This window comes from Rana temporaria, chromosome 3 (genome assembly GCF_905171775.1).
Source record: "Rana temporaria chromosome 3, aRanTem1.1, whole genome shotgun sequence".
NCBI lineage: Eukaryota > Metazoa > Chordata > Amphibia > Anura > Ranidae > Rana > Rana temporaria.
The window spans coordinates 475,849,670-475,921,758 of record NC_053491.1 but is presented as its reverse complement, the minus strand read 5'-3'; the positions used below and the strand labels follow the sequence as shown (position 1 = coordinate 475,921,758).

Here is a 72,089-nt window from a genome sequence, read left to right as displayed (position 1 = left end):
AAAGAGTGCCCCCTCCCTCTGTTATCCCCTGGGGAATGCTCCGTATTATTGAATTTGTGACCAAATGTGTGTTTTGTCTATGGTTTATATGACTCTTCTTTTGTGTGTCACCTTTTAAAGTCCCACCCTCAGGGGTGTACTTTTGTTTTTTTTCTGCTATGGAGCCATGGACCAGGTACCTGGGTAGTAAAAAGAGCAGGATAAGGCATTTATGGGTGCGCTTCTCACTGCTGTAAGGGACTCTCTTAAGCTGTATAGTGCAGCTGTGTTTCCGCCGAGGGCTCGGTCTTTTTTTTTTTGGATCACAAATCAGACCGCTCTGTGTAGGTTCTCTCCTTCTTGCCCTTCTTTTATAATTTCTAAGATGCGGAATGAGAAAAGCCGCTGAGGTAGTCCCTCACCGCCTGGCGGTTCAGTGCCCTTTTGAGGAGAGCCCTTTCAGGGGATCCTCCGGGTGTTATGTATAGCTGACCACTCTCCCTATTACGGGAGTCCCCGCTTGTATGGATCTGGCTGTTAGAAGATCCGAGGTACTGGCCCTTGTCATGTTTACCATGCTGGGGTCCGTCTTGCGGCCTATTGTGGCTACTACTCTGGAGTCTCAGTCAATTTCTGTGTGAGCATTTTGCACCAGACAGTGGAGGAGCACCGTCTCTGTACCAAGGATATTAGGCTAGCGGACCCGTTGGTCCAGGGCCTCATATAGGTCTGTGATGCTTCTTTGAATGCTGTGCCCTTGTTATCCAGGGCTTCTGTTTCAGAGATGGTACGCGGTGGTGTAGTGGTTAATTCCATTACTTGTCAGCAAGAGTCATTGGTCCGAATTCCGGACACTGACACCAATCTAGCTGGAGCTTACTTTGTCGCTCTCTGTGTCTGCGTGGGTTTCCTCCGGGTACTCCGGTTTCCTCCCACCCTCCAAAGACGTGTGCATACACTTCCATAATATACATGCAAACTTTGTGTATGTATTAGTACGGGGCCGACAAGGGCTCAGCTGGGGGACTAAATTGTCCCTGGGTGCGTAAACGCCATATGCAGTCGTCTTCCCTCCCTGCTCTGGGTGTGGTGGGGCGGATTACAGGTTCACAATTCAGTGAATCTCCCTGCTCTGACTGATGGGGGGCAGTCCTGCATGGTGCAGTGGTAAGCCACCTGCACTTCGGTGCACAAGGTCATAGGATCGAATCCATTAGACCCACCATGGGGCTGCTACCTGTATCTGCGAGGTGGTCTCTTCAGAGTCCTAGATAGGGTTTACGCCTATCCATAGAACAGAGTTCTTTTCTCGTTTATTCCTCGCCCGGCTTGTCGTTCTGCCTGAGAACAGTGCGGGACTTGTAAGTCCCGCAGGGATGCATACATGCATGTCCCGTTTTGCATATGTCACAGAATTTTCTGTGCTCCGTGATGGGGGAGGGCTTCTGTCAGTCTGTGGCCCTCCCTCTTAATCTGGCGTTGGCACTGAGGGTTTTCGCCTAGGAGCTCGCAATTATCCTAACTTTGTTGGGACAGTGAGGTTTTGCCTCGTGGGCTTCTTGAACGACCTTCTTCTGAGGGCAGCTTCTGTCTCGGACCTAATGGAGCTATTTATAGCCATTCAGACCCCCCGAAGTCTCGGGTGGGTGCTAAACATTTGGAGCCGGTCCTGAGTCCGACTCAAAGGGAGCGAAGTTCCTTCTTCCCCTGGAGAAATTGCAGACTCTTCAGTCTGCAGTGAGGGTATTAGCATCATGCTATTGGTCTTCTCTCCGGGTGCATGCTGGTCCGGGACCTGTGGGTAGCCTTCTTCGAGGCAGTACTGTATGCCCAGTTCCACACTTGGGCTTTCCAGGTAATACTGTCCAGGTGGTAAGAAATTTCTTGTCTCTGTAATCGCCAGATTCAGGTGCGCCACCTAGTCGGAGTCTTCTGAGTTGGGACGGAGATCCCCGGATCTTCGGCCCGGGAAGTTGTTCCATCCTTCCAGTGGTCGTTGTTTACGACGGACGCAGGCCTCACGGATTGTGGGGACCCCTGGGGGGGTCCAGTCGGCCCAGAGTCGCTGGATTTGCATGGACCTACGGCCACAACTTCCTGAGTGTGCCTGCTCTCTTCTGATCTTGGTGGCTACCCAGGGTCGGGCCTGGTTAGTACCTAGGTGGGAGGCCGCCTGGGTGCTGTGGACCCTGTCTACCGGTCTTTGTCCCACTATTTGGTTGATCAGGCTTTGATTCTCCTCGTGTTCGAGGCGGTTGCAAGGTACTAGCCAACAACGCCACGACCGTGGCTTCGGTCTACCATGGGTATGCCAGCAGGCGGGCTACTGGAGTCACCTGATGCTGGACCAGGGTGACTGGTTTTCTGTGCCCGGGGGTGTTTCGGCTCCCTTGCAGGAAGTGAGTCTCACAGGACAGGCGAGATTATGGCTCAGCGGTAGACTGCCTGCCCTGCAGGCAGTTGCCTCTGGGTTCAAGCCCAGGAAGATCTGTGTCGTTACGTTGGCCGGGCTCGCCTTGGTTTTTTTCCACTTGTGGATCTCCTGGCCGCTCGTCTCCACCGCAAGGGTGTCGAAGTAGTGACCAGGTCTAGTGCTCTGGTACTGACGCGTAAGTTGCGCTGGTGACCCTGTGGGGGTCTGTATCAGCGGCCTTATACCGTTCCTCCATTTGTGTTGCTTCCTCAGGTGCTCCATAGAGTGGAGGCTGAGGGGATCCCGATGTTCCTAATCACTCCAGATTGACATTGGCGTCATTGGTACGCCGTTTTCGGGCACTTCATAACGGAGGTACCCTGGCCGTCGCCAGGGCGAGAGGTCCTTCTGTCTCGAGGTTCCATACTTCCTTCTGTTGTACAGTCACTAACTTACTCAATATGGCTATTGGTAGCCAGACTTTAAGAGACCGGGGTCTGTCTGACTCGGTCATCTCAACCATGTTGAGGGCATGGTAGTCTTCTTCCAGGAGAATCTACAGTCACACCTGGCAGACCTACATCTCTTGGTGCGAAGAGATGAAGTGACGTCCACGAACGTATTCGATGGCCAGGGTCCTGATGTTTTTTTTACAGCTTGGTGTGGATCTCAAATTACTTTTAAGCACCGTTTGGGGACAGAGTTCAGCCTTGGCTGTGTTCTTTCAGTGGCCCTTTGGGGCCCGTTCCCTGGTGGGTACCTCTTTTTGCAGGGGGTTTGTCATATTCCTTCCCCTCTTGGCCCATCTCTTCCCCAATGAGTTTTGACTTTGGTGCTCTTGGTTCCTCAGGAGCTTTCCCTTTGGAAACTTCAGAGAGATTTTCTCTTAACACTATCTCGGAAGGTGGCCCTTTTCTTCTGTTAGAGGGGTCTCTGAGCTGGTGGGCTTGTCTTGCAAGCCGCCATGCTTGATACTCCATAAGGATTAGGTGGTGGTGCGACTTCTGGCGTGGTACGCGCTTTGCAGGTGTATCTACCTGCTACGGCTCCGTTTTGGAGATCTGACCCTCTTTTGTGTCAGTGTCTGGTCCACAAAGGGCCTGGCGGTCTCGTCGACCACCCTGTCTCGGTGGATCTGACAGACCGTCATACAGGCCTATGCTCTTAGGGGGCGGGCCCCCCTTTTTTCCGGTCGCGGCACTTTCGACCAGGGCACCTGGTGCTTCCTGGGTTTTTTCCGACTTCATACGTTGGTGTCACAGGTGTACAGGGCGGCGACTTGGTCGTCCGTTCACGTTTTTTGTTTTTCAAAATTTCCTGGTTGCTGTGAGTGCATCATATCATGCTTTCGCCCGCTAGCGTTTGCAGGCGGCCATTTGAGGTTGCATCTCCTCCGTTTGAGGAGCTCTGCTTGTTTTGGGGTGAAGTTACAATTGGTTTTACTGATATATTTCCCACCCCTCGTTTTGACACTGCTTGGGGACGTCCCACTTGTCAAGACTTAAGGAGCTGTGTCCGTCCATGGACGATAAGAGAAAATAGGATTTTTTGTACTCACCGTAAAATCCTTTTCTCTGACGTCCATGGACGGACACAGCTCCCACCCCTCCTTTTTAGGTTTGTACTGCTTGTTACGAACTGAGGCTGCATGCTGCAGTGAGGAGGGTTATGTCTGGAGGGACCGCCCCCTGGGCGGGGCTGTTCAACTCTGTTAATTTAACATGTATTTAACCATTTAACATGTTTCTGCCTAGTCCTCTCCTGTAAACAGGAACATAACCCACTTGTCAAGACTTAAGGAGCTGTGTCCGTCCATGGACGTCAGAGAAAAGGATTTTACGGTGAGTACAAAAAATCCTATTTTTTTACTGTATCATATTTTAATATTTGTGCTTTTAATATAGATATGGATTGTAGGATTTTTTTTATCCATTTGTTAGTTTTTTGAACTTGTAGAATCCCCTTGGGGGCAGAGACTACAGGCCAGCCGGTGTTCAATCAAACTGCCTTGGGTTTGGTTCAAGTGCTATTTGGTGAATTTCAAAGAAGTTAAAGGGGAGGTTCACCCTAAAAACGACTTTTTCTTATTACACTGGCCCCCCACATTACAATATGATTATGCCTATTAGTTTTTTTTTTTAAAGCTGTACATACCTTCGTACATTTAATTCACCCGTGGCTTCCGGGTTGCGAGTCCCGCGGGAGTGGGCGTTCCTAACATGCTGGTGATTGACGTTTTGACAAAAAATTAGCTCCCCCCCGTCGTGTAAGCCGCGTCACGATTGGCGAAAGGAGCCGAACGGTGATGCGCAGGCGCAGTATAGCGCCGACTCGCCGTTCGGCTCCTTTCGCCAATCGTGACGCGGCTTACGCGATGGGGGGAGCTCGTTTTTTGTCAAAACATCAATCACCAGCATGTTAGGAACGCCCACTCCCGCGGGACTCGCAACCCGGAAGCCACGGGTGAATTAGCTGTACGAAGGTATGTACAGCATCAAAAAAAACTAATAGGCATAATAGTATTGTAATGTGGGGGGCCAGTGTAATAAGAAAAAGTCGTTTTTAGGGTGAACCTCTCCTTTAAGATGCTCCCATTAAAATCAATGGAGGCTGAATCTGTCAAATTGAAAATTCCAGTTTTCTTGGCTTATAGGCAAGGGATTGTAAAAATAAAAATAAAAATAGCATGGGGGTGAGCACTTCCCTGGAAAACATGTACAATGAAAAAAAAAACACAAAAAAAACTGTTTTTGAAATGCTGTAGACTTATGAGGAGTTTATGTGTAATCTCCATTAGCAACTATGGGCCAGATCCACATAGAAATAAATTGGCGCAGCGTATCAGAGATACGCTACGCCGCCGTACCTTACCTGGCGTAATTTTGAATCCTTAAAGATTTTGCGCCGTAAGTTACGGTGGCGTAGTGTATCTCTGGCGGCGGAATTCAAATCGGCGATTAGGGGGCGTGTTTCATTTAAATGAAGTGCGTCCCCGCGCCGAATGAACTGTGCATGCTCCGTTTCTAAATTTCCCGCCGTGCATTGCGCTAAATGACGTCGCAACAACGTCATTTTTTTAACTTAGACGTTAATTACATCCATCCTGATTCACGGACGACTTACGCAAAAAATAAAAAAAATATCTAATTTCGACGTGCGAACGTTGGCCATACTTAACATGGCAAGTCTAACTATACGCCGCAAAATACCAGCTTTAACTATACGCCGGAAAAAGCTGACTAGAGACGCCATAAAAAAATGCGCTGGCCGCTCGTACGTTTGTGGATCGTCGGAAATAGCTAATTTGCATACCAGACGCGGAAAACGACGTGAACGCCACCCAGCGGACGCCGAAGTATTGCATCTTAGATCCGAAAGGCGTACGAGGATGTATATCTGTCGGATCTAACCCAGATGCCGTCGTATCTTGGTTTGAGGATTCAAACCAAAGATACGACGCTGGTAATTTGAAAGTACGCTGGCGTATCAGTAGATACGCCGGCGTTCTCTGTCTGTGGATCTGCCCCTATAAATGTGTATATATATATATATATATATATATATATATATATATATATATATATATATAAAAATAAGTAACAAGAATTAGTGGTATGAGACACTGGATTTAATGGTTCTAAATACAGTGGGAGAACAAGTATTTGATAAACTGCAGATTTTGCAGGTTTTCCTACTTACAAAGCATGTAGAGATCTGTAATTTTTATCATAGGATAATCTTCAACTGTGAGAGATGGATACTAAAATCCAGAAAATCACATTGTATGATTTTTAAGTAATTAATTTTCATTTTATTGCATGACATAAGTATTTGATACATCAGAAAAGCAGAACTTAATATTTGGTACAGGAACCTTTGTTTGCAATTACAGAGATCACACATCTCCTGTAGTTCTTGACCAGATTTGCACGCACCACAGCAGGGATTTTGGCCCACTTCTCCATACAGAGCTTCTCCAGTAGGGATGAGCTTCGAGTTCGAGTCGAACTCTGCCTGTTCGCCTGCTCGGCGAACAACGAACAATTTGGGGTGTTTGCGGCAAATTCGAAAAGCCACGGAACACCCTGTTAAAGTCTATGGGAGAAATCTAAAGTGCTAATTTTAAAGGCTAATATGCAAGTTATTGTCCTAAAAAGTGTTTGGGGACCTAAGTCCTGCCCCAGGGGACATGTATCAATGCAATTTTTTTTTTAAATTGGCCGTTTTTCGGGAGCAGTGAATTTAATAATGCTTAGAGTGAAACAATAAAAGTGAAATATTCCTTTAAATTTCGTACCTAGGGGGTGTAAAGTAAGCATGTGAAATAGCGCATGTTTCCCGTACTTAGAACTGTCACTGCACAAAGTGTAATTTATGAAAGAAATAAGTCATTTAAAACCGGACTTGCAGCTATAATGAATTGTCGGCTTCCGGCAATTCAGAGAGAATTCATTCATAAAAAAAAAAAAAAAGCGTGGGGTCCCCCCAAATTCAATTACCAGGCCCTTCAGGTCTGGTATTGATATTAAGGGGAACCCCGCCATCAATTTAAAAAAAAATGACGTGGGGTTCCCCCCAAATATCCATTCCAGATCCTTCAGGTCTGGTGTGGATTTTAAGGGGAACTCCACCCCAATTTTTTTATAAAATGGCGTGGAGTTCCCCCAAAAATCCACACCAGACCCCTTATCCGAGCACGTTAACCTGGCCGGCCGCAGAAAAGAGGGGGGACAGAGTGTGGCCCCCCCTCTCCTGAACCGTACCAGGCCACATGCCTTCAACATGGGGAGGATGTCCCCATGTTGATGAGGACAAGGGCCTCATCCCCACCACCCTGGCTGGTGGTTTTGGGGGTCTGCAGGCGGGGGGCTTATCAGACTCTGGAAGACCCCTTTAACAAAGGGGACCCCCAGATCCTGGCCCCCCCTATGTGAATTGGTAATGGGGTACATTGTACCCCTACCATTTCACGAAGGAAGCGTAAATAGTTGTAAAAAACACATACACACATCATGGAAAAAAGTCGTTTATTTATAAAAAATAATATAAAAAATCCAGCGGTGGTAATCCACTCTCGGTCCCGGCTTCCTGCTCCAACGTTGTCGGTATCCAGCGACGGGTGATCTCCTCTCCAGTCCAGCGATGAGAAAAAAAGTCTTAAATTTTTCTGCTACATGTATCCCCAGTTACAGTATGTCACAAGAGAGAAGCACACTAATGCTGCATACACATGATCGTAATTTCCGACAACAAATGTTCGAGGTGAGCTTGTTCTCGGAAAATCTGACCGTGTGTAGGCTTCATCAGACATTTGCTGTCGGAATTTCCTACAACAAAAATTTGAGAGCTGGTTCTCAAATTTTCCGACAACAAAAGTTGTTGTTGGAAATTCCGACCGTGTGTACACAATTCAACGCACAAAAATTATACGCATGCTCGGAATCAATTTGACACATGCTCGGAATCATTGAACTTCATTTTTCTAGACTAGTCGTAGTGTTGTACGTCACCAAATTCTTGACGTTCGCAATTTCTGACAACATTTGTGTGACCGTGTTTGAGTTAACATTCATAGGAAATAAATCCACTGTTTTGTTGTCGGAATGTCCGATCATGTGTACGCGGCATAACACTATTCACACTTCTGTGACTTGTCATACGACTTTGCACATCAAACTTGCATGATGAGTCTTACCTTGTTATTTCCAATGATAACCATTCATATACAGTATGTGCGATTTAAAGTCGCAGCAACTTCAAAGTAGTTCATGCACTACTTTGGTCTGACTTTCATGTAACTTGAGGGCCCTAGACGTTAACCCTCAAAAGTTGCATGAAAGTCATACCTGAATGTTTTACATGCAACAGTGCATCCGACTTTGCAGAGGAATAACAAGACACATCCAAGTTGCACCCATCCAAAGTTGCACCACAGCTGCGTCAAAAATTAGTCAAAGTTGAGACAAAGTTGCACTCCAAAGTTGGCGCAATTTTGGAGTTGTCCTGCCCAGGCATTTTTCAGCTTTTAGCATTGTGACACTTTGAATGACAACCGCAGTCAGACAACACTGTAGCTAAGAAAATGTTATATTTTTTTTCACACACCACACATAGAGCTTTATTTTGGCGGTGCAAAATAAACTAAAAAGACCAAAATGTTTGAAAAAAAAAAGTTTTTCTTTGTTTCTGTTATAAAATTTGCAAATACAGAATCCTTCTTCACAAATTTTGGTCAAAATGTATTCTGATACATTTCTTTGGTGAAAATAATCCAAATAAGTGTTTTTTAATTAGTCTGTAGGAAAGTTACAGAGTCCACAAACTATGGCATATATCTGAAAATTGACCTAATTTCTTGAGGCCTGAAAATGTCAGGATAGTGCAAATACACCCCAAATGACCCCTTTTTTGGAAAGTCGTCAATCCAAGGTATTTAGTAAGAGGCATGGTGAGTCTTTTGAAGTTGTAATTTTTTTGTCACAATTATTTGGAAAATGGAGACATTTTTTCACAATGTTTTTTTTTTACATACTGTCACTAGAGTTGGGGAAATGGTTCAGCCAAAGCATCAGTTCATGCCAAACATCGGCTGTTCGCCCCACCCAATGCCCTGCAATGCACTGTGTGCTGCACAGTACATTTTGTACCCTGACTGGGCAAAGCTTTGCCCACCCAGGGCGCAGGAAAAACTGGTTGTTAAGTAGCGGGACCAGAAAGCCGGCCATGGCATCCTTAACAACCTTAACAACTGATGAGCCATTAACTGTCAATGGGTTTCCCTGATGACAGATCAGTAAAAAAAGAATAGCTTGCCAGTAAAAGGAAGAAAAAAAACACAATTCTGGGGGGATTAATGAGATGAAATTGATACCAATGTTCACTTTTTGTTGTAATATGTGAAAAAAAAATTGAAAAATTGTGTGTCCCCCCAAAAATACAAACCATCCAGACCCATATACAAGCATGCAGCCTGGTAGGTCAGGAAAGGGGGAGGGGTGAGGGAGTGCCCCCTTTCCTGAACCATACCAGGGCACATGCCCTCAACATAGGGAGTGGGTGCTTTGGGGCAGGGGGCCCCCCACCCCAAAGCTGCTTGTCTCCATGTTGATGGGGACAATGGCCTCATCCCCACAACCATGGCTATCCCTATCCATTTACCAAAAATGTATCAAAACGTAATAAAAACAGAGAACGTTTTTGACAATTCCTTTACTAATGTAAATCCATGGTCAATCACACCGCCCACCTCACCTGAAAAAAAATGCTTCCATCGTCCTTGAAGGCTGGTCGCCTACTGCAGGCTAAGCCATTTGACAGTTTTTATATAGGTGGCACCGCCCCTTCTGACATTACTGACATTACTGACCCAGCATGCATGCACCGGTCTGTGACATCAGAAGGGGCGGTGCCACTAAGTGACATAGCCAGGTGGCACCGCCCCTCACCTATTTCAGAACTGTCAAATGGCTTAGCCTGCAGTAGCCTTCATGGATGGTGAGAGAATTTTTTTAGGTGCAGTGGGCAGCGTGATTGACCATGGATTTACATCGGGGGCACTGTCAAAAACTGTCGGTGTTTTTATTACTTTTTGACACTTTTTTGGTGAATGGGTACCCATACTCATTCACATGGGTTGACGGAATCTGGAGCCCCCTTGTTAAAGGGGGCTTCCAGATTCCAATAAGGCCCCTGCCCACAGCCACCAGCCACATTTGTGGGAATTGTCATGGGAAAAATGGTGCTTTGGGGTGCTCAGGAGGGAGGGAGGGAGCTTGCCTCCCCTTTCGTGACCTGTGAGGCTCCATGCTCGCATAACAATCTGGTATAAATTTTGGGGGGACCCCATACCATTTTTTTTATAATTTTGGTGTGGGGTTCCTTTAAAAATCCATACCAGACCCAGAGGGCTTTGTATGGAAAGGGGGGAAGCCCACAACGTCTTTCTTTTTTTTTTCAATAGGCGGGTGTCTGCAATTGGAACAGTAAGACATTTTAAATAGAATTTGACTAAGGGGACCCCCTCAGGCACTATATTTAAAGGAGTTTTTCATTTTTATTGTTGCACTTTAAGCCTAATTAAAACCACTGCTCCTGAAAATGTTTTATTGCATTGATACATGTCGTCCAGGACAGTACCCAGACCCCCATAACCTTTGTCTGCCCGATAAATGTGCATTTATTACTTTTTTGGAAAGATCATATTTAATGGCTGATGTTGAATTGACCACCTCTTGTGGTGCAGATCTTTTATAACTTTGAGATCATGTTGATCTGGTAAGAAGTTGAGCACCTTATATGTGTTATAATTAATAATTAGACAATAAAGTCATCACAGGGTGGACATTCTTGTCCTGCTATTTTAGTAAAAAAAAAATTTCACTAAAAGCCTGTCATTACTCACACATGTATTCGTTGACAGCCCTCTGTTGCATGTGCATCCGATGCAGAAATACCAAAGTTGAGTTTCACCTGGTGGGCATGTCACAAACCACAAAAGTGGTTTACGGGGATGTGTATGACCGCCTAAAATTCAAACTCTTCTGGCCTGCATTAGCAGATTTTCCAACCCTGGGTACATATTTAAGAAACACTGCACTACCAGAACGTGTGCCACCTCTAGGCCTGTCCCTGCAGAGCTGCAAGAATCTCTGCTCTGGTGTGGCTCCTGTCCCCTACACAGACTCACTGAGGCACTGCATGTCACCTTTTAGCTTGACTCATTGAATAGCCCCTTGAACACTTAGGAGGTACTCGTGGTTCATAGGACAATTAAGCCGAGGAGGGGAAATAAATCGTCCCTGACCATGCTTGGTGGACCATGTGTCAGCAGTAAGGTGGACCTTGAGGCTGACTGCCTTTCCCAACCATGCCACAACATTGCTTTCCACGTGATGGTACAGAGCTGGAATGGCCTTACGTGCAAAGAAATAGCGACTGGGAACCTGCCATTGTGGTACAGCACATTCTGCAAAATCGCAGAAAGGGGGCAGAATTCACCAGACAGAAAGGCAGGAGTTGTAAATCCAGAAGCTTTGACAAGCTTGAACTTAGATGTTGGGCATGTGGGTGGCAGTGACTATATTTTTTTATTCAGCTGTCAGCGGGAAAAAAAAGAAAAAAAATATATGTTTTATACATATTCATATATATATATATATATATATACACACACACATTATATTATAGTATCATCATCTAGTTTGCTGTGTGGGACATACTTCAACAATATTAACCATTCACTGACATCAAGATAAATTTCATGATTTTAATCTGAATTAATAATTTTGCAATTGTATCTCCTAATGCTATTTTACATTCATGCAGCTTATGCTGCAATTGATTGTCCTATTTTATAAGATATGTCTATTTTACTGAAATAAACTCTCATTATATTTATAATCATTATATTTTTCTTTCTTAAATCCTTGCAGACCTGCACTCTAGAGAGCTCTATTAATATCTTCAGATGTTATCTATTTAAGCAGAGACTATATATGACCGAACAGATTGTGGTGATACCAGCTAATGGTAATTTGATAGCAAAGATGTAATATTTTTCCACTGAGGACTTTAAGCATAACACTTTTCTATGTATTCTTCATAAGTGGCAGATATGAGATTTTGAATTAGACTGAAATAGTTTATTGTAAGTTGGATTTTTATTTTGAGAATTTTTAAGTGTTTTAAAATGACAATCAAAGTCAAGCGGTCTTCTGGAATGTTTTAAATATTCTGCTTATAAATGGAATTGTGATAACATATCATTGCTAAATAAAACACAGCTATGTATTTTTTTTCTGAAACTGAATGCATTTAAATCAATACCATTATTTATCAATGTGTTTATTTCTTTTTAGTGATTAGATGTCAATGGAACCTAAATGCATTGCCTGTATGTTCCTGCTAGTTTAATTATAACTCTATATACAATTTTCCTGCCAGAATAATTTGTATATTGTTTGTATGGCTGAGTAAAGCCAGCCATATATGGATCACAATTCAGCCGGTTTAGCAGGGACTGGCCAAATTTTAATCCATCGATGGGCAGGCTGGTTGTATGGAAGTCAATCTCTTGAGCGACTTCTGTAAAACCAGCTTGTTGGAAGATTTCTACTTGATCAGTGCCGCTCTCTAGCCAGCGGTGCTGTTGAGTGTATTCTGATGGCGAGAAAGCCTCCCAGCTGTCAGAATACAATAACTTTATAAGAGGGTTTCCATAAATCCACCTTGAATGTGTGAATAGGGGAATCAAATTAATTTTATTTTGTTTAACCCACTAGTTGATTGCAAGAAAATTAATCATGTATGGCCTGCCTAATGCCGTGTACACACAGTTGGAATATCCGACAAGAAAAGTCTGATGTGCGCTTTTGGTCGAAAATTGTGTAGGCTCTACCTGACTTTTTCCGACAACAAAAATTTGAGAGCTGTTCTCAATTTTTCCGACAAGAAAAATTCTGATGCACAAAAAAACATACATGCTCTAAATCAATTTGACGCATGAACTTCATTTTTCTCGGCTCGTTGTAGTGTTGTACGTCACCGTGTTCTTGACGGTCGGAATTTTGTGTGGCCGTGTGTATGCAACACAAGTTTGAGCCAACATTCCATCGGAAAAAAATCCACAGATTTCTTGTCAGATTTTCTGATCGTGTGTACGTAGCATATGACTTTTTTTGGTATTCTGTCTTAATTAATTTCCTATGGAAAAAAGCCCTGCGACCTATGCTGTGCACCCACCCTGTAGCACTGACAGGTGCAGACTCTACCGATCCGTGGAAAAAAAAAGGCTTGGAGCGGTACTTTTTTCCATTGTTTGCTATTTCCTGGACTTTGCCCAGCTTGGTACCTGCTCAGCCCACCACCTTCTGAACCATCATTCTCCAGTTTTGAGTGCCTCAGCACCATGGATCTCCCTGTGTACACGGCGCCAATTGCATCCATGTTTCAATAAATCGCCAATCAGAGTGCAGCAGTCAAGGATCATTTCTTTTTTTCCACAGGTCAGCGCAGAGTCTGCACCTGTCAGTGCTACAGGGTGGGAGCACTGTATAGGTTGCAGGGCTTGGAGCTGTACTTTTTTCCATTGTTTGCCATTTCCTGGACTTTGCCCAGCTTGGTACCTGCTCCACCCACCACCTTCTGCACCGTCATTCTCCAGTTTTGAGTGCCTCCGCACCATGGATCTCTCTGTGCACATGACGCCCATTGCATCCATGTTTCAATAAATTGCCTATCAGAGTGCGGCAGTCCAGGATCATTTCTTTGTTCCATTAATTAATTTCCTGTTTGTGTTTTTTTATTATCAGCTGTCAAATGTAACAAAATGTTTAAAGTTTGCAATTTACACTTAATAGCTTATTTGTTTTTAAAGAAGAATTCCAGGTATGGCATTGTTTACTTAGTTTATATACCACTTGGACCAATAATGTAACTATGCATATAACATACCTGTGGGATCCCTCTAAAAGCTAGAAATCACTGTAGTACTTCAGTGAGCTCCACTAGCTTCCAGGTCCCAAGCCAAACAGCTGCCCTCCTGCATTATGGAGGTTGGCCACTGGAAACACCAACACCCTTCTTCCTCTGGCAGCAGATGCAATCCAGACACTTTAATCTCTATTAACCTGTTTCCAGAAACCAGCCTCTTTGTTCATACTTTATTTGGAATGTCCACTCTGTCTGTAACATGCTCACCTCTTTCCATTAACTATTTATCTCCAACTCATTTAACCTACTGGTCATTACTGAAAACTTTGCATCAGGGATCTAACTCTGCCTCTTCAGTTTCCCTCTCCCATGACAGCCTCTATTGGACTCCTTTACCCAGACCCAGTGGATCAAAAAGGGGCAGAGTTGGAATTTTTCTGTCCCCACAAAGAACTTTTAAAGTTTTGCCTTCACCTCATATCCCTTCAACCAGCGAACTTTTTTTCAACCCATAGGAACTTTTGCTACTCCCCTTCTCTGATCTATTCTGCTACTGATGACCTCTATATCAAAATCTTAACCCTTTCTTAACCTAACCTGGTCACTTCTGTTTACAGCAGCTTTCTCTCATCTTCACTGGATATACTTCTTGCCTTCACTACATGCGGAATTAGGTCCCGACCACTACAATCCGGCAAGCAGGTGAAACCAGAAATATAAAACAAGATAGCCACATTAATTAGCAAGTATGGCTTAAAACAAGGTCTCTGAAAGATTTTACCCTGTATAAAACTGCCCAACAAAAATATAACACCTGCCTACACCCTTTAAAACAGACATAGTTACATAGTTAGTCAGGTTGAAAAAAGACACAAGTCCATCCAGTTCACCCATAAAAAAAATAATAATAATAATATCATATAATCCCATATACCCAATTCTATACCCACAGCTGATCCAGAGGAAGGCGAAAAACCCCAGCAGTGCATGATCCAATTTGCTACAGCAGGGGAAAAAAATTCCTCCCTGATCCTCCGAGAGGCTATCTGATATTCTCCGGATCAACTTTACCTAAAAATGTTAGTACTCAGTTATATTATGTACATCTAGGAAAGAATCCAGGCCTTTCTTAAAGCAATCTACTGAGCTGGCCAGAACCACCTCTGGAGGGAGTCTATTCCACATTTCCACAGCTCTTACTGTGAAGAAACCTTTCCGTATTTGGAGATGAAATCTCGTTTCCTCTAGATGCAAAGAGTGCCCCCTTGTCCTTTGAGTTGATCCTAAAGTGAATAACTCGACACCAAGTTCACTATATGGACCCCTTATAAATTTGTACATGTTGATCATATCCCTCTTAATCTCCTCTTCTCAAGAGTGAATAAATTCAGTTCCTCTAATCTTTCCTCATAGCTGAGCTCCTCCATGCCTCTTATCAGTTTTGTTGCCCTTCTCTGCACTTTCTCCAGTTCCCCAATATCCTTTTTGAGAACTGGGGCCCAAAACTGAACTGCATATTCCAGATGAGGTCTTACTAATGATTTGTACAGGGGCAAAATTATGGCCCAGATTCACAGAGAGCAAGGCGCACATTACGCCACCGTAGAGCAAACACTGTATGCCACACCAACGTAGTGCAGAGAGGCAAGCATTGCATTCAGCAAGCCAGTGCTCCCAACGCTGCACCAGCGTGGCGTAGGTTTCGAAGGCGCACACCGGCGTAGGTGGACGTGACCCCATGCAAATGATGGGCCGAGCGCCAGACAGGTATGTATCACGAACGGCGCATGCGCCGTGACATAGATGCATACACAGCACCCCCCTGCGCCTGCTCACAACCACGCCGGCACAATTGCCTAAGCTACGTCGGATCACTGGGTACGCCGTGAACATAACGTACGCCCAGCCAGACACGCGTCCAACGCACAATACGCCAGCTTGTGTTCCCTAGTGCAGACCTGTGCATGTCTGTTGCTGGGTTGCACCTCATTTATGGCGAATAACTTTACACCAGACGTACAACTTATGTGCATCTCGCGTAGCATGCGCCGAGCACACACACATTCGTAATTCGGCGTATTTCCCTCATTTGCATGTTTGAATGGCTAATCAATGGGAGCAGCACCCTGCGCCCAGCCCATATGTGCACCCACCCTACGCTGGCGTGTACAAGCTACGTTGGCGGGGTGTAGCCTGTTTTTAGGCGCATGTTGGTTTGTGGGTCTGCCACACACATACGCCGGTGCATATTGGCACTTACGTCGGCGTAACGTGTTATACGTCGGCGTAAGTGCTTTGTGGATCTGGGCCTATATCTCTCTATCTGGAGTCCATAACTCTCTCAATACAATAAAGAACTTTGCTTGCTTTGGAAACCACAGCTTGGTGTTGCATGGCATTATTGAGCTTATGATCTACCAAAACCACCAGATCCTTCTCCACTATGGATCCCCCCAGTTGTACTCCCCCTAGTATGTATGATGCATGCATATTCTTAACCCCCAAGTGCATAACTTTACATTTATCAACATTAAACCTCATTTGCCACATAGTCACCCAATTAGACCTCATTTATCACTCTCTCATCCAGTTCTCAATAATGCTCTTTTACCCCTACTACATTTATTCTCTACTTCCCCCACTGCTGCCACTAACTAACTCATTCATTGCACAGAACATTGCCTATCATTTAAAAAACAAGATAAACACAATCCATGGTTGAGATTGCCATTGTCTTGTTATCTCCACCAGTTACCATCTCTACCTACCACCAAACTATGCTCTTTTTACCCAGTCACTTTTCTCTGACACCATCCTAACCACCAGCCATCTGGACCCCATTTATCCACAAGTACTCCAACCTCTTACTTTATTCCATGCTTTCCCACTCACATATTCAATGTCTCTCACTCTCTCTCTGCTGGCACCTTCCTCTGCCCTCTAAAACATGCACTGGTCATTCCGTTACCTAAAAAGCCCTCATTGGACACCACCAGTCTAAACAACCTAAGACCCATCTTTTTTTTCTCCAATTTACTGCCAACTGCCTAGTCTGCAAGTGTCTAAGCTGCTACCTCACTGATAACAATCTTCCGAACAACAATCCACAGAAACTGTCCTTCTAAAACTCACTAATGGCATACTAACTTCTAAAACCAATCTTCAATATTCACTTATCTTACTTGTATACCTTTCTACTGCCTTCAACATAGCTGATTACCCACTCCTTCTTAAAAAGAAATCCACTCCCTTGGCCTCCAAGACTCTTTTTTATGGTTCTCCTCCTCTATGCATTTGTTTCCCCTACAGCTCTACATCCTCCTCTCTTCTTCCGTATTCCATTGGGCTCCCCCAAGGCTTTGTCCTTGGACCCCTTCTGTTCTCTATATACTTATTTTCCCCATGTCTAACATGTCGTTCAATACCACATCTATGCCCATGATGCCCAAATGTATCTCTTTTCGACTCATTTTACCCCTTAAGTCTCCTTGCTCATAAATAATATATTAATTAACATATCAGTATGGAAGTCAAACCAGTTTCTAAAATGTATTCTTTCAAAACTACCCCCAACCCCCATGTCTCCTCCCCAGAGTTTCTAATGAGATCATTAGCACCACAATTCTTTTTTTCCCTCCTATCATGGGTCTAGGTGTAATCCTGCACTCCAACCTCTCCTTTCAATCCCTCATTCATTGCCCAAATCTTTCTGCCTACACCTACGTAACATTTCCAAAATACATACCTACCTGAAGTATGATTAGCAGCAAAACTTTTTTAGGTTTGAAGTTAAGAAGGATTAGATACCGGTTAGGTTTGTATTTCTTTCTATTTCCTTGTTGGAGAGATTCAACCTATTTATTTATAATGGTGATCATAATCAGTGAAAGTTAAAGAAAATCTTACATTTTAAGTGGTCACTATAACAGGGATAGAGAGGAATTGAGACAGTAGCTCTGACCTTGGTTATTCCAGGTATTTCCCTCACTTTTGAGGGATTTCATTGTACTTCCTGTTGTGACTTTGGAAAAAGAAGAGAAGAGAAATCTCGCCAATGGGACACAAGTGACAAAAAAAAAACAATCAGGGTTCTGGTCTTCCCATAGCCTATCCAATGTAAGAAAAAAAGTTTTGCCTTCAGTTCTACATTAATCAATAACACCAAGCTACTTTTTCACTCTCTTTCTCTCACCTTGGCCACTGAAACTCTCTCCTGTTTGGCCTCCCTCTACACAGGCTACCTCCTTACAGCCTATCATGAAGGTTGCTGTCAGACTCATCCACTATATCAACCGTTTAATGTCTGCCATCTCTCTCCACCAATCCCTCCACTGGCTTCCGAACACCCAACAAATACAATTCTAAATATTAACAATAGCTTACAAAGTCATTTGCAGCTTTGCCTCCAGCTACATCATCAACCCCATCTCAAAATATCAACCACAACATCTGCTTTGCTCCTCCCAAGACCTCCTGTTTTCTAGCTCCCTTTTCACCTAGTACCATGGTCACCTCCAGGACTTCTTCCTAGCCACTCCCATCCTCTTCAGCTCCTTACCTTAATCTGTCTGACTATCTCCTATTCTGTCTACCTTCAGGTGATTCCCTGAAAATTCATAATTTTAGGGAAGCAAATAATGCCTCCCGTAACTTTCAAATTAATCTTACTTTCGCACACAACCCATCCCCGCACAATTACCACCTATTTTATAATTTTACCATCTCTTTAGATGTGCAGGGGCCCCCTTACCCTCTTGTCCTAAATAGTATTGCAGTTGTACTTTTATTTTTTTTAAGTGTTTCCCAAACTTTTTGTGGTATATAAATACAATTTTATACTAATATTTAATACCTACTCCTGATAACTGTTGTTATTGGAAAAATTATCTCAATTGAAATATTTACATATTTTTGTTGTCGTGACAACTAAGTATATTGGATTCTCCTTCATGTTTAATGCTAATGACAGTAGTCACTAGGACAAAGACAAAGAGTGAATCTCTCATGCCTCGTACACACACTCGGGATTTCTGACGGGTAAAAGTCAGTCGGAAAATCCAGACGGGGAAAAATGATTTCTCTTTTTCTCTTTTTTTTGCCCGGTGTTTTTTGGCAGTTTTTCTGTTGAAAAATTACGAGGCAGCATACACACCCCCGGGATTCCCGGCCAAAAGCTCTCATTGCAGTTTTCCCATCAGAAAACCAGGTCGTGTGTACGGGGCATTATACGGGTGTTATGTACCACGTACCTGGTAGCCAGAGCCTGGTTGCAGGAGGAGGCCTCTCTTACGGCTCCGGCTCACGAGCCGCTGGAGTGGGGACAGCAGGCTCGGGAGCGCGGCGGGGTAGGAGTGCCGGTGTAGCGTGCAGTTGATGCGGGGTGCTGATTTCTTCTGGAGTGGTGGACTGGAAACCACTGAAGCGGAGGAAGTGGGTCAGCGACCCTAACTGAAGGTGCAGGTACAACGGCAACAAACTGGTAAGGTAAGCTGGTTAGTGGACAGCAGGTGATAGCAGAGTCAGACAAGCTGGGTCACAACGGGTAATCAGGTAATCAGGTACGGAAGGCTGGAGCGTAATCGTGGTACAGGCAGGAGGGTCTGGATCAATCAGGGAAGCAAGGTCAGCGGAAGCCGAGGTCAGAGGTTGGAGAGGTACGGATGGTCAACAAGTCGGGTCAGAAGGTTCAAGCAAACAATCGGGTTTTCAGATGCAGATTAACACTCAGAAGCTGCAGATCAGACAGCAATGTGCTGGGAAAACAAGAGAGCTTTTTAATGGAGTTTTGGTGCCAAGCTGAATTAACGTGCACGCGCGCGCTCCTTCCCGTTGTGCACACGTGCGTGCCGTTGGCACATGTGCGCGCACCATTGGCGCATGCATGCGCGCAATGGACGCGCGACGGCAATCAACTACAGGTGAGCACTGCTGTCTCAACTGAATGGTGGTCCTGCGGGATTGAGAAGTAAGTCTCTGACAACGGGACACAGACAGCAAGACAAAAGCTACCAAGGGTTCAAACCTTTCACAACTCTATGCAAAACTAAGCTTTAGTTATGTTGTAAGACACGTTTTTTTATACTTTGCAAATTATTGTTATATTTTATTATATTTTAAATGTTTTTTTCTATTATGACACAGATCATGCTTAAAAGTAATATTACAACAATATCCTTGTTGGGATTCCACAATATGGGCAAATTTAACCTATTGGTTTTCACGTTAATCCTTATGATATATTGTGCAGCAATATGCGGAAACCTTCTAATCATCACATTGGTGTCCTACAGCAAATCCCTTCATTCTCCCATGTACTTTTTTCTCTCCCAACTGTCTCTATCTGACATCATATTGATTACCGATATTGCTCCTAACATGCTTAATATTGTACTACATGGGAAGACATCCATATCCTTCCCTGGATGCATCACACAGCTTTATTTTTTTGTTTTGTCTGAGACATTTGAATGTTTTCTTCTGACAGTGATGTCCTACGACCGCTATCTAGCCATTTGTTATCCTCTGCATTATGTCTCCATTATGAGTCAAGTTCTTTGCATTACGCTTGTTTTTGCAGCCTTGCTGTTAAGTAGTTCTTTAACATCATTTATAATTCATGGTGTGTGTTCATTAGAATTCTGTGGGCCAAATACTATTGACCAATTCTTCTGTGATTTTTATCCTTTGATGAAACTTTCTTGTTCAGACACATCCATTGTCCGGATGGAATCCACATTGCTTTGTACTGCTGTCGTAGTCTTGCCATTCCTCTTGATAGTCCTTTCATATATATACATTGCTTTAACTATATCAAATATATCATCTATTTCAGGGAGACTGAAATCCTTTTCTACTTGCAGCTCCCATCTGACAGTTGTGTCTATATTTTATGGGACTCTAATCTCCATGTATGTCCTTCCAAATGAAGGACAGTCACAGATGATCAGTAAAATACTGTCTTTATTGTACACAGTGTTTACTCCTTTTATAAACCCTTTTATATACAGTTTGAGGAATAAAGACATCAAAAATGCTTTGGGGTATATAACTCATACTAAAAAAAGTCTGTGAGGCTTTTGCAAAAAAATAAAAAATAAAATTCCAGCTATATTAAGAATAAGGCAGTAAATCCTAACCTTTCCTGGTGCCTGGGTCACTGCATTGTTTATGGATACAGTTTGAGCACATCATGGGATCCACTAAAATCTGAGCTCTCCAATGCCAGGACTTTGGGCCCCAATGATTACCAACATAGTGGGCAGTGGAAGGGGTTTAAAGAAACAAATGGGGCTTTATTTTCTAGTGCCACCCCTTTGTTAGGACCTCCCTGGTTATAGGTTTTTGGGGCAGGGACATTTGGTCCTCCAGTTATTCTTAATGTTATACAATATTGGTATACCACTGAAGGAGTCGGTTTAACTGAAAATTGCACGCGATACCCTGTACCCAAACAAAATTGATGTATTTTTTTTCTCCACAAATAGAGCTTTCTTTTGGTGGTATTTGATCAACTCTGCTGTTTTTATTTTTTGCGCAATAAACAAAAACATTTCTTCAATGGTTTAGGCTGATATATATTCTTTTACATTTATTTTGCATATATTAATTGGTTTGTGCAAAAGTTATAGGCCCAGTATCTCAAAGGCGTTATGCAGGGGCACCTTGATATGCGCGGCGTAACTGTACAGATGCGCCGTCGTATCGGTGCGCCGTACCCACAGAACCAGGTCCGCCAGAAATTAGTCTTGTTCCGATCGGCACAACGTTTGTATGCCGGCGTAGCGTAGGCGCACATTTACGCCGAGAACGCCCAGCGCTCCCATTGATTTCATAATAAAATATGCAAATGAGGGATATACGGAGATTCCCGAACGTACGACCGCCCGACGCAGGCTACGAGCGGTGCGCGTAAGCTGTTCGTCCGGTGTAAACTTGCCCCTCATAAAAGCAGGGGCAACTTTGGACCAGACGTGTGCAGGTCAGCTGGAGAGCAGCTTTAGCAGCACCCTTACGGACGAGCTGAGCAACCACACTTGCAGGACAAGACTTCTGTATGCCAACATGCCAGGGGCAGGCATGGTCATAGCACAACTAGTGTGCACCCAGGCGCTTAGAAGGAGAAGGAGAAGGAGATGGGCACGGCAGCGTTTTTACCGAACGCCATTAGACGTCTTGGCCATCGGGGAAGCAGAGGTGTATCGCCTCTTCAGATTCAACACTCAAGCCATCCAGGAAATAACCACAATCCTGCAGGATGACCTCACCAGCCCAACACACCGCTCACATGCAGTGCAGCCACTGATCAAGGTCCTGGCAACACTCCATTTACTGGCCACTGGATCTTTTCAGCGCACAAGTGGAGGTGTGGCTGGGATGTCACAAACCAGCATGAGCAGATGTGTGCACCAGGTTGTCCCCGCAATCCTGAGACACATGTCCAACCAAATCATCAGACCCACCCAGGAGGTCCAGCGGAATAAGGCAAGGGCAGATTTTGTCAGAATTGCAGGATTCCCACGCACCATCGGGGCCATTGATTGCACCCATGTGGCACTACAGCCCCCCCATGACACAGAGCACCTATTCCGCAATAGGAAGCTCTGGCATTCTATCAATGTCCAGGTGATCGTGGATGCCCATGGCCTCATATGGCACGTCCGTGCCAAACACCCCGGATCCTGTCATGACAGCTTCATCTACCGCCAAAGCGACATCCCAATGGAGTTTGACCAGAACGTGTATGGGGACAGCTGGCTGGTTGGTGAGTGACATAGGTGTCAGGTATGACTGTCCCCCCCATGACGCAGACATTACGAGGGGGGACACATGCATGACTAACATCCTCCTGTCTTTTCCCTTCCAGGTGACTCGGCATATGCACTTGGACCTCATCTAATGACCCCATTCCGGAACCCCCAAACCCCAGGAGAGGAAAACTACAATGCTGCACACATAAGTACCCGTGCAGTGGTGGAACGAACCTTTGGCCAACTGAAGTCCCGTTTCCGATGCCTGGATAAGTCTGGGGGGACCCTGTTGTATTCCCCAGACTTTGTGTGCCAGATCATCGGGGCATGTTGCATTCTGCACAACTTCGCAGTGAGAAAGGGCCTGCAGATTGAGCTACGTGATGACCTGACCCCCCAACCCGACAATCCCCCCCTGCCTGAGGGTACCCCGTCTGCTGAGGGATCAGCAATCAGGAGATGCCTCGTTGAACGTCTCTTTGAACGTTAAACACACACATTAAAAATGGCACAATGTGAATGCATGCGTGCACACCACTGTGGTCCCTAGCACACACCCCCCACATGCACATCGAATTGGATTAGACCCAATCAAACCACATGGTTTTAGGGAGCAGTAACGCCGCGCCAAGGCTCCAATTATGTTACTGTACATTCATACACCTTTCACACGGCAGAGGGTGACACCCCTTTGCTGGCAGGAGTGTCAACCCCCCCCCCATTCTCACACCAGTCACACTATTCTGCACGCCTCACCGTGTGCATTTGTCAACAATAAATTAAAATACTCTTTACCAGAGCAATACTTAGAAAAATAAAGAAAATAACTCTTTACCCGAGCAATAATCATAAAGAAAAAATAACTAATTGGCCTGCCTTCGGCCACGGCCCCGGCCCTGGCTCCTCAACTGCCTGGTTGAGGGGGGGGGGGGTTGCATCAGGCAGAGGAGCATCCACCGGGGCAGGAGGCCTGCCCTCTAATGCCACCGCTATCCTCCTCAGGAGGTTATTGGTCTCGGTTTGAACACCAACAATGGCAGCTGTGTGCCCCTGGACGGACTCATTTAGGGTCTGCACCTCTTTCACCAGGCTTGCTGTGGTGGTTTCGGTGATAATTGCAGTGGTGCTGCCTGCAATGTCCTGAATCACATCGGTGACATGTCCCCTCTCCCCAAGGCTGTCAGCCACTCGAGTGAAATCCTGGCCCATCGCACCCATAAGGCGGGTCTGGTTTTCCTGCGCAGTGGTCAGGGTCACAGGCAGGAACTCGGGTACCCCCCTGGTTCTCCACGTTGACCTCCTTGGTCCACGAGAGGCTTCAGGCCTGGCATAGGGGGAGGGATTAGATGTAGGGGGTGGGTTGGGGATGGAGACAGAGGGAGTGGCTGGGTTGGAGATGGAGTCCGAGGATATGGAGGATCGTGGGCTTGAGGTCCGGGATGGACCAGCCAAGCTTCCCAAATCCTCCATGAAAAGGGACAGTGACACCTCCTCCCCCAAATGCTCCGCATCCTGCAGAACCTCCTCAATGGAGGCGTGGCCACCACTCTCCTCCACCAATGTCGCTTGCCTTCCCTGGGGGTCAGGGGCATCTTCATCAGATGAAGATGGTGTGGGACGGGCAGGGACATCAGCATCAGGGGATGGTGTGGGACGGGCAGGGACATCAGCATCAGGGGATGGTGTGGGATGGGCAGGGGCACGAGACGGGCCAGCTTCATCCTGGACACCTGTGGATGACACAAAACATTCACATGTTGGTGGACCCACACACATATTCCCTTCCCCCCCACACATGCTACACACCAGATAGTTGAAATAAACACTTACCTGTCCTCAAGGGCGGATGAACAGAATCATAGCCCGGCATTCCCTCAACTTGCACCCTGGTAAGGCACCGGGCAACTACCTCCTCATCTGGTGTCAGACGGATCCTTGAGGCAGGTCCCCCACCAGTGCCCCTGGCATGCCTCGCCATGAGGGCCATCTTGTCCTTGACCCTCCTCCTAAGATCATTTATTTTTTTGCCTATATGATGGGGCCTCCTCGCCTCATTGCCCACAGCATTCACTTGATCCGTTATCCTCTGCAGGATCTCATCCCTTCGCCCCTTGCTTGTAGTTTTACTCCTGGACCCATGGAGGCGGTCATAGTGCCTCTCCATACCTGCGAGAATTATGGCCCTCTCATCAGGAGAGAAATTCTTTTTCCTGCTCCTTGTACGCTCAGCAGACATGGCAAAGCACTGCAAAAGTAAGCTCACCACCAACAGTAAACTAACAGGTGTACTTTTGCACACGATGGGCGCATGTCTGGGCGTATTTATGCACTTGGTCGGAGCAACTCGCCAATCGCGTTGTGCGCATGCGCATAGGGGCGGGGGACACCCGGTCACGTGATGGCGCATGCGCCGTCCGTTCAGACCATCATTTGCATAAGGTCACGGTTCATTTAAATGTATCACGCCCACTTCCTTCCTACTTTCACTTACGCCCACATACGCCCACGATTTTGCACTACGCCGGCGCAAATTTGAACGCCGGTGCTTCGGGAATACGGAGCTTACCTCTCTAAGTTAGGACGGCGTAGCGCATCTTGGATGCGCTACGCCCGCATAAGGATGCGCCGATATACGAGAATCTGGGCCATAGTGCCTACAAAAAAGGAAATAGATGTATGGCATTTGTATTTTATTTTTACTAGTGATGGCAGCAATCTGCAATTTCTTTTTTGTGGGACTGTGACAGATCAGACACTTTTGACACATTTTTGGGACCATTGACATTTATACAGCGAACAGATAACAGAACAGACAATAATGCACTGATTATTGTGTAGAAGACACTAGTAGGGAAGGGGTTAACACTAAGGGTGATTAAGGGGTTAAATGTGTTCCCTCCTGTGTGTTTCTAACTGTATAGGGATGGGACTGACTAGAGGAGGAACCAGATCGCTGTTCCTACTTAGTGACTCGCTGAGAGGCGGAGCTGGGTGTCGGTCCAGGCATGTTGGCGGATCCCGACCATATGGTTGTGATCTTTCCCCAGCCTGGACTGGCTCCGTGACATCAGCCACAGTGGATTTCGCCTGCTGTCTGCTGAAAATGGGTCACAGGAGCGCAGAATGAACTGTACTCATGTGATCCACAGGAGAAAAACAGCAAAATGAGCTCTGACCGTACTTCTACTTTAAAGTCTACTAAATAAACTGGCTCATTATAAGCAATACATTTTTTATTTATATTGTCTTCTTCAACAGTGCTGTGCCCTACCATGGTGTGAAGTGGGTTTTGTGCCAACCAAGGTTTCTTATCCAGGCAGATTGAGGGGCTCCAGGGTGCTTGTGTCATACAGAGCAAACCCTTTTTATTTCTTTGGGGATAGATAAAACATGGTTTTGGTCCTGATGTCTGGAAGTCTCCAATCCTAGGTTCAGATTTGTGGACAGCCAGTACACTGATTGTGCCCTTGTGTACAGGGTTTGTCTTAAAATTGTAACTTGTGTTCAAAACTTCACCCTGCTGGACAGAGAAGGATGCAGCCAAACAGTCAGGAGGGCTTCACCAAGAAAACAGATGGGAGCCAGTGGAGTAGGGAGCTGCTTGGTGCATACACAGATTTTGTGTGAGAAGACCGCCTGGAGGAGACAGACAGGACCCTGACTATTGAGGCCAAAGCAGCAGCACTGTAATGCCGCGTACACACGATCATTTTTCGGGTTGTAAAAAACGACATTTTTCAGGCTCATTAAAACAGTCTTGCCTACACACGATCGTGAAAAAAAATGTTATAGCAAAGCGTGGTGATGTACAACACGTATAACGGCACTATAAAGGCGAAATTCCATTCGAATGACGCCACCCTTTGGGCTGCTTTAGCTGATTTTGTGTTAGTAAAAGACGATTTAGTTCAAGGTTAGTAAGCTATGCAAAGCCCACATGTATTTACTTATAAAATCGGGGGTCAGGCAAAATGACAATGTCACCATTTTCTGTGGACTTGGTGACTGAAAACACCCGATCCTCTCTCCCAGGAAATTTCAGCACAACACAGTCTCTATAGATATGTCGGCCCCAGCTCCAGTCACGGTGGCATCTCTCAAATCTGTCTTTCAAATGAGGCAGCCTTGGGTCTGCACCCACAAGGATATGAGGCACTTTTAAATATGACCAAACGGCTTCCTGGCACCAAGCTTCCCGTTCTTGGTCAATCTGTGACAAAAGGGAAGGTGGCACATACGGATATTCGCATCCATATTCAGTAGAAACCCTTTGGATTACCACATACTGTAAGTGAGCCAACTTGCGTAGGTTCCGCGGGTCTCCTCGTCCCGGCAGCGCTAAAGCATCCGGTGCCCTTCTCAATACGGGAGCAACAACGGGCACAGGGGTGGTGAGTGATATAGGGGGAAGAGAAATAGACTCACCAACTCCCCAGGTTAGCTGCAGAACGTTCACGGATGACTGCTGAGACCCACGGGATGCGCTCTGGCCGGAACGCTTCTTCCTCCTCCGAGTACCAGGGATGGCACGGGATTCTCCAAGGCCTTGCAATTCCGGGAATCTTGGTTAAAATAAACTTTCCAGTGTGTCCTCATCTTCAGACACAGAATCAAGCTCGGAGGAGTGCAGCATCCTCCGCAGGTGTATGGCCGCAAGGTTTGGCTGTTGGATCATTGGGTCGATCCGGCAAGGAGTGTCTGGAGGGTAGGCCTCGACCGCAGCCGCGGGAGGCTGGAACAGGTCCCACTTCGATTGAAGTACGCCACACGGAGATCGCTGTGGGTGGGGTGGTCTCCGAAGTGGTATCGGCCTGCAATTTTCTCAAGTCCGATAAACTGGTCGTGTCCGATAAGCTGGCCACGCTGGTTGGGTCATCTTCGGTCATAGAGCTTACCTCCAGGGAGCAAGGTGGCGGGTTAGCCGATTGCAAGGTCAGGGTTGATGAGAACGAGATGACCTCTATGTTGGGAGCCTCCGACTCTACGAGCTCCATTGATGGGGATGGCTCCAGCCTTGTGGGTTCCTCCTCCGCGGTGACGGCAGCTGTAATGAAATTCAAAATAAAAAAAAGGGGGGGGAACTCTGCGCTAAACCCACTTACAAGTGAGGAAAAATGTATATATGACCTCTAAATAGAGGAAGGAATAAAAAAATGAGTGAAAAATGAATTTAAATAGGGGAGTGCTGCTGCCTATTCTCATACTCTGTATGTCTTTGAAGTTTAAGTATTTTTTCTTTTTTGTATGTATGTCTTTGAAGTTTAAGTATTTTTTCTTTTTTGTATGTAATGAAATTCACCCTGTACTCCCTTGGAGTCTTAACGGGTGATGTGACAACGAACAAATAGGCCCGGCATCTCTGGCAGCGGACGAAAGGCTGAATCTTGACGGACAGTTCCTCGCACTGAGGGCAGGTCAGTTCAAGCATCTCCGTTCCTCCGCTGGACAATAGCACAAACTGACCTTCTGAGGTCAAGCGAACGCCTGTGTCAGTGACAGACACTCCCGGCAGTGTAAACATGCTAAGGGCCCTTGGTGAGGTAGTTGGGGGCCTCAGTCGCGGAGGGGCAACACCCGGTTGCAGGAAAGCAGACATCACCATGCGGTTCTCCTTCTTCCTTGCTGATGGGCGGTGCTCTGCTGGCTTGGCGCAAAATCTTATTATACGTCCTGCGCAGGGGAGGGTGGCTCCTCCCACTTGAAGAACTTGTCCGGACACGTTGTATGCGCGTGCTGTGCCGCACGTACGCCCAAGCTTAGCTGTGCGAGGTTAACTCCCTGTCCGGCTACAGTTCTAAATACCCAATGCCAAACACTCTTCGCTCCTTAATAAATTGCTACTCACAATTTCCGTTGTCAATGGTAACAGCCAAAATCCCGGACGAGCCCCCACGTGTAGCACTACCCCCGCAGGAGCCGCTGGTTGTTGTTGGGATCGGCGTATTAAGTTACCTCAGTGTTGTCTAGGGGTGTATTTGATGAGTAGAGTAGAATAGAGCAGTGAGCGAATGTCCAGTCAATGAAGGAATATTTTCAAATGCTTTTTTTTCGGCCCAACATAGCCAACATCTACATCAAATAGGGAGAAAAGGTTGATGAAGCAGGAGAGAACTTTGCAGTATCAGGCCTGGATATGAACCGAGCAATCCTGTTCTCAGTAGTATCAATCGCAGTTTGTCGCCACTCTTGCCAGAGTGGGTGAAGTGCCCACAAGCCTGGCAGCCAAATCGTCACTTTAGATTGCTGGGAGGAACAGGCCTCTGCCACAGACCTGGCTCTAGGGCCTCTGCCACAGGCCTATTACTTGAATGAGCTAAATGGACGAATTGAGCGAATCCTTCCAGTAGATTAAAACATAGGTCACCGGATGACAGCAAAGAGTACCTGTCAGCATTCCGGCCACCAGATCCCCGATGGTTCGTTCAAGCCTTGTTGGGCAACCTGCCTCCGGGTTCTCCTCAAGCCGACCCCCCATCGAACGGCACCCAGCCTGGGATCTTCTCAGCAAAGTGGGGGCCCAGTAAGTCACTGGGGCCCCTCTCAGGAACATGGAGCCCCGCGTAGAATGTGACCCCGGCCTGGAAGGCCATATCGCCGGGGTCCGTTGGATACGCACACCCTAAAGGTGGGTGCCGCACCTGGAACCTGCAAAGAACCAAAGAAAATGGTGTCTGCCACATATATACTCTCCCCCAGCTTGCCCCGCAAGGGAAAACTCCTGTAATTGGCTGCTGTGGAAAAGCGGCTCCGCCAGAACCCCTCTAGCATCACCTGTCGCCCAGGGGTGGAAACGACACCCCTGGAGCGCAGACTGACCCACGGGACAGTTTAGGAATGACAGCAGCCCAAATTTAACAAATTGTGAATGGGAGCAAAATAACTCTCCCATTCCCCACTAACTTAAGCATAGTGCCCATACTGAAAGTAATGGGGCGCTACATGTACATAGGATGACAATAAGCCGTATTCTCCATAGAGTTGGGCTTTATGGCAGAGTGGTCAGAAGCAAGCCATTACTTTCAGCAAAAAAACAAAATGGCACATTTTGAGTTTGCGAAAAGGCATGTGGAAGACTCCCAAAATGTATGGAGGAAGGTGCTTTGGTCTGATGAGACTAAAATTGAACTTTTTTGGCCATTAAAGAAAACGCTATGTCTGGCGCAATCCCAACACATTACATCACCCAAGGAACACCATCCCCACTGTGAAACATGGTGGTGGCAGCATCATGCTTTTGGGATGTTTTTCAGCAGTCAGGACTGGGAAACTGGTCAGAGTTGAGGGAAAGATGGATAGTGATAAATACAGTGATATTCTTGAGCAAAACCTGTACCACTCTGTGTGTGATTTGAGGCTATAGGACGGAGGTTCACCTTCCAGCAGGACAATGACCCCAAACACACTGCAAAAGCAACACTTGAGTGGTTTAAGGGGAAACATGTAAATGTGTTGGAATGGCCTAGTCAAAGCCTAGACCTCAATCCAATCGAAAATCTGTGATCAGACTTAAAGATTGCTGTTCACAAGAGCAAACCATCCAACTTGAAGGAGCTGGAGCAGTTTTGCAAGGAGGGATGGGCAAAAATCCCAGGGGTAAGATGTGGCAAGCTCATAGAGACTTATCCAAAGAGACTTGGAGCTGTGATAGCCGCAAAAGGCTCTACAAAGTATTGCCTTTAGGGGGTGAATAGTTATGCACATTGAATTCCAGGTTGTGAGGCAACAAAACATGAAAAATGCCAAGGTGAATACTTTTGCAATGCACTGTACATACCATATGATTCTGTTACAGGTATATTTGAGATTTTTGTGCTAACATGTCCTATATATAACATATGACTGTTTGTCAATCCAGTATCATTAGCATGACTTGGTTAATAAAGTGTGCAATATTTCTTATAGCATCTGTATGACTTACTGCATGTTTTGCCAAATCTTATTAACAATAAACGATTTAACTGTTTAACCAGGTAACAACCGGCCCATAGCCAAAGTACGGTTACAGGGCAGTTGCTTAACTCTGGGAGGCCGTTAATTAACGGCCTTCCAGAATCGCGCTCCTGCGCGCCCCCAGGGGCACGCAAACGGCAGTGTCCGTGACCGCCGGGTCCAGAGGACCCAGCGCATCATGGATCATGGTAAATCGCCGCTGATAGCGGCGGTTTACCTCGCGATCCCTCCATCCAATGACGGAGCGATCACTTGTAAACAAACCGGCGTCATGTGATGATGCCGGTTCCTCCCTCCCCTCTCTGTACCAATCGTTACAGTGTGAGAGAAGAGGTGGAGAGAGCGGATGTCAGCAGCAGTGCTGTGGGCTGGATCTGTGACAATTGCCTCCATGATCCTGATCCCTCCGTGATCGATCAGCCATCCCTGCCCAATACTCTGCCCATACTGTGCAATACACAATACCCTGCAATACTCTGCCCCATACTGTGCAATCCCTGCAATTCTCTGCAATACCCGCAATACTCTGCAATACCCCACAATACCCTGCAATACTCCACAATACTCTGCAATACCCCGCAATATTCTGCAATACCCCGCAATATTCTGCAATACCCCGCAATACCCCACACTACCCCACAATACTCTGCAATACTCTGCAATACTTTGCAATGCCCCACAATACTCTGCAATACCCCACAATTTGAGGTACGCTTGCCAATGTCCCTGCACAAAATGAGATTACTATAAGAAAAAAGTAATGAAAAACTGCTTGTGGCTTTAGTGTAATGTCTGGTCCCTGCAATATGGATGAAAATCATTGAGAAAAATAGCGCAGACACAGACAGTACACACTACGTAGCTTTAGGTGCACACTGCAGAGGACACGGGCAGTACACACTACATAGCTTTAGGTGCACACTTCAGAGGACAAAGGCAGTGCACATCCCACATAGCTATATGGTGCACACTGCAGAGGACACAGGCAGTACACCACGTGAGAATACTGCAGCTAGCACAATCACCTGCCTGCCAGTAAATTAGGAAGAGCTGATCTAGCTAAACTATACAGTGTATAAATATATATACAACACCTGGAATGCATATATATCCTCTACACACTGTGGCCTGGATTCAGATAGATTTGTCTATCTATCTGCGGGCGTAACGTATCTCAGATACGTTACGGCGCTGTAACTTTGGGCGCAAGTTGCGTATGCAGAAAGAACTTGCGCCCTTAGTTACGGTGGCATAACGTATGTGTGGTGGCGTAAGCCCGCCTAATTCAAATGGGGATGTTGTGGGCGTGTTTTATTTAAATTTAAGATGACTCTGCGTATTTTATGATTTTTTGTGAACGGCGCATGCGCCGTTCGTGAAAGAATCCCAGTGCGCATGCTCGAAATTACGCCACAAAGCCTCATTGGTTTCGACGTGAACGTAACTTACGCAAAGCCCTATTCGCGAACGACTTACGCAAACTACGTAAAATTTTCAAAACTCGGCGCGGGAACGACGTCCATGCTTAACATTAGCTACGCCTCATATAGCAGGGATAACTTTACGCCGGAAAAAGCCTAACGTAAACGACGTAAAAAAATGCGCCGGCCGGACGTACGTTTCTGAATCGGCGTAAATACCTAATTAGCATATTCCTTGCGTAACTATACGGAAGCGCCACCTAGTGGCCAGCGTAAATATGCAGCCTAAGATACGACGGTGTAAGACACTTACGCCAGTCAGATCTTAGGGAAATCTATGCGTAATTGATTCTCTGAATCAGGCGCATAGATACGACGGCCCGCACTCAGAGATACGACAGCGTATCTGGAGATACGCCGTCGTATCTCGTATCTGAATCCGGCCCTGTAACTTTAACTGACTAGCCTGCCTGCCTGCCTGCTCTATCTACCTACTAGAAATTACTCTCTCTCTCTCTCTCTCTCTCTCTCTGTCTTCTCTCTTTTAACCACCGCAACACACTACACAAGGCCTACCTGCATGCAGCCTTTTATAGTGTGGGGTGTGTACTAAACCTCCTGAGCCATAATTGGCCAAAGCCACCCTGGCTTTGGCCAATTATGGCTCTCCGTTTTTTGCAAGCTGTGATTGGCCAAGAATGCGGGTCATAGTGCATGCTTGGCCAATCATCAGCCAGTAATACACTGGGATGCAGCAGTGAATTATGGGCCGTAAAACACAACTCAAATTTGGCACAAATGGCCCAAAACGTTCGTAGTTTGACGAACGATCGAACATACGACGTTCGAGTCGAACATGAGTTCAACTCGAATACGAAGCTCATCCCTATTGCCCAGTTGTCAAGTGGTTACATTATTGTTTCTTATTGTGGTGTGCTGTCTGTTCCCTTATGCTTGTTATACTAACCTGCTCTCTGCATTACATTCACATAGAGCAGCCCGGATCCTCCTCTTCTCGGGTCCCCTGCCGGAGCTCCTGACCCCTCCCTCCTGACAGATGCCCCCTCAGTAAGCAGCTTGCTCTGGGGGTACCCAAGCAGGTGCGCTCCAGAGCCTCAGGTCTGTGTGTCCCTTCACACATGGAGCTTCGGCTTGGCTCCACCTCCTTCATCTACTGATTGGCTCACTGACTGTGATTGACAGCAGCAGGAGCCAATAGCTCTCACTTATACCAAAAGTCAATCAGGAGTGCAAGTCCCCAGAGAGGCAAGGCTCTCATGGATATTGATGGATTGAGAGGGGGCTCAGGTAAGCATTAGACCCATTTCACACTGAGGCATTTTTCAGGCACTAAAGGGCTAAAAATAGTGACTGTAAAGCGCCTAAAAAATGCCTCCCCTGCCATCCCAATGTGAAAACCCGGGTGCTTTCACACTGGGGCACTGCGCTGGCAGGACCCATGTATACAGCATCCATGTATACACTGCTCCTCCACCACCCCTACCCACTGAAATATATGAGCACCGCTGCTGAATTGCCTGCAAAGTGTTTCGTCAGCAGCGCTACGTGGGCACATTTTACCCTTTCTTCAGCTGCTAGCGGGGGGTTAAATCAAATCAGGAGAATTTGTCCAAGCCAGAGCGCCTTCACACTGCTGCTTACATGTCCGCTGTTGGCTCTGCTCTACAGTTTGTATTGTTAGGATAATGTTATTAGGCCCTACCTGATCTGGTGTGCTATATATTTTAAGAGTTCCAGGTTTCACCTAAGTTAGTGTTGCCTAGTCTTGGGTTCTTAGATATAATACCCGGCTCCTGGGTCCAGACTGGAGGAAGCTATATCTTGACAGAGGCACCCATACTGGATGCTGGATGATTCCTTCACAGTTGGCATGAAGATTATGACTTTTTTCTCTGCCTAGAGTAGGTTTGGTCTGTGTTCAGCCTCTCTCAAGCACAGTCCTAGGTCTTTGACTGCTAATGCTGTGTTTCCTCACTTGGAAAAACATCTGCTTACAAGAGAAGTGTCTGCAAAGTTTGGAGGCATGGGATGGCCAGATTCCCTAAGCTTTTTAGCTTTCCTTCTGATTCCACACACTTTCAATTTTTATATTTAGCTAACCAGGGAACAAATAAAGAAATATTCTTATTAGGGTTTACATACACAAAACCCCTATTAGGATTTCTGTGTCATCTGCGTCCCTTTCAGGAGACTTCACTTCTCTTTCTGTAGACACACAACAGACAGCGTGAGGAAATCTCTTAAAGTTATAGGAATACTCTCATAGACAGTTGTAACTGGAGCAAGTATCCCTCCCCATTGAAAGTTTCCCCTTTATTAATTTTTCAGTGACAACTCCAATTTTTTATTTCCCCTCACCTCTTTTCCCAGTGACAGTGTGTTTTTACAGTCTATATCCAACTGGGAGATGTCCCTTGATTTCCTGGAGAAGCAACAGGAAATGAGAGGAAATATTTACAAAGTGAACAAGATTTGCGTAATAGCACCAGGTGTCCCCATTTTTGGATTTACCCTCACCTCTTGATCTGATGACTACACGTTTTTGAACTTCCACCTACTTTCTGTCCCAGCAGCAATGGTCACCAGGACAAATTGTAAGGGTGAAAATCCCAAACCAGGACACAGACAGAGGTTCCAACTCTTTGTCACAATATCCAGAATGAAAAAAATATGGCTTTACAAGCACCTTAAAGGGGTTGTAAAGGTAAATGTTTTTTCACCTTAATGCATCCTATGCATTAAAGGGGAGTTCCAGCCAATATTTATGTTTATTAAAAGTCAGCAGCTACAAAAAGTGTAGCTGCTGGCTTTTAATAAACAGACACTTACCTGCTCCAGCGTTCCAGCGACGCGCCGGCCGGGGCTCCACTCCTCTCCCCCCCTCCCGCGTCTTCATTGTCTTCATTGTCCGCTTTAAGGTGAAAAAACATCCGACAGTATTGCCCCCCCTGAACCCCCGTTTTACTTACCTGACCCCTCGAAAGTCCCGCGCGTTTCCTCGTGATCCTCTTCGGTTCCTAGCCTGCCCGTTGATTGGCTAGGCTGGACAGATTGATAGCAGCGCAGCCATTGACTGGCGCTGCTGTCAATCACAGTGGATGACGCAGCACGCCGGGGGCGGGGCCGAGTGATACAGTCGACGACTATGCCCGCCGCTGTATCACGGGAGCACGCTCACAAAAGATTTCCACCATGCAAGCTCGCATGCAAGCATGTAGGTAGAAAGCTTTTGCGAGGAGGAGCCGAGACAGCCGCCGAGGGACCCCAGAAGACAGGGTTAGGGGACACTCTGTGCAAAACGAGCTGCACAGTGGAGGTAAGTATAACATGTTTGTTATTTAAAAAAAAAGTTTGTCTTTAGTGTTGCTTTAAGCTATTTTTAAATCAAAGAAAAATAAAATTTGTCAATTCAATATTGTCATGTCCCAGCAGGTCTTGAAATCCCTGGTAAATTGCCTTGGTCTTTAAAAGAAGCTGCTTCAAGCCTTATCAAAGCCAAGCAACTGGAAAGAATTGCAGTAACATCTCCTGCATTGTAACCTCTGCAAAATATAAAGACCATAAAGATTTATTGGTCATATTTTGCCTTTGAAATGTTGACTACAAATGTGCCAATAATACCTACTCCACCTTAACTTATTTCAAAATAATACTGCATCCTCATTTCAAATTGATAATAAAAAAAAAAAAGTTGCCAAACCACAACGCTTCATTTTTCTGGTAAGCCTGAATCATAAACTGAAAAGGTGGATTTATTTTTCTTAAATGTATAACTTATATTATTATTATTATTATTATTATTATTATTATTATTATTATTATTAATTATACATTATCAATATGTTGAACATTGTTGAGACACTTTTCATTTTTAAGGCTGGCAGTAGCAAACATTTTTGTTAATGTATCATGTTTTTGTCAGCCTATTTTATCTATTCATTCAGTAATTGTTGGAGACATAGGGGTTTATTTACTAAAGGAAAATCTACTTTCCACTACAAGTGCACTGCAAGTGCACTTTGAAGTGAAGTTGCTGTAGATCTAAGGGGGACATGCAAGGAAAACAAAAATTAAAAACAGCATTTTTTCTTGCACATGATTGGATGATAGAAATCAGCAGATCTTCCCCACATTTCAGATCTTCTCCTCAGATCTACAGCGACTGCACTTCCAAGTGCACTTGTAGTGGAAAGTAGATTTTCCTTTAGTAAATAACCCCCCCCCCAGGCATATACAGGGCAAAATTGTTGCAGACATAGGCATATGCATGATGTCTTGATACAACAATTTCTGAACACTATGTTGCTTAACACCAAACAGAGGAAAGTTTATACATCACACTTGCAATTCAACATGTTTCAATGTCCCAGCTTCTTCAGGAAGAAAAAAGAGCGGTGAAAAAACGAATGAAGTAAACGTAAACAACATACGAAATTTAGAAATCCACAGTTTAACATTGTATCCATATTGCCAAATAATATTTATAACACGTGAGACAAAATGACATTATTATGTAATATGGATACAATGTTCAACTGTGTTTTTCTAGATTTCCTATATTGTTTTTGTTTACTAATTCGTTTTTTTTCACCACACTTTTTTCCAAAAGAAGTCAAAATGGTGAAACATGTTGAATTGCAAGCAAGATGTATAAACTTTTCTCTTTTTGGTGTATGGCAACACATGGTTGTTTAAATGTTTTGTAAGCAAATAATGTTTTGTAATTTTTAATAAATGGTTGGGTAATATGTCTTTGAACCTGAAAAGTCCCTTTTTTTCCAACCCTGCTTCCTACCTATTTACGATACTGTGTAATGTTGGTCCGAAAAAACATTGATAATCTGGTCTTGTCCACAAAATTCTTTATGATATGAAATATATACCATATAAAGTTATTTAATCCTTTCTTTCCTACACTGCACATTGGATGCAAACTTTGGGAGTACTTTTCAGGAGCCTTAGCAAATTGAGCCTGCATTTTGACATTATTACCAAAGAGTAGCAGTTATTTAATTCCTGGTTTTTCTAATCTACCTGGATGAAATGGTCAATGATAATAGATTTTATACCTGTGTATTTTCTAAAATAATAATATATGTGTTAAATGTGCCTTCTCATTTAATAGTTAAATATTCAAGAAAATTATATACAGTATATACAATTTATTTCAAAGATACACCAGCACCACTCTTCATTTGAGATACATAAACACTTCAAAGCTCAGGGATATAGAAAGAAGCTTGTGTGGAATTTAAAATTGAAATAAACAAACCTTGTAATGTATAAAATAATGTATGTGTGATTTGTGTATCACATATTACTGGTAGCTACAACCAATTAAATTACATCCAAAAGATCCAATTTTAAAGCCTGGGACCAGTACCAAATCCCACATAATTAATTACCACTGTATTTCAACTGTTAAAAAAGGCACAAATATATTTAAAATCCATGTACCGTATATACTCGAGTATAAGCATACCCGAATATAAGCCGAGACATCTAATTTTACCACAAAAAAAATGGGAAAACTTATTGACTTGAGTATAAGCCTAGGGTGTCCATCTGCATGCCTCACTGTGCGTAATTTTGCATCACTTTGTCCATGTGCATGCCTCACTGTGTCCATGCCTCACTGTGCCCATGCCTCACTGTGTCCATGCCTCACTGTGTCCATGCCTCACTGTGCCCATGCCTCACTGTGCCCATGACTAGACTGACGTTTAACATGGGAGTCTATGGAAGGGGTGCCGGCTTTGAAAAGTCGGTGCTCCCTGGCTGTAGGCCCCCTGGACAACAAACTTTGCACACTTCTAGAGGAAGAGTGGGGCTGCATGTATGCCAGGTTTGGCCGGTACCGGGTACCCAAAGTCCAGGAGATCAGGTGCAAAAGTGACTTGAGTATAAGCCGAGGGGGGCATTTTCAGCACCAAAAAAATGTGCTGAAAAACTTGGCTTATACTCAAGAATATACGGTGTGTGTATTCAATGCCAACCCCTTTAGTCCCCCGTCACACCTCTGTGACTTGCATGCGATTTGATAGTTTCAGTCAAGATGGGTGTAGTTTTTTGTGGTTGAGGAGTTTTGACTCCAGTGAGAGCAGCAGCAAGCATGCATCAACCTTCTCTCAAATATTTATTCTAAGAAGAGCATGTGCTATCAAGGACATGAAATTGAAAAATACAACCTTATTAGTACTTAAAATTACTTTTTTCTAATGCTGCTGATAGAGCCCATGATCCTTCTTGGCTGGGCAATGGAGTTTTGGTAACTTACGTTGGGATTGTGCAACTTAAACTAAACAAAATTCTTTGATTTAACTTAAAAAAAACAAAAAAAAAACAGTTACATTTGCAGCATGCCAAAAATGCTGTCACATTTGCTTGTGTTCTCAGCCAAACTGTGAAACCACCAAATGGCCAGTGTCATAACTGATCACATGTGCAGAATCCTGGCAGTTGAAGATAGGGATGAGCCGAACACCCCCCAATTAGGTTTGCAGCAGAACAGGCAAAAAATTTGTTTGAACACGCAAACATCGTTAAAGTCTATGGGACACAAACGTGAAAAATCAAATGGGCTAATTTTAAAGATTAATATGCAATTTATTGTCATAAAAGTGTTTGGGGACCTGGGTCCTGTCCCAGGGGACATGTATCAATGCAAAAAAAGTTTTAAAAACAGCATTTTTTCTGGGGGTGATTAGTTTTAATAATGCTTAAAGTGAAACAATAAAAGTTTAAATAAATATTCCTTTAAAATTCATTATTGGGGCGTGTCTATAGTATGCCTGTAAAGTGGTGCATTTTTCCTGTGTTTATAACAGTCCCTGCGCAAAATGACATTTCTAAAGTAAAAAAAGTCATTTAAAACTACTCGCAGCTATAATAAATTGACGGGTCCCGGCAATACAGATAAAAATCATTGAAAAAAAAACAGCATGGGTTTCCCCCCAGTCCATTACCAGGCCCTTTGGGTCTGGTATGAATAATAAGGGGAACCCCAAACCAAAATTAAAAAAAAATTAGAAGGGTCCCCCCAAATTCCATACCAGGCCCTTCAGGACTGGTATGGGTATTAAAGCAGGGGTTCACCCTAAAAACGATTTTCTAACATTACATCCAGCTCACTCTCTACATTGACAGTATACCGTTTGTTTTTGTTTTTTTTTGCTATACATACAGCTATTTTCTTCCCCGGCTTCCAGGTAGGGCCTCCCGCGGGAGTGAGCGTTCCTATCCAGCAGGTGATTGACGTGATGACAAAAACGACCTCCCCCCGTCGCATAAGGAGCGTCATGAGTTGGCGAAAGAAGCCGACCATCGGTGCGCAGGCGCCGTATAGCGCCGACTCGCCGTTTGGCTTCTTTCGGCAACTCGTGACGCTCCTTATGCGACGGGGGGAGGTAATTTTTGTCATCACATCAATCACCTGCTGGATAGTAACGCCCACTCCCGCGGGAGGCCCTACCTGGAAGCCGGGGAAGAAAATAGCTGTACGAGGTATGTACAGCAAAAAAAAACGGCATACTGTCAATGTAGAGAGTGAGCTGGATGTAATGTTAGAAAATCGTTTTTAGGGTGAACCCCCGCTTAAAGGTGAACCCTGCGATTTTTTTTTTAAATGGCGTAGGGGTCCCCCTCAAAATCCATACCAGACCCTTCAGGTCTGATATGGATTTTAAAGGGGAACCTGTGCCAAAATTTAAAAAAAAATTGTGTGGGATTGCCCTCAAAAATCCATACCAGACCCTTATCTGAGCTTGCAACCTGGCAGGTCACAGGAAAAAAAAAATGTTTGCATTGATACATGTCCCCTGGGGCAGGACCCAGGTCCCCAAACACTTTTTATGACAATAACTTGCATATTAACCTTTACAATTCACACTTTTTATTTCTCCCATAGACTTTTAAAGCGTGTTCCGCGGCTTTCGAATTTGCCGCGAACACCCCAAATTGTTTGCTATTCGGCGAACAGGCGAATATCCGATGTTCGACTCGAACATCGGGCTCACCCCTATTGAAGATCAGACGCTAAGATGGCAGCTCCTTTGGCTGAAAAGGATAGGAGGATTTAGTTCTGCCTTAATGCTGCAATGCAATGTCTGCAAACCTAATGCTGCTGACATCTTTGCTTGGTCTTCTTTCAGGTACGTTGTCTTTAGTCATCTTCATTGGCCGGCCCGGAATAAAGAAACAACCATTAAAGTTCCACTTCACAAATAAACATATTTATCTTCCTTTTTTTTTATATTGTGTCCCTCATAAATCTATTTAACACCTAGAACTAAAGTAAACATTTTTTACATTGCCATTTTTTTTTATGTAGTTAATAATGTGTTAAACACATAATTCATTAGGAAATATATGTTTTACCTTTATTAGATTGAGATTAGACCTTGACGTTGACATTAGATTGACAGTATGCCTGGATGCCCAAACCAAAGTGCACAATATGACTTCCATATTTTGGCATTCACAACTTCTCCAGTTGGACAACTTTTCATCTTCATTGGAGGCTTTTTGTTGTATCTGATGACCATACTTGGAAATGTTGCTATTTTTACACTTGTCTTTACAGCACCCAAATTGCACACCCCAATGTATTTCTTTCTTTGCAACATTTCCGTCTTAGATGTAGCATCCACCTCGAACTTCATCCCAAAATTGCTTATGATTTTAATTACTCAAGATCACAAAATTTCCCTTTATGGTTGCATAATTCAGCTATTTTTCTTTGTGTTTTGTGCTGTTAGCGAGCTCTTAACCCTGACATCAATGGCGTATGACCGTTATCTCGCCATATGTAAACCTCTGCAATATTACCTAATAATGAGCAAGACATTGTGCATGTCACTGATTGTGTTTTCTTTGCTTACTGGAGCTTTAAACTCATTGGTGCATGCCATACTCACGTCTCTATTATTTTTTTGCACTTCTCGTGATATCAACAATTTATTTTGTGAGCTTAACTCACTGATTTCACTTTCGACCAGTGACACTAACAGCAGGAAGCTTCTAATAATTTTTGATGACATCATATTGGCCTTCATACCGTTTGTACTTATCATTGCCTCCTATGTTTTTATCATTTCCAATGTTTTAAAGATCAAGTCAAGGCATGGACGTCTCAAGGCTTTCTCCAGTTGCACCTCTCACCTTATCACAGTTGTGTTATTCTGTGGCCCGAGCATTTTTCTATACATAAAGGAAGAGTTTGAACATGCCAAAGACCAAGACAAGTTGCTCCCATTACTTTTTCTTGTTGTAGTCCCAATGTTAAATCCTCTGGTGTACAGTTTAAGAAATAAAGATATTTGGGAAGCCACTGCAGCACTAAGAAACTACAAAAAGAAAATGTTCTAGTCACTGAATGAAGGCAATATGGTTGATTTCTTAACAGCTTAAAGTGGAGGTTCACCCTAAAACAATTATATAAGGCCTCGTACAGATGACCGGATCTATCCGCTGGGATTGATCCGCGGATCAGTTCCAGCGGACAAATCCGGTCGTCTGTACGGCCTAGCGGATATTTTTCCACGGAGATTCGTCCAGCCGATCGATTTCAAGCGGATATAAATTTCATAGCATGCTAAGAAATCTATCCGCTTGAATCGTGTCCAGCGGATTGATCCGGTCGTCTGTACAGACTCACCGGATCAATCCGTCCGCTCCCATCCCTCGCATGCGTCGTAATGATTCGATGCATGCGTGGAAGTAGTTACCTTCCAGCGTCGTGCACGTCGCCGTGTCTTCGTCGCGGCAACGGCGCAACACGTCACCGCGGATGTATTCTGCGCGGATTTCGATCTGATGGTGTGTACAGCCATCAGATCCAAATTCGCCAGAGGATTTATCCGCTGGAAACGGTCCAGACGTCAATCATCTAACCTCTTAATAGGAACGCCCAGTCCCGCAGGAATCAGAACCCGGAAGCCGGGGGGAAAATAAGAATAAAACGGTATGTACGGCGAAAAAAAATACCAGCATACTGTACATGTCGTTAGTATGCTGGATGTAATGTTATATAATTGTTTTAGGGTGAACCTCCACTTTAAGGACCAGCGCATGACAATATACGTCAGCACAATGGCACGGCGGGCAGATGGACGTACCTGTTCACCCCCTTTAAGATGCGGCATTGTGGGTCCCGCAGACTCGATGTCCGCAGGGATACCCACAATCGTCTCATGGAAAGGAAGAATGGGGAAATGCTGATGTATACAAGCATTTCCCCATTCTTCCTAGTGACAGGACACTGATCACAGCTCTCTGTGATCGAGAACACATCCTTAGGACACACTTAACCCCTTCAGCACTGAAAAATAGTAAACACAGTTCACTATGCTGCAGTTCTAAATTAACACCCCTACTGGTTAACCCCTTCACTGCCAATGTCATTTTTACAGTAATCAGTGCATTTTTATAGCACTGATCACTGTATCAATGACAATGGTCCCAAAATGGTGTCAAATGTGTCCGATGTGTCCGCCATAATGTCACAGTCACAATAAAAATCATTGATCGCTGCCATTACTAGTAAAAAATATATTAATAAAAATGCCATAAAACTATTCCCTATTTTGTAGACGCTATAACTTTGTCAAAATTGTTGCTCTATTTTTGTTTATAGCGTAAAAAATAAAAACCGCAGAGGTAATCAAATACCACCAAAAGAAAGCTCTATTTGTGGGAAAAAAAGAGATCAATTTTGTTTGGGAGCCACATGGCACGACCGCACAATTGTCACTTAAAGCGACGCAAAAAGTGCTCTTGTCTTTGGCCACCCAAATGGTCCGGGGCTTAAGTGGTTAAAGGCTCTTTCAAATTGGTGGCCATGGAGAGAAAAAAACAGACAGCTAACCCATTAGGCTGTGTGGCCTCCCTGTCACACCTGGATAGGAGGGGCAGCAGGGGAGGCATTTACTAGAACTGGTCAGTTGCATTTTCTTTTTGCAGCAGCTGAAAGCCTGCCTCTCCTCCTCCCCCTCCTGCAGGAGGAAAACACAGTCAATAAATTCTAGTAAATTATGCCCCTGCCACCTTCCCCATCCAGATTCCACTTCTTTCTGCTTCCCAGGCCTCCCCCAGCACTACCAGCTTCTCCCCTCTCTTGCTGACTGCTGTGGGGGATGGTTTCAGGATGGAGAGTAGGGGAAGGGACCAGTAAATATATAATTAACCAGCCCCTTCCTTTTCTGAATGATCGCTCACTGTGTCAATTTAGAACTGCAGCTTAGTAAACTGTGTTTACTATGCTTCAGTTTGTGAATGAACAGGAAGCCACTTGGCAGCACAGAGCACCTCAAATTCATTCACTGCCCAGTGCACCTGAGGCTGAAGAGAGAGGGACTGATGAGTCTCTGTCCTCAGTCTCTTTCTCTGTCTCACAAGTGAGACATCAGGGGTATGTTTAGACTCCTGATATTTCAGATAAGCCTCCCCCCAATTGGGGCTCCTAAAATAAATAATAATAATAATAATAATAATAATAATAATAATAATAATGTAAAAAATAATAAAAAATAACTTAAAAAATGTAAAATAAAAAATCTACTGACACCATATATATATATACAGGGCTTACTCCCTACTTCCGAGTCACCTGTTGTGTCCACCCCATACTCACCTCCAAGCACCATTCCTTGGTTCCACTCCTTATCCACCTCCACGCACCATTCCTTGTTTCCACTCCCTACCCACCTCTGCGCACCATTCCTTGGTTCCATCCCCTACACACCTCCGAGCACCATTCTTTGGTTCCACTCCCTACCAACCTCCAAGCACCATTCCTTGGTTCCACTCCATACCCACCTCTGAGCACCATTCCTTGGTTCTACCCCCTACACACCTCCGAGCACCATTCTTTGGTTCCACTCCCTACCAACCTCCAAGCACCATTGCTTGGTTCCACCCCCTCTCAGTAATGGATACAGAACAAAGTATCAATTTGTGGTGCTAAGTAATTTTTTAATGATAGGAAGTCAAATAGATCCCCTGTAGCCAGCAACAACGGAGCTTCCCCAGCAACAATAGACTCTGAACAGCTAGCAATAATAGACCCCTCCCTCAACAGTTGATGTCTCCCAGCAACCATTGTCTCCTAGTAGCATAAGACCCCCCCTTAGCAACAGTAGATCCCCTATTAGCAACAACTGACCTCCCCAGTAACAATAGACCCCCCTGTATAAATAGATCCCCTCCAGCAACAATAGATCCCCCAGCAGCCAGCATTAATAGACGTTATTTAATAGGCGTTCCCCTGGGTTCCTGCTGAAAAAAGCCCTGTATATATATATTTGCCATCCAATTGCTTATTTATTACACTTGAACTTCTCTCCCTGTGCAGGGGCTGGGGGTGTGTGGATGAAGCACATGTCTCTTGGGTGGGGGTGTGCTGGACAAAGTCTTTATCTCAAAGGTAAGAATGCCTAGCTTTGTACCCTCTGTAGAGAACAATTTAGACAGTGGAAGGGAAAAGCAGTCAGATGCCGAACGTGGCACAATGTGAGGAGCATGCTGAGTGGAGAGAGGGGAGTGAAAGAAAGATGAGCTTATCAGTCTGCTGCTCAGGGTTACAGTAAGTGATAGTGAAACTGAAGCAGGGAAATATAGGGCTTTCTTCATTATCAGACAGGGCTGTGCTGTTTGGCAAAGTCATGTAAATTTCAGAACTAGATAGAAAAAAATACAAATACTTCAGCGGGTAAAGCAGCTCCTGTGTATGTATTTCATGTGTGTATTCAGCTGTTAGCCTGGAGATAAGCTTTAAAAATAAAGTAAATTGATGAACTGCACACTTGTGTGTGTCTCTCTGAATGCTTGCTTGCATGTCTCCAAGGCCAGGAGACTTCTTAAAAAGAAATCTAACCTGTACTGGCATATTGAATTTTTTCAACAGTACATACAGGATAGAGTCTGCCCGGTAGGACTTAGAGTTCAACTTTTCCCATCCTTTGGAGACTCAACACCAGAGTTCAGACGGAACTGGGAATCTGAACTTACCAGATGTAGTATTGAGTTAATCAAAATATTGGTTACCCAATATAAGTCTGACCTTAAGGGGCTTGATCAAGAATTAGTCATTTTGCAAACACAGTATGACTATGTTAAAAATCACAAACTATTTGACAAAAAATGGCAGGAACTCAAGGAGTATCTAAACAAACTAAATAAGGACATTTTTTCCAAGAAACAGACAAAAATATACAAGGAATTCATCGGCTCCGAATCCCAGGAAGGGCAGACCAGGCCGCAGGCTCATGTCAGTGTGACTCGTGTCAGTCTCTAGACGTTTTTTTGGGTGTGGGGTGGCTTGATTGCCTTTGTGACCCCTCTTACGGGTACCACCATGAGTAAAGGGGCGTGTTCCCTGTGATGGAAGAGTAGTAGAAAGGTGAGAGAGTGAAGAGGGTATTGAAGAGTCGGATTCAGAGTCCTCCTCTCTGGAACTGTAGGCCTGATTAGAATTGGGCCTGCGGCCTGGTCTGCCCTTCCTGGGATTCGGAGCCGATGAATTCCAGTGATAGGCAAACCCCTCCGCAAAAGCCAACTTATCCTTGTATATTTTTGTCTGTTTCTTGGAAAAATGTCCTTATTTAGTTTGTTTAGATACTCCTTGAGTTCCTGCCATTTTTTGTCAAATAGTTTGTGATTTTTAACATAGTCATACTGTGTTTGCAAAATGACTAATTCTTGATCAGGCGCCTGAAGGTCAGACTTATATTGGGTAACCAATATTTTGATTAACTCAATACTACATCTGGTAAGTTCAGATTCCCAGTTCCGTCTGAACTCTGGTGTTGAGTCTCCAAAGGATGGGAAAAGTTGAACTCTAAGGCCTCGTACTCACGACCAAACATGTCTGCTGAAACTGGTCCGCGGACCAGTTTCAGCGGACATGTTCGTTCGTGTGTAGGCAGTAACGTACTGAATTCCAGCAAACAATCGTCGGCCAGACCGTTTTCCAACGAACAACTGTTTCCTGGTCTTGCTTTAAAACAGTCTGCTGGAATCGTGTCCGTCAGACATGTTCGGTCGTCTGTACACAAAAGCAGCGTACAAAAACCCCGCGCATGCTCAGTCCAAATGAGGAGACGGGAGCGCTCGTTCAGGTAAAACTCGCGTTTCTTTGGGATATGGCACATTCGTCATTAGAAACCTTTTATTCTAGCAAGAGAACAATGTCTTAAAAAGGCGCACTAAACCACATTTTAAAGCCTCGTTTTATTAATTCTTCTCTTGCTAGAATAACCCCGTTCTCTTGCTGATGCAATTTCAATAGAGTTGTCCCATACTGAAATGTCACATTTCTTGCTTGTGATGTAATCCTTTAATAATGTTTTCTATGCCAGACGTGTGTTTTGGTTGGTGGTCCTCCATAATTTAGAGTAGTCATTTTTGTAAAGGAATGTGCATTTTTTTAATTTTTTTTTTGGTTTCTAGTTATGTCACCATTTAAACTATTTTTTTTTAACATGTTTTTTTCATTTTTTTTTTTTTATTTTTTTTTTGGTGTTTCATTAGAGAATATTAAACCATGTTGGCACACCAAATGTCCCCCCCCCCCCCAAGGAGTGTGTCCTTTGTAAATTACCCATTGTATATTTATTAAAGGTTTGCTGCCTAATAATCCCCACAGTATATCAAACAATAGACATGTTTTCAAATGAAAGCAAAAAGCCTTTTATTCTGGCAAATGTCAGCACAAAAAATAAAAAGAACGGCAGCACTAGAATAGATAGCAAACTATATGCAAACTTGCATTTCCAACATGGTGAAGGATAAACTTCCAAGCCTCAGGAGCCAAACACTAAAATATGAAGCAGCAGCACACAAACAAAGGAACCCAAACTGTGGTAGTACAAACAAGATGTCCTTTATGTGGAAGGAAATGGAAGGCAGAAAATCAACGTTTCCTCCTCTTTCCAGCCTTCCCTCCAGGCAGCCTTCCAGCGGATCGAACACGGGGTCTTGCAGGTGGGGTTGATGTGGCAGCAGGAGGATGGTGTTCCGCAAGCCGGGCCGGGTCACATAGCCCAGTGTCTGGGGTCAGCAGGCCCCTCTGCATCCACCAAAGGACCTGGTTCATCAGGGCCTTTGCCAGTCTTCTCTGGTCCTCCTCCCCTTCATTTAAATCATGGGCCAATGAGGCACTGAAGGCCTCTGTGGGGTTGAGGGGGGCCCTCATGATGGCGCTTGCCTCCTGGATCATGCGGAGGCTTGCCTCCTCCACAGGCCTCAACTGCCTCCTTCGGCCTGATGGCCTCACCTGGGGGGGAGAAGACTGGCTGGTGGTGGTTCTCCTGGCCGGGTGGACCTGCTGCAGGCCACTGGGCCCAGCCTCCTCCTGGCTGCCACTGACCCCGGCCTCCTCCTGGCTGCCACTGACCCCGGCCTCCTCCTGGCTGCCACTGACCCCGGCCTCCTCCTGGCTGACAGACACCTGAGGATCTGCCACCTCCTGGCTGATCTCTTCTTCCTGTGTGGAAAAAAAAGGAATTTTTTTACAATTTCGCTAAATAAAACCACACTCATTTTCATGTTTTTCGTTTAGTATTTTCTGTTCATTCTTACTTGAATACACTCTACTTCTGACCCCTGCAGTTGTCATCCCTGACACCTATTTGTCTGTACACCTTTTTGTTTGCTTTTTCCCAGCTTGGTTTTTTTTTTACAATATCTAATCATTAATCCACCAAGAATTATTTACGCCATAAATATACAGGAAACTACTATACCTCCTCATCGAAGGGTGGCAGATCTGCATCTCTGTCAGCCAGGCCCTCTTCCTCCGACTCTGCAGGGCTGTGGTCATCTGGGGAATGTCCGCTGGAAGGTAGCATGGAGGAAAGGTTGGAAGAAAGACTGGACATCGTTTTCCTGCCTTCCATTTCGTCCCGCAAAAAAGCCATCTGTTTATAATACCACAGTTTGGGTTCCTTTGCTTGTCTTGCTGCTGCTCCCGATTTTTTGATTTTATTAGCTTTGTATGCTCTCCTGTATGTGCTTCTGAGGTTGGCAAGTTTATCCTTCACCATGTTGGCAGTGCATCCTGGCACCCAAGTTTGCATATAATTTGCTAGCTCTTCTAGTGCTGCCGCTCGTACCTCTTTATTGCAATATAAAGAGTGCTTAGAATTCCACAGGATGGGCGTGTCCTGGTATTTTTGAAGTAAGGCCTCTATAGATTCCTTGCTTTGTAGGAGGTCCATTGCAATTGTTTCAAAATTATATTTCTTTTTGAGTCTAGATTACAAAAACATAAACCACAGAAAAATAAATATTCCAAAGGATCAGCGTTGACCTTGATCTAATATGTGTCTTCAAATTTATTACCTATATCTAATTCCAAACACAGTCTCTCTTGTTTAAACAATGATTGGCAGCTCGGCCGCATTGCTTGTACCAAACATTGATTTGCTAGATGCAGAGCCATTGTTCACATTGCAGTAAATATTTTAAATATATAAAATTAAACAATGCTTACAAATGACAGTTTTCATCTAGGCACTCTTTCATGTGTAAATCTCATGCCCCTGACAATGGATGACATAAAAGACACTTCCTAATGACCTCTGTACAACCAACACTTGAACAATACTTTGCCTGATCTGAATACACCATTCAAAAACGTGTCAATGAGGTACAGCATTGTTCACATCTCTATTTTGTGAGGTGTCCAAAAGCATTTGGATACCAAAATAACATTGTGGTACCCCATAGACAGAATAGCTTAAAAAGGGTGCAACCAACAGCCCAAACCCCCATCCCATGTGTCTACATTTTCAAGGCCTCTGCTGATCACATTTTTAATTTCCTTACCTTCCTGTCTCTCGCTCCTCGTTTCTCACGCTCGCCTAATTACCGCGTAAGATGCGTAATCACGGCGTAAACCTTTTAAACACTCCGCGTATTTATGAAACCCCGCCCTCGTCACCTTTGCGAGGCCCCTAATCAATGAGTTTAGGAAATATGGCGTTAACTGTGTATGTTCTGGATGCGCTCGAAGATTCTCCGCGTAACGGACGTAAACACGTTGTTTGCATTCTCTACACTCCGCGTATGTATTAAACGCCGCCCTCTTCTCCGCCCATGGCGTAACAATTCATCTTTTCCACGCCCATAATCACTGTGGGAAAGGAAAGATGGCGATGTCACACGAGCGGGCACGATGCTCTCATGCCACAAGTGAAGGGACAGAGGCAGGGACGTCCCGATCAAGGAAAAGAAGATATAAAGCCACTAATATGCGGTTCCAGGAAATGGTGGAGTTAGTTTACATCATGCGAAAGAAGGACTATGATGGTGAATTAGGGCCATACAAGACCCCTAACCGCCGAAAGGCACATATTATGGACAAGGTGGCGAGGAGAATGCAGAGGATGTTTGGGATCACCAGGTCCAAGGAACAGCTGAGGAAACGATGGTCAGACTTAAAATTGAGGGAGCCACATCAGATGAAGAAAATACTTAAAATTCTGCGTAAAAGTAAGTAAATATATTTTGAGGTTGGGGGGGGGGGGTGATTGTCTGCAATAATGTGTTGCCATGTATATTTCACCATCTGCCTCCTTGGCCTGCTTGTAATTTTAAAGACATTTTGTCATTTATTTTTTAGGACATAAATAACTACATATTTACAAATAGTGTTCTTAGTAAACAACGTAACATCACATAGTTTATCATAAAGGCTCGGTTATTCCAGGAACAACACACCTGGACATGGCTCACTGGCCAAAAACTTTGTTTGTAAACATTGTGTAAAAGCTAGTTCTAGAAAAAAAAAGTATGAGAATGGGAAAGGCAAACAGGATTCATTCTAAAAACAGTGGTACTAAAGCAGATGTTTTCACATCTGCAATGCAGAGCACCTGTGTCTCCCCAAATCAAAAATGGGTTTTGGTAGGGTCTCCCAGAAATACAGTTTAGGGGGGACATCCATGTGTGTCACTTTGCTAAAAAGGGGCAGGATCAGAGCTTGCCATATAGAAGTAATTGCAAAATGTAGGTTTGGTGAAAGATAAAAGTAACTAAATGAAAGCATCTTCTAAGCAATGTGTGCGATTTATGCTCTCCAATATCTGTGTGCTGATGAGTCTACATTTTTTTTGGTTTATTTCAGGGGAAAGAAGTCGCCAGCATTTGGAGGAGGCAGAGAGGGCCAGACAAGGCCAAAATCTGCCATCTCAACATGTGGAGGAGGAGGAGGATGTGGAAGGAGAAGAGGATGTGGAAGGAGAAGAGGATGTGGAAGGAGAAGAGGATGTGGAAGGAGAAGAGGATGTGGAAGGAGAGGAGGAAGGAAGAAAGGAGGAAGGAAGAGAGGAGGAAGAAGTAATTTTGGACTTAGAAGTCATAGCAGATGAAGGGCAAGTGGCGGAAGAACAATTTGGCGAATTGAAAGAAGGTGGATTGATGGATGAAGGAGGAGTCCAAGATGATGGGGAAGTGGTGGAAGAAGGAGGAGTGATTGAAGATGATGGGGAGGTGGTGGAAGAAGGAGGAGTGATAGAAGATGTCGAAGAGGTGGAAAGGAGAAGCCCATCAGGTCAGTGTCACCCTAGCTTGATTCAAAAAAACATATGTAGATAGGCCTCATCGAAAAATAATGTTGTAAATGCCATTTTTTTTTTTTGTTTTAGGGGAGGAGGATGGTGTGCCAATATTTTCACGTGCAAGTGCTGCTATAATTATTCAGCAGGTAATGGAGTGCAGCACTGAAATGCACAATATGCGTGAAAGGATGTTTCTCATGGAACAGAATGTAACAAATGTCCTTTTGGAATGCAGCACGGAAATGGACAATATGCGGCAAAGAATGATGGTCATCGAATCTAATTTTAAGAACATTATTGACATGATGGGCCGTGTCAAAGACTGAAACACCCCCCGCCCATCCCCCGCCCCCACAAACATTTTTACAGTTTGAATAATGGATACGCCAAAATTTGAAGATACACACACAGTGTGCCAACATGTGCTATCTGCCATCACAGAATATCTAATGTCTGTGCTTTGTGGGTCCAACCCCCTCCTCCATCCTCAAGTAGTTGAGAGGAAGGGTTTGCTCCCACAAAACACAGACATTGATCACCCATGATGTCAGATAGCACATGTGGCCATTTGTCTGTTGAACCAATGACATTTGGCGAGTTTGCACTGAATGTGTGTATCTTCCAATTTTGGCGTGTTCCAGTGTGAAAGCACACCATGACTGACTGCTGTTGTGAGTTTTTAAGATTTTTGGAATTGGATTTTCTTACTTTTTGACCATGTTGAAAATTTTGGGATACTATAAAGTTTAGACCATAAAGAATAAACAACGCCAAAATTTTTTAAAAATATATATATAGAATTATAAATCTCTCTAATCACTGAATTTAGTGAAGTAGAGATTTGACTCCAAATTATCACCTAAAAATTTACTTTTAGAAAAACACACCAAAAACAAAAAAAATGGTAAAAAAATTATTGTTTTTTGTGCATAAAAAATATGCCAAAAAAAAAAATTAAGGCGGTAAACACCCCACCAAAAATAATCTATATATATATATATATATATATATGTAAACAATAAATCTAACTATATTTGCTAAAAAAAAAAGTGAACTTGTTAATAAATGTATAATCTGCATAATATTTTTGGTTGAATTACCTGAAAAAAAAAAAAAAGTATAAAAAAATTTTGTAGACTCCTAAGTACAAAAGCAGGGAGTAATGAAAAAAATATAAAATAATTTTTGTGGTCATGAACAAGCAAAAATTAAAAAAATTGACCTCAAAATTTACAAATGGAGTTGCTTCTTATTTCTAGACTCAATACCCTGTTTGTAGATGAGTGAATACTGTGCAAAATGTGGTTAGTTACTAAAAGTGGAGAAATCAATTATGCATTACAATTGAAGAAGTTAGTTAGAGAACCAGGAAGACAGAAAAAGAGAAAAAGCATTAATGACAAACAACTGTATAAAGTCCAATGGTCTAATTATTTATTATTTTTTAGAATATTCCTTTCTTTGGGGGCCGAATTAGAAAGAAATATGATCTGGCATAGCAATGGCCCCCCGACCCATGAAGTACTCAACATATTTGTCGCGTACCTCACGAGCTGATTGGGGGGCCAAGCCAGCGCGACCAGTGTCCAGCCCGGGAAGGGGATCTGAGGGTAGTCTTGCCTCAGAACCGATGTCGGGTAGGTACGTCTGGGAGTGCCTGCGTAAAAAGTTGTGCAAAATGCAGCAGGCAAATACAACGGTGTCCAATTTATATTCCGCCAGATGTATCGATGTCCTGAACAGGCGGAACCGGTTGGTGAGTATCCCAAAGGCATTCTCGACTACCCTCCGAGCCCTGGCCAACCGAAAATTAAACACACTCCTCTCTGAGGTGAGGGTCCTCTGGGGAAAAGGCCGCATGAGGTGAGGACCAAGCCCGAAAGCCTCGTCCGCTAGGAACACAAACGGAAGTCCTTCCACATTATCTTCATCTGGTGGCAATGCCAGACCACCAGCTTGGAGACGATCATAGAAATCAGTCCGTGCGAACACTCCCCCATCAGACATCCGGCCGTTCTTCCCCACGTCCACATATAGAAACTCATACTGTGCCGACACCACCGCCATCAACACAATACTATGATAACCCTTGTAATTATAATAGTAGGACCCCGAGCGGGGTGGGGGCACAATGCGGACGTGTTTCCCATCTATTGCTCCACCGCAGTTTGGAAAATCACACCGCTGGGCAAATTGGGAAGCCACAGACTGCCATTCCTGTGGTGTGGAGGGTAGCTGTGGGGACAAACAAAATTAGAGATTTAGTACTTTGTAACAAATACATCCTACAAGCATCCTTGTGACAGTTCACAGTATTAAAATTGCATTAGAAAAATGTGCATGGAGAATTTTGGAAATGAAATATATAGGGCCACTTCATTAAGAGACTCCACAGCCCTCTGATGGGGACAATAAAAGTTTGAAGGGGGGGGGGGGGGGGGACACAAAAACCAAAAAGTCCTGTTTGAAAAAATGGCAAGGTGGGTTTGTCCCTAGGATAGCATGCTGGACAGGTTAATATTGGGTAAGGGACAAATATGCAGGTAGGCCAAGAATAAAACATGTAAAGCTGATATCAACATGCATAGGGAGAAAAGGTAACGTTAGTTAAACACACAGCATATCTGGGAAAATAAAAAGAAAGTTAGTTGGCCACATTATTAGAGCCAGGAAACTTACCTTAATATACTCCTCATGCATAACTTTGATGATGGCAGCACACGTGTCCGGTATGATGACCCCAAGCGCCTGCGGAGAGATGCCTGTCGAGAACTTGAGGTCCTGCAGGCTCCTCCCAGTCGCCAGGTACCGCAACGTGGCAATAAGCCTCTGCTCGGCCGTGATGGCTTGGCGCATCACAGTGTCCTGCCTCGTGATATAGGGGGACAGAAGATCCAGCAGACGGTTGAATACGGGGTCCGTCATGCGGAGAAAATTCCTAAAGTCATTAGGATTATTCTCCTGGAGTTCCCTAAGCAGAGGCATATGTGAGAACTGGTCACGCTGGCGCAACCAATTCTTGGTCCAGAAACGCCTCCGCCCCCTGTTTCTGGCCAAAGTACTGGACAAATGAACATATCCAGCAGCCATCCCATAAACAGCACCAACTCGCGAAAATTGACGCTGCTGCTCCATCATGGCTTCAAACCGGCCGGCTGGTCAGTCAAGAACACACTGAAACAGAAAGCACTCGCAAATCCAGCACTACCTGCGACAAACGCGTGACAAACAGATACGAGCGCACAGGATGCAACTGCTAAAGCAGAAACAACCTGCTTGCCTATAGCCGAATGACAACTACGTTACCGCAAGCACACGCACTGAACCCGTGAATACACGCTGTCAAAGCCTGGAGACCGAGAAGCGCGAATCAGCTCTAACCAAACCTTCACTAACACGAGCAAACCCGTAACTAGCAAAAGAGGAACAGAGGGCGGCGCCATTAACTTTGGTCTTCCCCTTTATAGTGACGTCGTACGTAGTTTACGTGCACGCGTTCCGGTACGACGGGAATTTGGTCCGCTGGTGTGTACACGCCAGCGGAACAAAACAAAAATCAGCCTTGTACGCCGGAAACTGTCGGGCAGACAGTTTCCAGCGCACAGATCCGGTCGTGAGTACAAGGCCTAAGTCCTACCGGGCAGACTCTATCCTGTATGTACTGTTGAAAAAATTCAATATGCCAGTACAGGTTAGATTTCTTTTTAAGAAGTCTCCTGGCCTTGGCCATGTATTGGTTTAGACCTATATCATCTCTAATATCGATGTTACAATTAGTATGTATTTCCTTCATATAGCCCGACCAAGCATCTCATACAAAGTCCATTACTCCACAGTTTAAAACAAACAACAAATCACAATAGGGCCTGATTGGCCGGTAAATTAACCCACAAGGGTAGAATACCCTAAAGGAGAACAAATCCCAAATAAGACACACAAGATAACAAAAAACCTCAAATAGAGAGGTTACCTCTCAGGTAGAGGACAGAGGGGAGGAAAAATCCTTCTACTTACCCACCTAAGATAAAGGACTTATAGACTCTGAAAAGATATAATGTTAAAATGAAATGAAAATATTGACTGTAAAGACACTTTAATAATTCATATTAGAATAATAATAAAAGGACCATCAAATTATATTGGGTGCTTCCACCCTGTATTTAGAATGAAAAAATAAAGGAACACCAACCATAGGATGGACTATGGGTGTCCTAAAGTACTGCGGTGCCACGTCCTAGCATGAGTAAAGGATTTTATTGTTTGGTGGAATAATGGACTTTCTAGGCACCAATGGTTGACACAGAATATGAAATTTTATTGATACAAGCCCAGAAATCTGGGTAATTGAATCAACAATTACAGTACAAAAAACAATATATAAAAGAATTACTACATTAAAAACATTGGTAAGCATAGAATATCTCTAAAATGCTAATAACCCAGAGGGGTTATACTGAAACCACAAACAGTCCACAAGGGACAGCAACAACAGTTGATGAACAAACGTAGACTTCGATGGGCGTTTTTGATAAATAGGCTCTACATGTTTCGCAGGTTACTGCTTCTTCAGGAGCTTAAAAAACTTTCTGGAAAGGAAAACATAGACTATTATTGGTTTCAGATTTTAATTTATCATTATATGTTTTGTAGATAGAGACAAATAGTATCCCTTGTGCATAAGAGCACTATAATATATGACCCAGGTTACCACAGGTTACCATGCGGACAGTGCGAAAGAGGTTCAAGTGAGGGGAGTATAGGGACATGCCACATACCCGTGAGAATAGAACAGATATGTCCATATAGTGACCCGTCTTCGCCAATATAGAAGGTTGGCAAGTCGTTACGGGTATAACTAAATAGTAAGGCAGGAGAAAAAAAAAGATATGTTTATATACTACCAGTAATAATAGAGGCAGGGAAAGATGATAGCGAAGCTCCACAAACCACCAGTAGGGAGTGATAGTTAACCACTTTGTGTATAACAAAAGCGAGATTTTATAATAAGCTGTAGTGAACCTACCATCCACGATAATGGATAAGAAAAAGTGGAATTTCCAATGTTTTTTATTGTTTCCTCTTTTAGGATAGATTACTTAAATTCTATCTATGACTCTGGTTGCCACTGTTGCTGGGATTGGTGTGATTTTTGGGGTTCGATGGGGGGGTTTGTGTACGGCCAGATAACCACAGCTTATCATTATGCTGTGGGACATTAGGGGATGGATGAAGCTCTTCGGCCCGATCGGGATTCATGCTGATGGCTTTGCCATCGGATGTGTGCGGTGTTGGTTCGACACGCCCCGTCTATTCCATTGGCGGGACGTGTGCTTGCACTCCTCCCCTTCCACGAAGAACGGCCCTGTGACTGTGACGCCTTTGGCAGGCGTCATCTGACGCCCATGGAGTGTTGCAGACAGGTGATTGGCATCTCGTGGTCTATGGCCGGAACACGTGATGCGGAAGTCCCATCCGCACACGTGATCGGAGACATGCACGCTTATAACGGAGCAGGATGCCCAGGAAGTCAGACGATTGCTCCCCTACGTAGTGGCGTGCGAGATAGCAGGTGAACCCGGGCGTGGTGAGTACCTTTATAGGTTTCTATCTGGTAGCTGTGACTGGCATTATTCTCTGTATTGGGCCGGCCTTCACTCAGAATGTCTCCCTTGTTTGTCTATTTTTTCTAAATAGATACCCTTTCATACCACCACAGCTGTGCTTTAAATGGTCTGGTCCTCACAAGCTTGGGATATTATCCTAACTCTTATGGGAACATTTCCCCTTCATTTACACATATGCAGCATATACATATGACCCTGCATTCCTTCCTAATTCTGGACTAGCCCTGCATTTGCTGTGTTTCATTCATCTGGGTATGTATATATGGGTCTCTGGATTGGGGACTTTATCTGTACTTATGTGATGGAATAGCCTTATCCTCTTATTAGTATTTTTTTTACCTTTTACTCTATTAGGTTTATACACCAGCCTACATTTTATTTGAAAACATATATCTATATCCTCTTTGAAACCTGGAACTTGCTACCTCACTGATCCAGAGTTTTCATTGGAAATTCCACTTTTTCTTATCCATTATCGTGGATGGTAGGTTCACTACAGCTTATTATAAAATCTCGCTTTTGTTATACACAAAGTGGTTAACTATCACTCCCTACTGGTGGTTTGTGGAGCTTCGCTATCATCTTTCCCTGCCTCTATTATTACTGGTAGTATATATACATATCTTTTTTTTTTCTCCTGCCTTACTATTTAGTTATACCCGTAACAACTTGCCAACCTTCTATATTGGCGAAGACGGGTCACTATATGGACATATCTGTTCTATTCTCACGGGTATGTGGCATGTCCCTACACTCCCCTCACTTGAACCTCTTTCGCACTGTCCGCATGGTAACCTGTGGCAACCTGGGTCATATATTATAGTGCTCTTATGCACAAGGGATACTATTTGTCTCTATCTACAAAACATATAATGATAAATTAAAATCTGAAACCAATAATAGTCTATGTTTTCCTTTCCAGAACGTTTTTTAAGCTCCTGAAGAAGCAGTAACCTGCGAAACATGTAGAGCCTATTTATCAAAAACGCCCATCGAAGTCTACGTTTGTTCATCAACTGTTGTTGCTGTCCCTTGTGGACTGTTTGTGGTTTCAGTATAACCCCTCTGGGTTATTAGCATTTTAGAGATATTCTATGCTTACCAATGTTTTTAATGTAGTAATTCTTTTATATATTGTTTTTTGTACTGTAATTGTTGATTCAATTACCCAGATTTCTGGGCTTGTATCAATAAAATTTCATATTCTGTGTCAACCATTGGTGCCTAGAAAGTCCATTATTCCACCAAACAATAAAATCCTTTACTCATGCACCGCAGTACTTTAGGACAGTGGTCATCAACCTTGTCCTGCAGGGCCCACTAACAGGCCAGGTTTGCAAGATAACTGAAATACATCACAGCTGATATCATTTGCTCCTTAGTGATTGCAGTATTCTAGACTGCATATCCCCAAGGTAATACATAAAACCTGGCCTGTTAGTGGGCCCTGCAGGACAGGGTTGATGACCACTGCTTTAGGACACCCATAGTCCATCCTATGGTTGGTGTTCCTTTATTTTTTCATTCTAAATTTCAATTAACAGCAAAGCAGCTGAAACTGATTAACAACAGGTGCACTAGATGGGCAACAATGAGACAACCTCCAAAACAGGAATGTTTTTTCAGGTGGAGGTATCTGACATTTTTTTTCCCTACTCATCCTTTCTGACTGTTGTTCACTAGTTTTGCATTTGGCTAGGGTCAGTGTCACTACTGGTAGCAAGAGGCGATACTTGGACCCTATAAAGGTTGCACAGGTTGTACAACTCCTCCAGGATGGCACATCAATATGTGACATTGCCAGAAGGTTTGCCGCATCTGCCAGCACAGTCTCAAGAGCATGGAGGAGATTCCAGGAGACAGGCAGTTACCCTAGGAGAGCTGGACAGAGCCGTAGAAGGTCCTTAACCCATCAGCAGGACCGGTATCTGCTCCTTTGTGCAAGGATGAACAGATTGAGCACTGCCATAGCCCTACAAAATGACCTCCAGCAGGCCACTGGTGTGAATGTCTCTGACCAAGCAATCAGAAACAGACTTCATGGGGGTGGTCTGAGGGCCCAACATCCTCTAGTGTGCTCCGTGCTTACTGCTGGACACTGTGGAGCTCAATTGGCATTTTCCATTGAACACCAGAATTGGCAGGTCCGCCACTGGTGCCCCATGCTTTTCACAGATGAGAGCAGGTTCACCCTGAGCTTATGTGACAGACGTGAAAGGGTCTGGAGAAGCCACTGAGAACTTTATGCTGCCTGTAACATCGTTCAGCATGACCGGTTTGGTGGTGGGTCAGTGATGGTCTGGGGAGGCATATCCTTGAAGGGATGCACAGACCTCTACAGGCTAAACAATGGCACCCTGACTGCCATTAGGTATTGGGATGAAATCCTTGGACCCATTGTCAGACCCTACGCTGGTGCAGTGGGTCCTGGGTAGGGATGAGCCGAACACCCCCCTGTTCGGTTCGCACCAGAACTTGCGAACACACCAAATGTTTATGTGAACTTTAGAACCCCGTTAAAGTCTATGGGACTCGAACATTTTTAATCTAAAGTGCTAATTTTAAAGGCTAATATGCAAGTTATTGTCCTAAAAAGTGTTTGGGGACCTGGGTCCTGTCCCAGGGGACATGTATCAATGCCAAAAATGTTTTAAAAACGTCAGTTTTTTCGGGAGCAGTGAATTTAATAATGCTAAAAGTGAAACAATAAAAGTGAAATATTACTTTACATTTCGTACCTAGGGGGGTGTAAAGTTAGCATGTAAAATAGCGCATGTTTCAAGTACATAGAACTGTCCCTGCACAAAGTGTAATTTCTGAAAGGAAAAAAAGTCTTTTAAAACCGGACTTGCGGCTATAATGAATTGTCGGCTCCTGCAATTCAGAGAGAATTCATTCATAAAAAAAAAAAAAAAGCGTGGGGGTCCCCCCAAATTCCATTACCAGGCCCTTCAGGTCTGTAATGGATATTAAGGGGAACCCCGCCATCAATTTAAAGAAAATAAATGACGTGGGGTTCCCCCCAAATATCCATTCTAGACCCTTCAGGGTCTTTTTGACCCCAGATCTCATATTTAAGAGGACCTGTAATGCTTTTTTCTATTACAAGGGATGTTTACATTCCTTGTAATAGGAATAAAAGTGACAATTTTTTTTTAAAACAGTGTGAAAATAAATAAAATCCTAGTAAAATAAATAAGAAAACAAAAAACATTTTTTTTAAAAGCGCCCTGTCCCGACAAGCTTGCGCGCAGAAGTGAACGCATACACGAGTAGAGCCCGCATATGAAAATGGTGTTCAAACCACACAAGTGAGGTATCGCCACAATCGTTAGAGTGAGAGCAATAATTCTAGCCCTAGACCTCCTCTGTAACTCAAAAGATGCAACCTATAGAATTTTTTAAACGTCGCTTATGGAGATTTTTAAGGGTAAAAGTTTGACACCATTCCACGAGCAGGTGAAATCTTGAAATTTTGAAGCGTGACATGTTGGGTATCAATTTACTTGGTGCAACATTATATTTCACAAGATAAAAAAAGTGCGCTTCTAAGACCACTGTGCAAATACAGTGTTAAGGCCTCATTTCCACTGGCGTTTTTACAGCCACGTTTCTGAGCGTTTTTTACAGCTTAAAAACGCCTGTCCATGTTATTCTATGGCTTCATTCCCACATAGGCGTTTTTGAGCTGCAAGCGGCATAGACGTTTTTGAGCTGTAAAAAAAACGCGGGACCAGGGCGTTCTGAAGCTCCAGAGTAGAGCTGTAAAAACGCCAGACGTTAAAAAACACTCAAAAATGCTCAAAAACACGCGAAAACGCTCAAAAACGCTCAAAAACGTGACTGCGGCATTTTTTTTTTTTTTTACAAAATAAACATGGACAGGCGTTTTTAAGCTGTAAAAAAGGCTAACAACAGTGGCTGTAAAAACACCAGTGGAAATGAAGCCTAAGGCCCCATACTCACGACCAAACATGTTTGCTGAAACTGGCCCGCGGACCAGTTTCAGCATACATGTTTGGTCGTGTGTAGTTACGAGCGTACAGAATTTCACCGTACATTTGCCCGCCGGGCCGTTTTTCAGCAGACATTTATTTCCAAACTTGTTTTAAAACCGTCCGCTCAAATCCTGTCCGAACGTACATGTTTGGTGGTGAGTACACAAAACCAACGTACAAAAACCCCGCGCATGCTCAGACTAAATGAGGCCACGGGAGCGCTCGTTCAGGTAAAACTCACGTTTGTTTGGGATATGGCACATTCGTCAATAGAAAGATTAATTCTAGCAATAGAACACTGAAGCAAAACACACAATAACCAACGCTTGATGCCGTCGTTTTATTCATTCTTCTCTTGCTATAACTAATCAGTTATTTAGCTCATGTTATTTCAACTGAGTTGTTCCATACTGAAAAGTGACATTTGTTAGCTGTGATGTAGTAAGATTTTTGCAAACTTTTATTGGCCCGACGTATCATATTTTTAGTGGTCCTCCACATTTCAATTTTTTTGCTTTTAATGTTTAATGGTTATCTTTCCCACTTTCTTTAGGTGTTTATAGTTATGTCACCATTTAGAATATTATAATAGGAAATTGTTTTGATTTAGCTTTTGTTTGTATATTTAACAGGATTTTTTTGAAGGTTGTTTAAATTGTCTACCATGTTGGCACACCAAATGACCCCCCCCCCCCACATGAGTTAGTGAATATTTTAGATTAAACATTTTATTTGTTTGTAATGTTTGATGCCTAAAATAATACCCACAGTATTACAAACAATAGGCACGTTTTTCAAATCAACAAAAAGGCTTTTATTTGAGCAAATTATAAAAAGGATCAAAAACAGAATGGCAGCACTTGAACAGCTAGCAACATACATGCAAACTTGCATTTGAAACATGGTGAAGGATAAACTAGCCAACCTCAGGAAGCACACAAAATAAAATCTGAAGCAGCAGCACATAACCAAAGGAACCCAAGCTGTGGTAGTCCAAACAAGATGCCATTTGTGGGGGATCAAATGGAAGGCAGGGCATCAACGTCTCCTCTTCCTTGCAACCTTCCTTCCAGGCTGCCTTCCAGCGGGTCTTCCCTGGGCCCTTGCAGGTGGGGATGATGTGGCAGCAGGAGTATGATGTTCAGCAAGCCGGGCCGGGTCACATAGCCCAGTGTCTGGGGTCAGCAGCTCCCTCTGCATCCACCAAAGGGCCTGGTTGATCACGCCCTTTGCCAGTTGCCTCTGCTCCTCCGTGCCTTTATTCAGGTCATGTGCCACGGAGGCACTGTAGGCCTCAGTGGGGTTGAGGGGGGCCCTCATGATGGCACTCGCCTCCCTAATCATTTGGAGGCTGGCTTCCTCCACTGCCCCCAATTTCTTCTTACGGCCTGGTGGCCTAATATAAAGGGGAGGAGCCTGGCTGGTGGTGCTTGTCCTGGGGAGCTGCTGAACGCCACTGGGCCCGGCCTCCTCCTGGCTGCCACTGACCCCTTCGTCCTGGCTGACAGTGAGGAGAGGATCTGCCACCTCCTGGCTGGTCTCTTCTTCCTGTGTAAAAAAAAGGGACATGTTGTAATATATTTAGGAATATACTCACTCACATTTTCATGCTTGAATCTTATTTTTTGCCTTGAATTTAAACTTGAAAACAGACTCACCCTCTGACCCCTGCAGTTGTCATCCCTGACACCTATTTGTTTGCCCACGATTTTAGATTTTTACTTCCCAGCTTGTATTTTATTAACCAATATCAAGTCAAGAATCAAACAATAATTAAGATTATTACATAAATAGTTATGAAACTACTATACCTCATCATCGTAGAGGCGCAGATCTGCCTCTCTGTCAGCCAGGCCCTCTTCATCTGACTCTGCAGGGCTGTGGTGATCTGGGGAAGTCCCGCTGGGAGGTAGCGTGGAGGAAAGGTTGGGATTCAGACTTGACATTGATGGCCTGCCTTCCAGTTGATCCCGCAAAAATGACATCTGGTTGTAATACCACAGCTTGGGTTCCTTTGGTGGTCTTGCTGCTGCTCCAGATCTTAGCTGCTTTTGGTGAGCTTTGTACGCTCTCCTATATGTGCCCCTGAGGTTGGCAAGTTTATCCTTCACCATGTTGGCACTGCATTCTGGCACCCATGTCCTCATGTATGCTGCTAGCTGTTCAAGTGCTGCCGCTCGTACGTCCTTATTGTGGTAATGGTCCTGCTTTGAATCCCACAGGATGGGCATTTCCCGAAATTTATCCAGCAAGTGCTGGATAATCTCTTGGCTCTGCAGGAGATCCATTGGGAAATTAGGATTTACTCTTTTTTTTTCTAGATTGAAAAAATAAAAAGAAACCAAAAACACTATTAAAAAAAGCCTCAGCATTTACATTGATAGAATATGTTGTTTAAAAAGTAGTACCTATATAGAAATACAAACACAGTGTCTCTTGTTTAGAAAATGCTGGCCAGCTCTGCCCCATTGGTTTGTTTTAGCTAACATTTTTTTTATACATGCCGCCCCTTTGGTTACATTGCAGGAAATAATAGAAATGTACAACCATACACAATTATTACAAATGACAGCATTCATCAAGGCACTATTGCATGTGTAGATATCCTGCCCCTCAGCATTGATTACATGAAAGTAACTTCCTAATGACCTCTGTCCAACCAACACAGAACAATACTTGGCCTGATCTGAATACACCCTACATAATTGATAATGAGTCACAGCATTTTTGACCTCTCTATTTTGTGATGTCTACAAAAGCATTTGGGTACGAAAATCACATTCTGTTATCCAAGAGACATAATAGCTTAATAAAACTGTGCAACCAACAGACCAAACCCCCATCCCATTGCTCTACATTTTACAGCCCGCTGCTGATCCCATGTTTAAATTTCTTACCTGCCTCTCTCACAATCCTCGTTTCTTCCGCTCGCTGAATTAACACGTAACCTACGTAATCACGTCAAGCGCCTTTTATCCACTCCGCGTATGTATGAAACGCCGCCCTCGTCACCTTTGCCATGCCCCTAATCAATTGAAAAAGTAAATTTGGCGTTAACTGTGTAGGTTCTGGAATCGCGCGAATATTCTCCGCGTAACCTACATCAATACGTTGTTGGCATTCGCGACACTCCGCATATGCAAGAATCCCCGCCCTCATCTCCGCCCCTGACGGGACATTTCCTCGTTTCCACGCCCCTAATCTCTGTGGGAAGGAAAGATGGCGATGTCACACGAGCGGGCACGGAGCTCTCATGGCGCAAGTGAAGGGACAGAGGCAGGACCGTCCCGATCCAGGCCTAAAAGATATAAAGCCACTAATATGGCGTTCGAAGAAATGGTGGAGTTGGTTTACATCATGAGGAGGAAGGATTATGATGGTGAATGTGGGCCCTACAAAACACCGAACCGGAGAAAGTCACACATAATGGACAAGGTGGCAAGGAGAATGAGGAGAATGTTTGGTGTCACCAGGTCAAAGGAGCAACTACGGAAGCGTTGGTCCGATTTAAAATTGAGGGAGCCACATCACATGAAGAAGATACTCAAAATTCTGCGTAAAAGTAAGTCCATATTATTTAAGGGGGGGGGGGGAATGTCTGCAATAATGTGTTGACATGTATTTTTTCACATCTGCCTCCTTGGCCTGCTTGTACTTTTTAACACGTGTAGATACTGTATTGTGTTTATGTCAAATAACAACCTTAAACAAATTTTGTGAAATAGTAAACACGCGTAATATGACATTGTTTAGCAAAAAAGTGACGTTACTCCAGGAACAACACACCTGGACATGGCTGACTGGCCCCAAACTTGGTTTTCCAACATTGTTGAATAGCAAAATCACAGAAATTAAATTGAGTGAATGTGACAGGCAAACAAGATTCATTCTCCAAAATGCAAATAAAGCTGATGTTTTAACATCTGGAAATGCAAAGCACCTGTGTCTCAAAAATCAAAGTATATTTATTTGGAGGGTCGACGAGAATTAATGTTTTGGGGGGACATCCATTTGTGTCACTTCTTAGCAAAAAAGGGGCAGGATCAGAGCTTGGCCTAGAACTACGCCAAAAATGGAGGATTGCTGAAAGAATAAACAACAAAAAATCATCATTAATGTATCGTCTATGCAATGTGTGCGATTTATGATATCCAATATCTGTGTGCTGATGAGTATCCCTTTTGTTTTTTATTATTTCTTATAGGGGAAAGAAGACGCCAGCAATTGGAGGAGGCAGAGAGGGCCAGACACCCGGAAAATCAAACACCTCCACTTGTTGAGCAGGAGGAGGCTGGGGAAGGAAGAGAGGAGGATGTGGAAGGAGAAGAGGATGTGGAAGGAGAAGAGGATGTGGAAGGAGAAGAGGATGTGGAAGGAGAAGAGGATGTGGAAGGAGAAGAGGATGTGGAAGGAGAAGAGGATGTGGAAGGAGAAGAGGAAGGAAGAAAGGAGGAAGGAAGAGAGGAGGAAGAAGTTATTTTGGACTTAGAATTTATATCAGATGAAGGGCAAGTGGCGGAAGAACAATTTGGCGAATTGCAAGAAGGTGGATTGATGGATGAAGGAGGAGTCGAAGATGATGGGGAGGTGGTGGAAGAAGGAGGAGTGATAGAAGATGATGGGGAGGTGGTGGAAGAAGGAGGAGTGATAGAAGATGAAGAAATTGGGGATGTGGAAATTATCAGGCCATCAGGTCAGTGTCACCCCTATATTAATAGGGCCAAACATATGCAGATAGGCTGGAAATTATTTACATATTTTGAATGCCAATTTGTTTATTTTTAGGGGATGAAGATGGAGTAGCACATTTTTCACGTGCAAGTGCTTCTATAATTGTACAGCAACTAATGGAGTGCAGCACGGAAATGGACATTATGCGGGAAAGGATGGTCGTCATGGAGCAGAATGTGCGAAATGTGATTTCAGAGTGTAGCACGGAAATGGAGAACATGCGACAAAGGATGCTAGTCATCGAACAAAATTACAAAAATATCATTGACATGATGGGCCGTGTCAAAGACTGAACCACAGAAGCCCATCCCCCGCCCATCCCCCGCCCATCCCCCGCCCACAAAACCCTTTTTAATTTTTGTACGTTATAATACGCCAAAATTTCTAAATGCACACACAGTGTGCCAATATGTGCTATCTGCCATCACAGACTATCTATTGTCTGTGCTTTGTGGGTACAAACCCCTCCTCGATCCTCAAGTAGTTGAGAGAAAGGGTTTGCTCCCACAAAACACAGACATTGATCACCCATGATGTCAGATAGCACATGTGGCCATTTGTCTGTTTAACCAATGACATTTGGCGAGTTTTCACTGAATGTGTGCATTTAGAAATTTTGGCGTGTTCCAGTGTGAAAGCACACCATCCATATGACTGACTGCTGTCCTTTTTTTAAATTTTTGTTTGGTGTTGATCTTTTTTGGTTTGTAAATGTTTCCAGTTTCAGATCACAAAACGAACAAGAAATCTCACCTAAAGAAAGAAGTTAACTAATTTTTGTAAAAAAAAAAAAAAATTTTGTGTTGTGTTAAAATCTTGTAGAAAAAATTAGACACAAACAAATACAAAGCCACTAAATTTTTGGTATACAAAAAATACACAACAATTTATAAATGTAAATAAATGTCTTCGAAACAAATACCCCAAAAAAATTTTGACAATAAAAAATAAGCCAAAAAATGTCTACATAAATTAGTCTGGGTTATTGGAAACCAAACTAAAAAATAACTTAAATTTTTAACCAAAGTCTAAAAAAATTCGATTTAGAAGTGTGTATATATGTATATATATATATATATATATATATATATATATATATATATATATATATATATCTAGAGATAGATATATAGGAGACAAGCCAAAAAATTCTTGCGTATAGTTTCAGTGAAATTATTCTTACATTGTGTTTCGATCATTATTATTGGTAATCACTGTCAATAAAGACAAAAAAATAAATAATTAAAAGCAAATATTTTGTCTCAAAAATTTGCAGGAAATGTTTTCTGCCTAAAAATACACATTTCTTGTTAAAAAATGACTAAAATAAAAAATGAGACATCAAAAGCAGAAAAATGAGTGGCTTCTTATTTCTAGACTGAATACCCAGTTAGTAGATGAGTGAATAATGTGCAAATGTGGTTAGTTAATACATCTGAGTAAGTAAATCTGGCACTAGAAGTGCACTATTTTTGGAGATAACCTGGAAGACAGAAAAATAGAGAAAAAGCAGTAATGACAAACAACTGTATAAAGTCCAATGGTCTAATTATTTATTAGTTGTGAGAATATTCCTTTCTTTGGGGGCCGAATTAGAAAGAAATATGATCTGGCATAGCAATGGCCCCCCGACCCATGAAGTACTCAACATATTTGTCGCGTACCTCACGAGCAGATTGGGGGGCCAAGCCAGCGCGACCAGTGTCCAGGCCAGGAATGTTCTCTGAGGGTAGTCCTGCCTCAGAGCCCATGGAGGCTAGGTACGTCTGGGAGTGCCTGCGTAGAAAATTGTGCAAAATGCAGCAGGCAAATATAACGGTGTTCAATTTATATTCCGCCAAATGTATCGATGTCAGGAACAGGCGGAACCGGTTGCTGAGGATCCCAAAGGCATTCTCGACTACCCTCCGAGCCCTGGACAACCGAAAATTGAACACACTCCTCTCTGAGGTGAGGGTCCTCTGGGGAAAAGGCCGCATTAGGTGAGGTCCAAGGCCGAAAGCCTCATCCGCTAGGAACACAAACGGAAGTCCTTCCACATTATCTTCATCTGGTGGCAATGCCAGACCACCAGTTTGGAGACGATCATAGAAATCAGTCCGTGCGAACACTCCCCCATCTGACATCCGGCCGTTCTTCCCCACGTCCACATATAGAAACTCATACTGTGCCGACACCACCGCCATCAACACGATACTATGATAACCCTTGTAATTATAATAGTAGGACCCCGAGTGGGGTGGGGGCACAATGCGGACGTGTTTCCCATCTATTGCTCCACCGCAGTTAGGAAAATCCCACCGCTCGGCAAATTGGGAAGCCACAGACTGCCATTCCTGTGGTGTGGAGGGTAGCTGTGGGGACAAACAAAAAAAGAGATTTAGTACTTTGGCACATAAACATTGCAAACATAATCCTACAAGCATCCTTGTGCAACTTTACATTTTTAAAATAGCATTTGCAAATTATGAAGTGAGAATTTCGGGGCACAAATAGATAGGCCCACTTAATTAATAAGAGACTCCACAGCCCTCTGATGGGGACAAAAACACTTTGAAGGGGGGGTGGGGGGTGTTTAAACTGTTTTTAGAAAACAATAAAAAATAAAAAAAAGTGGCATGGTGGGGGTTGGCCCGAAGATAGCATGCTGGACAGGTTAATATTGGGTAAGATCAAAATATGCAGGTAGGCCAAAATAAAAAGAACATGTAAAAGCTGATATCAACATGCATAGTGAGAAAAGGGAACGTTAGTTAAACACACAGCATATCTGGGAAATAAAATAAAAAGTTAGTTTGCCACATTATTAAAGACACATTGTGAGGTTAAAATGAGGAAACTTACCTTCATATACTCCTCGTGCATAACTTTAATGATGGCAGCACACGTGTCCGGTATGATGACCCCAAGCGCCTGCGGAGAGATGCCTGTCGAGAACTTGAGGTCCTGCAGGCTCCTCCCAGTCGCCAGGTACCGCAACGTGGCAATAAGCCTCTGCTCGGCCGTGATGGCTTGGCGCATCACAGTGTCCTGCCTCGTGATATAGGGGGACAGAAGTTCCAGCAGACTGTTGAATACGGGGTCCGTCATGCGTAGAAAATTCCTATAGTCATTAGGATTATTCTCCTGGAGTTCCCTAAGCAGAGGCATATGAGAGAACTGGTCACGCTGGCGCAACCAATTCTTGGTCCAGAAACGCCTCCGCCCCCTGTTTCTGGCCAAAGTACTGGAATAATGAACATATCCAGCAGCCATCCCATAAACAGCACCAACTCGCGAAAATTGACGCTGCTGCTCCATCATGGCTTCAAACCGGCCGGCTGGTCAGTCAAGAACACACTCCAACAGAAAGCACAATCAAATCCAGCGGTACCTGCAAAGAACGCACGACACACAGATACGAACGCACAGTACGAATCTGCTAAGCAGAACGAACTGCACGCCTGTACCCGAATGCCAACTACGTACCCACAAGCACACGCACTGAACGAGAAAATACTACCTGCTAAAGCCTGGAGACCGAGAAGCGCGAATCAGCTCTAACCAAACCTTCACTAACACGAGCAAAGCCGTAACTAGCAAAAGCGGAACAGAGGGCGTCGCCATTGACTTTGGCCTTTCCCTTTATAGTGACGTCAAACGTGGATTACGTGCACGCGTTCAGGTCCGCAGGGAAATATCGTCCGCTGGTGTGTACAAGCCAGCGGGCCAAATGAAAAAACAGCCTTGTACGCCGGAAACAGCCCGTCGGACATTTCGAACGGACATGTTTGGTCGTGTGTACTCGGCCTGAATGTTTTAAACTTGTAAACACCAAATCTCAAACCCGAGGCTCGGTCCCTAAAGTGGAGGTTCACCCTAAAAACGAATTTTTAACATTAGAGCCAGCATAGTAAGGGCATATACTTTCAGCAGATTTTTTTTTCTCCGTACTTACCTTTATATTCTGATTTGGTCCAGGGCTTCCGCGTTCTGATGACTCTGAGACTGGGCGTTCCTATCCCTGCCTCAGGGTTCCGATGACTGCGGGACTGGGCATTCCTATCCTTCGGTTCGATGATTGATGGCTTGTGAAACAGGTGACCTGTCGCACAACGCGCGTCATCAGATTTCCGTAAATAGCTGAGCTGCGAGTCAGGACTATACGGCGCCTGCGCCCGCCATGTAGAGCTGACTGCGCAGGCGCCGTATAGTGCCGACTCGCAGCTTGGCTATTTCCCGACATCTGGTGACGCGCGTTGTGCGACAGGTCACCTGTTTCACAAGCCGTCAATCATCGAACGGAAGGATAGAAACGCCCAGTCCCGCAGTCATCGGAACCCGGAAGCCCTGGACAAAAACAGAATATAAAGGTATGTACGGAGAAATAAAAAAAAAAACGCCGAAAGTAAATGCCCTTACTATGCTGGCTCTGCTAGATGTAATATTACATTTTTTTTTTTGGGTGAACCCCCGCTTTAAGTGGTTAAGGGGATAAATCTGTTCAAACCTGCCTGGCCATGCTGAATCATGAATGAACTGTGATCAACCACAATTTTTGGAAAAATGTTGTTAAATTTCACTTTCCACAACCGGGCCTGATTACTGCCAGACCTGTTAAATCAAGAAATCAAAGCTGTCTGACAAAGTGAAGCATGCTCACAGATCACAAAAAGCCACACATCATGCCACAATAAAAAAAAAAAATCAAGAACAGTTTAGAAAAAAAAAAGTAATGTACATTTATCGGTCTAGGAAAGGCTTCAAATCCATTTCTAAGGCCACGGGGAGAGCCATTTTCCACAAACGGAGATGACTTGGAACAGTGGTGAACCTTACCCCCAGAGCTCCACATCCCTGCTGTCACCACCGATCGCGGGTACCTGGCGGACATCGCGGCAGCCAGGCACGCGCATTGGCTTCCCAGTGATGCGCCGGGCACAGTGTTGCGCACGGGGAATGTAAACAACAGGACGTCCGTGGATGTCCACCCGGCACTTGAGAGCCGCGCTGTGGACGTCTTTTGTCTACAGCGCGGGTCTCAAGTGGTTAATACAGAAAATAAACAATGATAAATAATCATATATTGATCCTCTGTAGAATTACCATTTAAATACAAAAAATTATACACTTACATGTACATGCCTCTGTCACCAAAACATCAAAAGAACCAATCCTCTCCAATGGAGCCAGCCTAGATCTCCTTCCACAAAAAGTAGATGTGCACAGCAAGGGAAACCAATAAGTGAATGAACAATGGTTCATTCAAGAAAGGATTGCCACAAAAAAGGGTACAATAAATGTCCTAAAAATGGCCATGAATAAGCACTAACTAAGTGTGAAACGCGTCGGTTGTTTATGATTCTTGCTGTGTATTTGCGGTGATTGCTTATGTTCCTTCAATAAAGACAACTCAAGAGTTCTTTGGTGTGCGGCTGTCCATCCATCTTTTGCCACTTTCCATTGCCTAGTGTATTGCCAGTACCCACATCTACCTGGACTTATCCACGTTTGCATTCAGGATTTCCCTGGAGCGGTGAACCCCACTTCGCTTTGCTGTTCCTATGGTTATCTTTATCATTATCTATTGTGGCCGTTCTGGCCAATGGCAATGTTTAAAATGGCAGTCTGGCCCAGGTTTTCTGGGAAGCAAGCACACTAATGACTCAGGAGTGTGCTTGCTTCCTAGAAAACCTGGCCCAGACTATCATTTTAAACAGTGGCACAGGCCTGATGTGCCACACTATGAAGACCTTTAGCAGAAGAATCCAGAGGTTCTGTCAAGCACATACTTGAATCTAAATCATTATAGACTAAGATAAACATCTATCAAGGTTGTAGCCCCCATACTCTGGAATTCTCATCCTGCTAAAATTGCTCCCTAAAATACGCCTGAAATTAAAATAGTTGAGATTTGCTTTCTTAATAAATAAATAAAGGAAAAAAATAAAGAAAAAATAAAACAAATTAAGCTTCCACATTTAAAGCGGAGTTCCACCCAAAAATGGAACTTCCGCTTAATCCACTCCTCGCCCCCCTTACATGCCACATTTGGCAGGTAATTTTTTTTGGGGGGGAGTGGGGGCTTCAGGAGGAGTGAGACTTCCTGTCCCACTTCCTCCTTCCGCCGAGGGGCTGGTAAGGCGAATATCTTAATCGCCTTACTGCAGTCCCTCCCTGTAGGCGATTGTCTGTCCAATCGGATGGCGCAGCGCCGCTCGCGCATGCGCAGGTTATAAGCCCTGTCAGTTTATGTTTTGCCATCTCTGTCCCAATGGGAACATTTACCTTCACTTTCTGTCTCATAACAGGAAGTGAGAGGTAATCCCTGCAAATTAGGGGACCAAATTAAAATGAGTGTCCCCATTGGAGGATTTCCAATGTACTTTCAAATTACTTTCAAATTACTTTCAAATTTGCCGCGTCGTATCTTTATTTGAAATTCTCAAACAAAGATACGACAGCATTTGGCTAAGATCCGACAGGCGTACGGCTTCGTACGCCTTCGGATCTTAGGATGCAATACTTTGGCGCCCGCTGGGTGGAGTTTGCGTCGTGCTCCGCGTCGGGTATGCTAATTAGCTGTTTACGGCGGTCCACGAAGGTACTCACGTTCGTTGCATTCTCTTACGTCGTCGCTAGTCGGCTTTTTAACGTCGTAAAGTTGCGATTGCTATTTAGGTGGTGTAAAATTAGACAGCCCATGTTAAAGTATGGCCGTCGTTCCCGCGTCTAATTTAAATTTTTTTTTTTGCGTAATTCGTCCGGGAATACGAAAGTACGTAACGCACGTCGCCATTCAAAACATTACGTCGGGGCGCAAAGCACGCCGGGAAATTTCAAAACGGAGCATGCGCAGTACGTTCGGCGCGGGAACACGCCTAATTTAAATGGTACGCGCCACATTTGAATTAGGCTGGCTTGCGCCGGACGGCTTTACGCTACGCCACCGCAAGTTTACAGGCAAGTGCTTTGTGAATCAAACACTTACGCTGAAAACTTGTGGCAGTGTAACGTAAACTGGATACGTTACGTCGCCGTAAAAGTACTTGAATCTGGCCCATTGTCTTTAGTTATACTTCTGGTAAACAACAATATACAACATTTTTGTTTTTGGGTTTAGATACAACTTTAGTTTAGCCCCAAGATATCACCATCCCATCACCTACTGTATTTAGACTTCCAGCACTTGAATTGTTATTTAATTTGGATGTGGCCCTTTTTTTATTGGTCTTTGAA

At 44.1% G+C, this 72,089-nt stretch overlaps 2 protein-coding genes across 2 annotated transcripts; both read left to right on the top strand.

The window, feature by feature from the left end:
- The first annotated feature begins 19,921 nt into the window (after window positions 1–19,921).
- On the top strand, window positions 19,922–20,893 carry LOC120930713 (olfactory receptor 11L1-like). Its single transcript, XM_040341889.1, has one exon. It carries the CDS (start codon window positions 19,940–19,942, stop codon window positions 20,891–20,893), a length of 954 nt encoding a protein of 317 aa, XP_040197823.1. The 5' UTR covers window positions 19,922–19,939.
- A 19,492-nt stretch (window positions 20,894–40,385) lies between these two features.
- On the top strand, window positions 40,386–41,327 carry LOC120930712 (olfactory receptor 5V1-like). Its single transcript, XM_040341888.1, has one exon. It carries the CDS (start codon window positions 40,386–40,388, stop codon window positions 41,325–41,327), a length of 942 nt encoding a protein of 313 aa, XP_040197822.1.
- The last annotated feature ends 30,762 nt before the right edge of the window (window positions 41,328–72,089 follow it).

Excerpts from the sequence above, each read along its gene's own strand:
- LOC120930713 (XM_040341889.1), top strand. The coding sequence starts at position 19,940 with ATGTTTTTTTCTATTATGACACAGATCATGCTTAAAAGTAATATTACA.
- LOC120930712 (XM_040341888.1), top strand. The coding sequence starts at position 40,386 with ATGCCTGGATGCCCAAACCAAAGTGCACAATATGACTTCCATATTTTG.